Genomic DNA, 72,089 nt, shown 5'->3' on the forward strand with positions numbered 1-72,089 from the left:
AAATAGTTGGTTGGCGTTATGTTTTTTCAATGCACTAGGGCTTTGGATAATTTATACTCTTATATGCAAGGTGGGTAAAATGTGCTGAAAACAGTCCCTGCCAATGTTGACTTGTGTGTCCTTGGGGACAATTTCCTTTTACAGACTTGTGAACCTTTACATTTATTATTAGTTCAAAGGCACTACAAAGGAAATTTTTTAGGCATGATATGATCAGGTTCTTGTCATGAAATCGGGACATGAGTTTGTTGTTTTTTCACATTAATTGGTAATCGACTAGCTATTGATTCTGTATTCAATTTAGATTTCTTTTCTTACTGTTATCACCTGGATTGAACCTCATGCTGAAGGAAGGCAATTCCAAGGTAACCACAAACCGTGATTAGCCAAGTAGCTAGCCCTACTGAGCCCGAAGAGGACTCTCTCCATAAGGATCTCAACCAAGATGACTGGATCAGGAAAAGGATTTTAGGATAGGTATAGTAGCACGAAGTTTTGATTCGATTTTTGAAGGGGTTTTTCTGGATCAGGAGGAGTTGGACAGTTTAGGGCTAGGGAATTAGGTCAAAATTGGAGGGTGTTCAATGGGGCAAGGTAGGCATAAGGCTTAGCACTCTAGGGCTTGACGGGTGAGATTTTTTAGACTGGTGAGAAGCTAGGAAGAGCATGTGATTATCATGGATCCTTCCTAAACTGTAGAAAACATATAATGGTGAATATTTCCCCAAACCATAGAAGTGATGTAATGAATTATGCCTATCAACTTGAAAACATTCACTTAGAAGCAATGAAATGAGTAATGAAGTACACAAAACATAATAACATATGATCACAAGAGTAGAAACTGAACTAAACTCCATACCACATGGATCCCAAAGAAATAGCTACAATTTTTATTAATCCCTTACTAAATTGCTACAAAATGATGTACAATCAAGGCATAAGCATCCAACCGATTCCAACCCTTTAAAATGAGAAAAAAGAAGACGATATAGGATTTGTTTCAACCTCCTCCCATCCTCAGGGATCAAATCCCGAAGATGAGGAGCTAATCTAACCAACATTGAACAAGAAATAGGAATATAGGCATCTTAACAACTTGCCTCTAAAAGTGAAAAACTGATTCATTTGAGCTCAAATTGACTTTTAATGTAATGAATCTACCCTATACTACTAATTATCCATCATAATTACAGTCCAAGTCATCATTTACCATAATAAAGCAACCTCCATGAGAGAAAATTCTTCAACACAGTAAAAAAATGGAAAAATAGCCATCTTGTGCAAATTTTCCCTATGCGTAGCGCCACTAGCCCAACGCGTACCAACCCTTTCAGGTCCCATTTGGAGGCCTTCCTAGAATCCAAATTGATCTCATGATATCTCATTGGAAAGGTATTCAAGTATACTTTCCAAAACACCTGTAATTTCTTCATTTGAAGCTCATTTGACCTCTCAAAAGTTGATTCTCTCAAGACTTCTTCTTTGTGTCCAAAAGGTGGTAGAAAGGTCATTTTTAGGGTGTTTTTTGACCTTTTGGTGGACCATTTCTGCCACAAAAACTTAGCAAATCCATAAGGTGCATGTACTCATCGCTTTGAATCCAAAAATATAAGCCATTTTTTCATTGGGTTCCCCTAGAAAAAGTGTAGCGCCACTCCCCTTTTAGGTCTCGTTTAGAGGCCTTCCCAAAATCCAAATTGAGCTCATGATAGATCATTGGAAAGGTATTCAAGTATAATTTCCAAAACACCTAGAATTTATTCATTTGAAGCTCATTTTACCCCTCAAAGTTTTATTCTCCCAAGACTTCTTCTGTGTGTCCAAAAAGTGGCAGAAAGGTCATTTTTAGTGTGTTTTTTGACCTTTTGGTGGACCAGTTCTACCCCAAAAACTTAGCAAATCCATAGGGTGCATGTACTCATCACTCTGAATCCAAAAATGAAAACCATTTGTGCATTAGGTTCCCCTAGGAAAAGTGCAACACCGGTGGTGCTGCGCTTTGAGGGAGATTTTCTGTGTGTGCAATTTCCAAAATTTGCAAAAAACAAAATCTTCTCCAAACCTAACCAAAATTGGTGAGCAGCACCACCATCAAGCATCTTGATGAGCCAAGGAAGCTCCAGCAAGCAACCTAGGCTTATCCTCCTCTTTTTTGCCCTTTTTAGCCCGCCTTAGCCCAGCTTTCATCTTTTTTATCCTCATGTTGCAAATTTTGTTTCGGGTCCTGTAATGGTAGGCCACGTGTCTGATCATCTAGTTGTGCCTATTGGCCTTCTAAAAAAGCTTCTCTAGGTGCAAATTGACTCTCTCAAGCCAAGTATCTTTATCATCCTCAATTTCCTTCTCAATAGGAGACAAAGTGACCAGTGCCTCCTTGTCACCTTGTCGTTTTACCTTGAGAAGTTCCAGCTCCATGAGGACCTACTTGTCACTCAACTACTTGTTCTCTTGTTCCAAATATGTGATGACATACTTGGCCCTCTCCAAATTGTCCATCAATGCTTGGACTTGAGCCTCCTTTTCCTGTATGATGATGTCCTTTATTGTTTCTTCATCCTGAGCCTCTAAGTCAATTATTTCCATGCCATGATGAGTATAACGCTACTCCGGCTCATCATGCTCTATCAAATCAAAGTCTCTCTCTTTCTCCTCATCATCAAAAGTTTCCTCCAACATCTTTTCTTTCCCTTTGTGCAACTGTTGCACCTGTACCTGTTGTGTTAATGAAGAAGGCAAATCCCCTTCCACATCCTGTGGAGCAAGCATTTTCCTATGGGTTGATGAAGAAGGTAAGGTCCCTTCCACATATTGTGGAGCAAACACTTGCCTATCAGCTGCAAAAAATCTCCTTGTGCCCCTATGATATGTCATGTAAGTCTCAGGCACCTCAGTAGCTCTAGTCTCTTTGGCCTCCTCATCTGTTTTCACCTAAGCATTGCTAGAAGGTCCCCCTGATTATTGAGACATTGGTGGAGGAATTTGAGGACCCCTGAAGATGTCATGAACAATAAATGTCTCCCAAGATATGTTGAGGAGGCTAAGACGATGAAGCACAATCATCTTGATCATGGAATAATGATAGAGACTTCTCATCTGCTGAAAGTATGGCTTTTTCTGCATAAAATGGGCCATCTTATCAATATTCCTGAACAAGAAATAAGGGAGGTTTAACATCCTCACCCTAGTAAACTGCATGAGAAGCCTGATGTGATAGGTGTACAGTCTGGAAAATCTACCCTCACAAGTGAAATATTTCATGATGATTTTCATCATGGGAGCATACTTATCTTCAAGGAATGTGAAAGGAAAAAGCCTTTTTGCCTCATTTTTGTACCTGGGTTTGATATAAGGCTCATAATAGTGTTCATCCAGGTCCTGTGCCTTGTACCACTTCTCCCCTACATTTGGAATCCTGGCTGCATCTGCAATGATGGAGGGTGAGACTGTGAATGTCACCCTAGCAAGAGTCACCTTTTTGTCCCGAAGATTGGCTACAAAAATCTTGGTGAGCTCAGGGTGGTGTTGAACTCTCTCTACCTACTCACAAAACTCATAGCACCCAAGATATCTGAAACAAGTGACAGCCAACTGAGAGGCCTGTAATTCTCTGAGGTTTGATGGCTCTTCCCTAATAATTCTACCTCCCTTGTGTGGTTTTCTCTAATGCCTAGATCTATCTACTGAATTGTCACTGCCGATGCTTTCCTCCTCTTCATAGTCTCTGTCTTCTCTGTCCATGTTTGGAAATTTTAAGGCTGTGCACTCCTAGAAAAGGGATTAAGGAATTGAGCAAGAGAGATTAGGAATAAGGGAATGGGAGATGACCTTGTGATGTGTTTGGTGAGCTTAGAAAATGAAGGGGAGGGTATGAGTCATAAAAATGAGAGGGAGGGTTTGGCTTGTTTGAGATATTGTTGTTTGGGAAGAGGGATAAAGGGATGTGGATGTTATGGAATGATATAGGGAAAGAGTTTAGAGTTTTAGTGATAGGTGATAGACAGAATAATTTGGGTTTAGGGTTTAGGCATAACCAAGTGAGAATTTAGGGTTTCACATTTGCCATGGGGAATTATGTTTAAAAGTTTGATTGCAAACCAACAATGTAGTATGGGAGGAAAAATTACTTGTATGAAGCGAGAGAGGGCACCTTAGGAAGTTTTTATGAAATTTGAGGCCTTTTTGGTCCTTCTACTCAATGTGTAGCGCCAACTCATAGACGCGCAACGCCACCTCTCAATGTGCAATGCAGTGTAACATTGCATTGTGGAAACCTCCAGATGCGAAGCGTTAGGCCCAGACACACAAGTCCAACCTCTCAGCGTACAACACCAACTCTCCTACCTGAAACACGCAGTACTAGACTGTAGAAGCATAGTGCCACTTCACCACTACTCCAAATGCGTAGCACCAACCTCCAGAAGCACAACGCCACTTCTCCTCTGCCCAAAAATCACTCAACCTTTCCTCTTTTCCTCATTGTTTGACTCCTTTCTTGCCAAATGAGAATGATGATCTTGAAAATGAAATGTGAGACCTTATATAGGAGTAAATTTTGATTTTTCACTTGAAAAACCCACTTTCTAACATTTCTTGATATTTTTCAAAACTCATTTTTAATGCCTTTCCTTCTTTGTTTATTTTTAGGTGGATAATGCTCAACTTGAATTGACTTTTGCATTGTTTATTTGTCTTGCAGCAAGGAGATATTATTTGGTGCAGTGAGAATCATTTATTACATAAAGTAACTTAAAATTACATATGAAATACAAATTAACTCGAAATACTTTGTTTTCACCTCAAAAACATGTTTTTGAGGGGAAAATTACATTAGTTTAAAAGATAATTATATAGTGGCTATGACTTACTAACCATCATACTTGACTTATTGATCATCCTTATACCCTTGCTGCCCTTTATTTACACTTTTAAATCATGCTCTTGACCTTGGAAATGAAACCCTAAGACCTAATGAAACATGCCTTATGACCTAATGAAAGCATGATTGCAAATTGACCATGAAACCATAACTGAAGGAAACCTGAAGAAGGGTTAGCAAGTATACTCTACGAGGGAGAAATTAGATTTTTTGAAGAGAAGACAACCATCAGTGGATCAGTTTGACATGACCTAATGAAATGATGTAAGAATTTTCAGTATGAGACCCCTAAAATGAAAATGCAAAGAGCAAATTTGATCCCTAATGGAAGTATGCAGATACTTACACTAACAGTTACAATGCATCCTTTTGTTTCCCGACAATAAAACTTGATGTGCACATGGCTTTCTGTATCATGGAAATTGAATACTTTTGTAGTGGGACCAGGAAATGTACAAAGTTGGCTATATGGAATTAGTATGAAGAATATAGACAAACACCTACAAGGTAGAATCAACATCAAGAATTTGTAGTTGCATAGAGAAATCACATAAGCAACAGGAACATGGCCATAACCAAATATTGTGGAATGTAGAAAATTTTCATTCTAAAGTTGTTGAAGATGGGAGAACTGCAAAACATGCCACACAATATTGTGGAATTTAGAAATTTTACATTGTAAAGTTGCAGGAGATGGAAGAACTACTAAACCTATCTTTCTGAAAGAAGCCTATAACCTAGCATTGTGCAATTCAAATGCTCACAAGCATAGCACCTTGAATTGCAGAATACAATGACCTGCATTAGGGAGTTGCATAACCAGAATCCACAGATAGGCATCACAGAATGCAACATTCTAAATTGCAGAATAAAACACCCTTCAATAGGGATTTGCATTGCCAGTCAGTGATGGCCTTGAGAAGCTTGGAAATAAGCTTAACCAAGTCATTCACTATAGAAGGAAAATTGAAATTCCTCGCAGCTGTGATCTTGTCACCAATGTATATACTCATCCAATAGGGGATTAATTTTCGGTAGTCACTAAAACTTGAATTGTATTTAGAATATTGTGTGCATTGTGCCTTGTAAAACCACTATAATCTAAAGAAGTACGATAGTATAACTGCTATATTTTTTTCTAATGACTCTTAAAAATGTTTCTGTAGATTTCTACCTGCATTTATGAAATAGCACAATAGGTGCACTAGTGTCAGAGGTTTATTATGCATTAGTAAATTATGGAAGTGAAAAATAGAGGAAAAATCCCACATCTATTGGGCACCGAGCAATGAAGATGACAAGCAAACCCCTGCAAGGTAGCATCCACAACAAGATCTCATAAGGCGATGAACATCCCTATAACCAGATATTGTAGAATTTAGAAGATTTGCTTTCTTAAGTTGCAGAATCCAAGAAAACTGCTACCTACATTTCTGAAACCAGTAACCCTATAATCTAGCATCATGTAATTCAAATGCTTACAAATAGAGATTGTGGAGATGGAAAGACCAAAGAGGAATTGCATAATATAATAGCCTGAATTGTAGAACACAACACTCTACAATAGCGAGTGGTATTACCATTGAATGACGACCTTAAGAATCTTACAAAGAATCTTAACCAATTTATTCATTATGGATGGTGAGTTGATATTATTTGCAGTAGTAACAAATATATCGTGTAACTGATGCACATGAATATTTCTATGTTCCACCAAGTTTCCACGATGGGGGGATGTGGAAGTGGGGGGAATTAAAAGCGAGATATGTGGGAGCATCCCTAAATTTTAAAGACATTCAGGGAGGACAAGGGGACGTTAGGATCCCTAGCATAGGGGTCCCCATCTCCAAAATAAATAAATAAAAAATAATGATAAAATATCAACAATAACAATTCATCCCATGCAAATTCATCATTGTGCAATCTAGTGGAAACACTATAATTTTGCCAATCTTGAAATCTGTTTAGTCTCCTAAATTCTGAATGGGATATAAAATTCTACATTCTCCATATGATGTCTGATGAGGTTGGAATCACCCTCAAACATCTCGAAACAGTGTAAAGTAGACTATGAGATAAAGGAGTGTCACTTGAAAATTTTCACCTTACTTCAAGAATGTAATATTACTATTAATTACTAAAGTCACAGAGTCCTCAAAGCTCAATCTCCTATTTTTCTCGTATCCTCATTTTATTGAACAAAACATATACTCAAAGCTCAATCTCCTATTTTTTTCATATCTTCATTTTATTGAACAAAAAATTTGATGTGAGTGGGTCTGGGCATTCCTGTTCTGGGGGAGGGGCCACCAAACACCCCCTTTTTGGTAAAATGCTTCTCTCACATTAGGGAAATGTTGCCCTGAGTTTCCCCAAAAGGGGGATGTGGTGAAATGTTTTTCCAAGGACCCCCATCTCTGGAGTGTGTGGTAAATGTTGGGCATGCACTTTCCAATCTGGGGGATGCATCCCCATGTAACATTGGAATATTCAATAGGGGGATTAATTTGGGTAATGGCTGAAACTTAAATTGTATTTAGGATATTGAATGCGTTGTGCCTTGACATTCACTATAATCTAAAAAAGTATGATATTGTTATTATTGCTATATGTTTGTCCAATGATGTTTTGAAATTTTCCATGTGGATTTCTACCTGCATTTGTAAGCATAGCACAATAAATACAGTAGTGTTAAAAGTGTTAGTATGCAAAGTTCAAAGCCTTTTATCTTGTGTTATATCTTGGGACATTGCAGATAAGAAATTTGGAGGCGATCATTGCTTTTCTTGTACTTACAATGTTTGTTTGTTTCGTTGGAGAGCTGGAATATGCAAATCCTAAAGCCAATGAGGTGTTAAAAGGAATGTTCGTTCCTAATTTAAGAGGAAGTGGAGCAACTGGTATTGCCATTTCTCTTATTGGAGTTTTTCTTACACCCAAAGCCCCTATCACTTGTCAGTTTCGTTAATTCAATTCAATGAATATGTTTCATCAATGCAAAGTAGTAATGATTAGAAAATTTGGCCAAACATTTTCCCCTATGATGCAGATGAGGGGTTGGGAATTTAGTTGCACAATAATAAATGGAGTAGTTTTGGAGTTTCTAGCAGTTTTCTGGTCAAACTTTTGTGAAAACATATGTGGCCAAATTTGGATTTGTGTTGTTTAAACTAGTTTTTTTGCACATATATGGATTCAACACCCTCAAAAACCTTTGAATCACTTCGATTGTGAAGAGTTCACTTGTCACACTTGTGATTTAAATGAATTCCGACCAAAACAAACTAGATAGAAAAATAAACTAGAAAAATTTCCAAAAAATCGCACTGGAAGACTACTAGGTCATAAATCCCTCAAATGATGTGTATCTTATCATGTAAAAAATTTAGTACTATGGTATTGCGTGTTTATTGATTACTTTCATAAAATGTAACTAATCCTGTCATCCACCATATCCAGATACAATTTATTTCTTCACTCTGCCTTGGTTCTCTCCCGGAAAGTACCACCCACTGTTTCTGGAGTTAATGTAAGTACTCTTCCATAGTTTAGAGAATTCTTAAAATAACTAGAATAGATTATTCGTGTACTTTTCACTATGATTTATTTATAAATTAGATCGATTTTCGATGGGTTGTTAAAATTGCAAGTTTTCATTACGAAAATTATGAAATGTAATTATTCCACTCAGAATAAGGTTTAATAGTCCCATCTACAAGAACAAAATTTGTAAAAGTAAACTGAAAAACATGATTCTTCAACCCAAACTATCATAGTAATAATAGTAATATTGGATTCTTCTTTATTGGCCTATACTTGATTCTATATCATCAAGTATGTGAAGCAGCTACAGGATAGGATCAAGGCACTCAAGGAGCGGGGTCCCAAATAAAATTGTGCAGTTGGTTGTGTATGTGAAGAACATGGAGCTCTGCACTGATGATGAGGATGCACACATACTTTCTCCTTCTTCCATTAATTCCTCTTCTCAAATCAACAATTCTTACTCACAAAGATTCTCTGTGTATTACAGAAAGAGATTTTGTGTATTACAGTTATAGTTCATAGGAGTTACAGTTTAAAATGTAATCACAAATTGAAAGGACAACAAATTATAATAGTTCCAACTAATACTTAGTTGAGCTTATCCTATTTCTATCTTCCAATGACTTTGGAAAGGAGCGCACCCCCCCCCCCCCCCCCCCCATAATTTATTGGTAACATTAGTTTCTATTTTCTATATATATTTCCACCTCATTGAACTTTCTTTAGTGATTGGATTGAATGCTCCGAGGAGTATAGAACTTGATCTAACAACATTGATTGGGTCTTCCTTTGATAGCCATAAATATCTAACCTTCTCTATGTGCTTGTACAGAACAAATGCAATGGAAAACACTCCTCTGAAATTGTCTTATGTGTACCAATGTATTGGATGTGATTCATTCCATTTGTACCTTCTAGCAAAAATGTCAACAAGGTATGCTTAACTTGCCATTTTAAAAGATGGTGATATCTCTTCAATTTTTTTAGGCACAAAATAAACCGCAAATAAGCTTCATATCTTCAAATGTTTTTAGAAACCTTTTTTAGCAATGTACACCAAAGTAATGAAATCATTTTTTAAAAAATTGTGTTGTAAAATATATGCAAGTTTAGTCTTGCTTCAAATTTAGTTGATACTTGCAACCCATGGCCTTGGTATGCTCAAGAATAATAGTGTATGATATGCACCTATTTGTGGCCCATTTGTTCCTCAAGAATGCAACGATTGTGGTAAGAAATTTAATATGGTTGGGCCCATATGGTCTGCCCCAATTCGTGATCCTGACTGGGTTTCGTCCATATTATCAAATGTTGTTACCCTCAAATCTCACTATCCTGCATGCGACAAAATATATGTTGTCTTGACCTTGATTTCTGAGGTATGGATCTTTTCAGTCAGCAATGAAGCATAACATGTAAAGTTAATATTGATTTTCCACCGCATACAATGGTATAATGCATACAACTTACAATGATGTGATAAATGTGGGCAATTAATTTTGAGTAGCAACATTTCATGAACATAGCAAGATAGCATTCCCTTTGTTTGCATTTTATTTGGAAGGTTCATTTCTTAAGTACATGTGATCATATCACAGAGTATTTATCCTACCGTACCTAGATGGCATTTGGTGCTTTCTATTTGCCATTTCTTTTTTATACATTATATTAAGTATCAGCTAGATAGACAAATTATTGCTAGGGGCCTTTATTGAGAGGGGCTAGTACGAGCACTCAAACAGATAAAGATCTTAGCTGCCTCAATCAATCCTTAAGCATGCATTTACTTTGCACAAGAGATTCTCCTGAAGGATGACCTACTATTATGGACATTGTTGGCACACTCCAATCCATTAGAGACACTTTTCAAGGCATTGGTGGCATTCCAAAACCGTAATGAGATTTCACATGTTTGTTGGGTGATGCAAGTACAACTCACAACAACAACGCTAGCAGAGGCCAAAGCTCTTCTACATTCTAGAGTGTTGTAAGAGAGCAGTGACTGTGTCACTAGACTATATAATATTTTGAGTCCATTTCCATTAGCTGCATGTAGTGTGAGTTTTATTTTCCTCTTTATTGTTGCAAAACTAGTCTTATTCCCCTCTCCTTTTCTATGGATGTCTATTGTTGAGCACATGTGGGTCTAAATATAAAGTTACATTATCCATCCCTTGTTGGCTTGTCTTAACTTGCCTTTTACTGCCCCATGAAACATTGGGAATTGACATCCTGTATTCATCAATGGTTGAGCTATGAATGTCTTGGAATATAGTCACCAATGTTCTTCTTTTCAAGAAGTAAACATTATAATTTTGTAACTATATCTACCAAACCTGTTGACAATGCGATCATATCGTTTATTTTTTGCAACTGGAACATCCCTCTGATTTAGATTTGCATATACATCACGTACACTATTGGTAGTAAATTAGATCGATATATAGTCTTCACTATTGGTTTTACATTGTAGAAAACTGATAGGTTTGCTGTCCTGAGATTTACTGTCTTTTACTGAAAAATTCAACTCTGTAATTTTTTGGCAATGGCATGGGCACAAAGATCTTTTTGGAAGGCAAGCATGCACCACACCTAAGATGTCAATTATTTCCCACACAACCTTCTAATGTATAACCATACAAACTATCACTTCAAATGGAAACACCGAACTCCCCGGAATAACAAATGAATAAAACCTGAATTAGAATGAAGTGTGTGCTTGTTGGGTGATGATATTCGACTCCTATCCATGCAAGATCATTTATCCTTCATCCAAACTCAATCTGATTTATATAGTTCATTCATCGTTTAGTTCAATGCATGAGTTGAGACTGTTTTCATTGAATTTAACCTTCTATTTTCCCTTATGGTGTGCCTTTTTATGGGCCAATTCAATTATGTGGGGATGCATTACGTGTTTTTGTAAGAAATAGCAATGAGATTTTTTATAGTGGAAGTTTTGAAATAGTTTTATTTTAAGATGTTTTTTTAAGTACACATTTGAATATCTATTTATAATTAACTTTGTATCACACTAGTGATAAATTTGAAATTTGTACTTTCTTCAATCAAGGTTGCCACTTCAAAATAACAGTTATAAATTTATTATGCAATTTGCACTTTAGAAAAAATGTAACCTTTAATTTTTTATCTATGATTTTTGTTTGTTCTTGTAGTGTGTTTTCGTTCCATTTCTTATTGCATTATCGAATCCAATGTCTCTCTTGGACTTTCCAAAAGATCTAATTTGTATGTTTTTAGCTATGTTTTTTGTTTCTTTTTGTAGTGTGTTTTGTTACTTTTCCTATTTCATTATCAAGTCCAATAGATATCTAGTGTGTTTTGGTTTCTTTTCCTATTGCATTATCAATTCCAATATCTCTCTATTAGTGAAACCCCTTTACAATCAGTATCTCTCTAGATTTTCTACTTCTCCAATGCTTAATGCATGATAACTTTGGCATTATTGCATAAGAAAAGTACATCTTTCCACTTAAGTTTTCAACAAATTCCTTTGATGTCAAGCAAATTCTCAATTGATGTCACTCATCATAAAAAATTCAAAACAATTTATAAGTCCTTCATAATCCAATGGGATAACTCAAAATAATACAAATGGGGTCTACATTAGAGTTTCTTTTCTTGGGATAGAGTTTTTAATTCTCTCTTATGTAGATCCTCCCCTCTTTTGGCACTACCAACCTGCCTCTTGGTGTGGCCTAAATCTTTAGCGATGCACTCTTTATAGAGTCTATCTTTATAGATGCTTGTATACATGAACATTTAACTCTATATTAATATAAGATTTTGAATTTTTTTGCTAAAGATATAATCGGCCTCTGCACATTTTGGGGCAATTGCTAGTTTTAGTAAGTTAAAAATATGGTCTCCATGATTATAGTTTTTATAAAGGTTATAGATCATGTGTGAGATTTTTTTTTCTTTTTTCTTTTATAATTATTTTATTTTATTTTATTCTATATTTTGTTGTTGTTTAAATGAATGGCTATAAATGTAGTTTTCAGGATTGCCATAACTCTTTACGTAATTCTTTAAATTGTGTTAGCTCAATGGAAGAGCGTTTGCCTTACAAGCAGGAGGTTGGTGGTTTGATTCCATTGTGCACTAAAATGAATTAATCAACGATTTTGTAGCTAATTTTTAATTAAATGTTTTTTATATCGATTTATTTCAATGGTGAGATATTTTTGGATTCATTGTTTTATATTGTCTCTAGAGGAGACAAAAGTGATCTTTAAATAAAAATTTTATTGTCTCTAGAGAGACAATAACTAGTATTAAAGACATATTGTCTCTAATCGGAGTGTTGTCTCTAGCCAGACAAAAATGAAATTGTCTCCTAAGAGACAATAATAGTTGTGTTATATATTGTCTTTATAGAGACAATTTTTTAAGACAATATTTTTTAACACAATAATCTTCAACACAATATTTTTTAAGACAATAATTTTTTAGACAACACAAGTTTTTTTTGTCTCAATTCAAGACAATTTAACCAAAATTTGTCTCAAATATTGTCTTAAAACCCCCCTTTTTGTAGTAGTGTACCTATATATTTCTTACAATCCAAACAAAGACTTGCATATAAATACAAAATTCTCACGAGACTACATCTAACAATTGATAAAAACAACCTATCTTCAAATAGTGAATCATCTATTAAAATTGTTACTTCTAACATCTAAAGCTAAAAATGAAACCTACAAATAATTAAGGAATAAAACCTTCATCAAACACTTAACATTCAATATATATTATCATGTTCTTTTACACAAAAATTTCATTCCATATTTAGCAAGAAACCTTGAAATCTAAATTTTGAAGTATTTGGCTCTTGCATGTAGCAAATCAAATTGGAATGTTATAATTGTTTTCAATTACAAACTTAATACAAAGGTTTTTTTTTCACCCATTGAAATTGAAAACATTTTAATGCCCACCATTCCTCCAATAAAATAAGGGTTAAATCTTATAATATATTCAAACGTTGAACTGCTGTCTCTTTTTATATATATATATATAAGAATTTTGTGGTGATAGTATTTATTTAAATAGGAACCACGTATCGAGTGAAATTCAGCCACAAAATTAATGACTTCTCGAAAAAAGTCTCTATTAGCATCTGGAAATTAATGATTGATATCAATAAATGCATTTGACTGTTGATGAAACAACGTATCTTTGGCCATGAAACCTCCACTAAATTTTTTTGGGTTTGACCTCTATGAAAAATAATTCTGCAAACATTTCGACGAACAAAACTTTTAACAAACAATTGGCTGGTGCGTTTGACCTTCAATGAAAAATAACTCTGCAAACATTTCCACGAACAAAACTTTTAACAAACAATTGGCCTGCAATATCTCTTAACGTGTCTTCTACAAACAAAAGGAAAGCAAGAATTTCATCAAATGTTTGCAAAGAAAATCTTTGGTATTCGATGTAGTGTGAACATTTGAAGCATTTGACAACTGACACTTCACAAATGGGAAATTGTCAAGCACTTAACATCCAGACATCGACCTATAGTTTGAGAACTCACAAAACATCTGATCTACAAACTATTGGTAAACCAACATTTCTTCAATTCCAAGAAATTACAAAACTTTTGCGTTCAATATCAAAACCTCCATCATTTATCATCCTGTCTATAATCAAATCCACCACCCAATAAAAAAAATTTAGGAACCCTTGTTCTCATGTGCCATTCATAAGAGTACTTTCTAAAAGCTCTAATAGTTTTCCTTTGGTGAAAATAATAGGGACTACCACAAATAGTGTAATATCGTTACAAAATAGTCAAAAATGAACATTCTTTGGATGAACCTACTTAAATGGCCCTTATTGTCAGATTTGTTACTTGCATTTAATAGTTCATGGGAAACGAGAATCGTTGGTCCTCTTTTGTAGTATAATTCTTTATAGTATTGATGTGTTACCTGTTGTCAAAGCGAAGCCATCCTTAACTAGCTAGAATATGCATTCTAGGTCTTTGTTTATTTTTGGCTATTTTTTTGTTTTCTAGAACTTAAACTTGGCATATATTTATTTATAATGTTGACATATGATGTTATTAATTATCAATGTATTTATTTTAATTTTGGATTTTCCCAATGTTAAATGATTTATTTTTATTTTTTTTGAATGCGCATATTTTTAGAGTGAGATATTTGAGAAATAATTTGATCTCAAAAGATTTATTCCTATATGCTTATTAAATCTAAAATTAAGGATACACAATTGCATTTATCTATTATTATTTTATCAAATCAATTTTTATTTTTATTTTTTTCCCACATAAGCATATAGATGTGCTTGATGTTACAATCTCTTCAATACTAATTAATAACCACCAAAGATCCATCTTAACTCTAAGTCTACCAAACTCTTAGAGGGATCAAATATCTCAAGATGCAAACCTCTTTTTAAGTGCAAAAGATTTGAAATTAAGATAGATCTATGCTCGTTCTTAATAATAATATTTTGTTTTATATAAATTTCATATCTCTAAAATTATTTTTATTTTTAACTTTATTAAAACCCTAAAACATTTTTCTTTGACTTGTTTATAATTTTTTTTAATTTGATATATATAGGGAGATATTTATGTTTCTATTAAATATGAAATTCATAATTAAAATGGATCTTAATTTATAGCTACAATTTATATTTTATACGTATTTCATATCTCTTGATATAAATACTATTATTTCTAATTATATGTTTATTAGTTAATTTATTAAGATTTTATTTGTTTATTGATTAAATTGATGAGCTTCAACATTGCAACAAGATTGTTGCAACTCCCAAGACTACTAGGTTTAATTATCAACATGGGGTTCTTACAAACTTAAGAGGTGATAGTGTTGTATGCACGGTAGGCTAAGATCTACTTAAGTCACTTTGAAGGATCTACTCAAGTCACTTTGAAGCAATGGACCAGACCAAGGTATACAAATACCACTCTATCAATTGAATCTAGATTTACAAAGAAAGAAATTGCATGAAAGGAAAGTCCTAATCTACTTTGTAGAAATGGAAATGTTACACTATTTAGAAAAATGGAAATGCTACTTGCTCAAATGTAAAGGCTAACCTATTTGCAGAAATATAAAGGCCCCAGTGTTAAATTTTTTAATTGTTCTATGTTTTATCAATTACTTTAGCCCAATTTACTTCTTTATTAATAATGCATCCAATTATTAGCAATATAACAATTATAAATGTAATTGAAGAAAGAAAAATATATGCAGTGACAAATAATACAACATCACAACCATAAGAGATAGCAGATTGGTCCAAGACCAGCGAAAAACCCCACAAGGGGGAACCCTTTCAAATCTTCTTCTTTAATAGATCATCAAAAAATGTTTTCAGCAAAGAGTACAATGGGCCTAATACATATGTTTGCAGCGGATATCTACAAATCATCTCTACACGTCTATATAATAGCAGAGACAAACCTAGATCCACTAGATCACTGAATCCAACTAAAGGCAAAATGTCAAACCCTAGATCAAGACCCTCAACGCTCTCATCAAAACTGAATGTGTGCATATGAAACTCCCTCGACGCTCTCTCGGACACTTTGTGAGGGTGTTTGTAATTGCTCGGATGCTCTTAGGAAAACTCTATGTGTGCGTTCGGGGTAAAACACAACAACAAACATTATAGACCCCCTTACAATTACTGTGTGTGCATCTAGGACAGCATAAACACTCTCAGGACTACTCTATGTGAGTGTCGAGGGACTAATGCAACCCGATCTGTCTCTGAACCCCTGGACGCTCCTATGAGCTTATGTGTGAGTGTCTAGGGCTCTTTCGATGCTTCCTTTTCCACTATGTTCCAGTGTTCAAGGACTAAAATTCCTAATCCATGCTAATGTCGAGGAATCAGAAAACCCTAAGTCTGAGTGAGCCTCAAGTCTATGATTTTTAACCCTTGCACGAACTCCTTCCGTTGAACCTGTGTGAACCAAGACAAAACGGAAGAATAGAAGATGCATTGATCATTCTGATGAAATGAGCTTGAGGTCGCTTCCATTTATTGGCTTTTTTGAGGGTCCACTTGGGGTAGAGGCTGACCTAAGAAGTTACACATGTGGTTAGGGCCGGCCCATTCCATAATACATGTATGAATAAAATAATCCAAAACTCAACATCTGCTTGACCAAATTGGGTGATCTTTAGGTTGATTTTGGTCCTCTCGAAAAGAGGAATTTAATGAAAACATCATCTCAATCATCTGGGTTGTCCAATGTGGAACTTGTCCCTAGTTGAAAAAATTTACACTCCTTCTTAACTAGGAAGAATTCCACCTGCCAATATATGGCAGTTGATCTTCACATCATCATATCATGTTGTTGTAATGCTTTGACTATCTTTACTCAACTTTATCTACTAAAACTTTCTCGTATCTCAAAGAACAAGAATCAGGGAGAAATAACTTACACCCATACTGAGAAATATGATAACTCATCATATATGGGAGCACATTTTCAACCCTGGAATCTCATCGGGAAGCTTATCCTCAAACCAGAATCTCAAAAGGGGATCACCATGTCAACCCAATCTTATTTGCTACCGATCTTCCCAACAATGAACCTCAATAATCTTGTGGTAGAAAACCTGCTTCATAATCAAATAGGTTGTACAACCCAAGTACACTCTCAACTTGTTGGCCAAACGAGGAGTAGTATTCCTAACAATCCCTACTTGTGGGTATGATGCCAATTGGGGTATACTTTGCAAAGACCAGACATGGGAGAAACATTCTCTGCCCCTATGAAGTTAGGGGAGCATAATCTTCAACCATATGGGTCACAGAAAGGGGAGTACCCTATTTTCTAGAGATCCCTCAACCCTAGGAGTTCTCTATCTCAATTCCTCAATTCCTCACCCTGGGAGCTCAAACAGTGTAGGAAGAGTTGGCTCAGTGTCCTCGATCAGCGTTTCCCCTTATCCAGAGGGGCCACATCCATCAGTCCAAGCTGCTCTTTGAAGACCAAGAACTTTCTTTTCGGTAATGCCTTGGTGAGAATATTTGCAATATATTCATTCGTCGATATGTGATGGACTCTAACAACTCCTCTCTGCGCCATGTCATGAATAAAGTGATATCGAATCTCAATGTCTTTGGAATTGTCATGGAACACGAGATTCTCTCCCTAATGGATCCCACTCTTGTTGTCACAATATATCACTGTATTGTCTAGGACTTGCTCAAATAGCTTTCCAAAGAGCTTTCTTAATCAAATTGCTTTGTAGCTAGCCATATTAGTGTCAATGTATTTTGCTTCAGCAGTGCTCAATGCTCCAAACTTCTGTTTCCTGCTCATCTAGGATATCATGGTAGATCTAAGGCTAAGACAACATCTAGATGCACTCTTCTTAATGATAAAATTTCTAGCCCAGTCAACATCACTGTATCCATGAAGTTGAACATCTGCGACAGAATATTTGAGGCCAAGTGTGATCGACTCATGCAAATATCTCAATATGTGTTTAGAAACTATGCAATGTGTGTGGAGGGGCTCGATCATGAATTGATTCAATGTGTTTACTGCATATATATATCTGGAAGGATGTTCACAAGGAACATTAGAGCCCCAATCAGTCGTCTATACTCGGATGGATTTTCCAAATCAGTACCTGCAACTTCACTACATAACTTCTTGAAGTTCATTTTCATTGGTGTAACCATGGATTTTCATTTAGTCATTCCAAATCTTTCCAGCAGCTTCACAACATATTTTCCTTATGAAAGGAAAATCTCATCGGGCCTTTTCCACACCTCAAGATCTAAAAAGTAGTGCATGAGACCAAGGTCTTTCATCTCAAATTCAGAGGCTAGCTTCCTCTTACACTTGATCATGAGAGGCTCACTACCTGTTGAGAATAGATTGTCACATATAAAACCAAAATCAATGGCATATCTTGGATTACCTTGAAGTAGAGGTCGAGATCGACATTACTTCTTGTGAATCCCAACTTCACTAAGTAATTATCAATGCATGCATACTGGTCTTGGGGAGCTTGCTTCAAACCATACAATGCCTTTTTCAACCTGCAAATAGTGTTCTTTTATCTTCCGCTTCAAATCCCTATGGTCTAGAATTTATGTAACCATACATTCAGTTACACTCTTTTGGGCATAGGGATATCTGTAAGGCCTGATGTTTGGAGGAACACTTCCTATAATCAAATGAATAGCATGATCATGATCACGAATAGGTGGGAGGCCTTTGGGAGTCTATAATACCTTGGAATGATTGTCTAAGAATTTTTGGAGATCTGAATTTTTGGAGATCTCGAGAAATAGATGATTTTGATGTGGGAACCTCTAGCGAACATAATTGTGCAATTACACCTCGTTGTTATTTCTTTAGAAGCTTTGTCATTCCATTAGAGCTAATTATATTTCCCGGTTTCCATGTGATGCCCCTTAGTTCAACTTCCTTTCCTTTCGAAGAAAATTTCATGAAAAGTTCTTGAAATTAAAATCTATTGTACCCAAGGATTGTAGCCATTGGACTCCTAGTACAACATCAACACCATCCATTTGAATGGAAAGCATTGGGCTATTCAATACATATTCTCCTATGGATAGCTTGATATTATGGCACTTTCTAGAGCAATTTATGGTTCCTCCACTTGCAACCATCACTTGACACTCTAGTGCCGGATATAGGAATCAATTCAATTCCTTGGTTATCTTACAATGAATAAAATTATGGGTGCTTCCTAAATCAATCAACACTATTATCTTTTTCTTCTTGATATGTCCTTCTATCTTGATAGTTTGAGAAGTAGTAATTCTGGCCAATGCATTACAAGATATGGTCGGATTCATTTCTTCTTTCTTTAGGGTTTGTTCTTGGTGTATGTCCTCTTCTTTTGACATTTCTTGTTCGTTTTCTTCCTCCTCTTCAAAATCTATGTAAAATAATTTCTTCTCAACAGACTTATGACCTTTAGTGTATTTGCTATCACAACTATAGCAAAGCCCTTTTGCTCTTTCTTCTTCTGATTGTTGTGGTTTCAACCTTGTAGGTTGTGGAATGCTAGGGCCATCAACACTTCCATCTTTATACTTGTGAGTGGTAGGCTTCCTTGTTGCCATAATTTTTCTTTCCATTTTTCTTTCCAACTTGAATGCCTTCTCCAATGACTCAGGTTCCCAAAGGTGAACCTCATGTTGGATGTTATCCTTTAAAGTCCCTATGAACACATCAATCCTATGCTCCTTCATAATATCTTTTACCCTTATATTCAATTTTCGGAAGTCCTCAATGTGTTGCATCATTGAACCCTTTTGTTTGATATTTATCAATTGGCTAAAAAAAGTGTTGATTTTTGTGTCCTCATAATGTGCTATCATTTCATCTGTAAAAATTTCCTAAGTGGCAATTTGTTTACGAGAGCAAAGTCATCAATACCATTCAAACTGATTTGGTTCCAAATATAAAGTTGCAATGCATACCTTTCGTGTGTTTTACACATTATGGAGATCGACATGTTGCTCCATTTGTAATATCCATGTTACGAGATTCTTGCCATCAAACTTCCTCATATCAATCTTTGGAACACGGTGGGTCCTTGATCCAATGCTAGAGTCTATGAAATCATGATTAACATTTTTTTGTTCTCATCATGAGTTTCCTTTACTACCCTTTCACCATTAGTAAGAACTTATTACAGAAACTTTGTCAAAGCTGTCTTCAGATCTTCCATGTCGCCTTTAAGTTTTTCTTCTAAACCATCCATCTTAGCTTCCATGTCATTCATCTTAGCTTTTATGTCTTTCTTTAAACCATCCATCTTAGTTTCTACACCTTTTTTTAAACCATCTATCTTACCTTCCATGCCATCCATCTCAGTTTCCACCTCTTTCTTTAAACCATCCATCTTAGATTCTATTGCTTTTTATGAGAGTGAATTTTGTTGCACTTGGTCTCGTAATACTGATATATCTTGTTGCATTTCTTCCTCTTCTTCATGACTCATGCTAGGGCTTTCAGGTTGCTTACTAGGGGTTTTCATTTTCTTTCTTCTAGGAATCAAATAGTGATAATTATGCTTCACTATGCCCTTTGAATTCCTTCAAACTAATTTTTCAAGCAAACTTATGCAAAATTTAAAAAAAACTACACACATTTTTTCACTTTGTAGGAGCTCAATATTGTATCTAATGTATCTCTCAAAATTTCGAATCTCCAAGTTTTGAAATTGCGAACTATAATAGCCCTACGAGTCCTCTTTCTAATGCCACTAGTCTGATCAAAATTGGATTCTCCAAGGAATAGTTATGTCCAATCTCCCAAGTTGGCTCCATTATACACTTTTTCAGTATAGAAAACTTGTACGAAGTTCCACTGAACGTGAAAACAATGCACGAAAAACTACATTCTGTCCTCTTTCTATAATGTCTTACGAAATTTCAATCTGATACTCAAAGATAACGTTATGACGATTTTCCTAAGGTCACCTGTTTGGGATGTACTTCGAGAGCCTACAAAAACCCCAACTTCCTTGGATCATATCTACGAAAATATAAGGAGACAAGATCTGAAATTTGGACCAAAGGATCATCGAGATTTTGACACATCGCAGAAAATTTTTTATAGTGAAAATGCCATGATGACCTATTTTGGAGCACCGAAACCCTAGAATCCAAAGCTCACATACCAAATGTTATGAAACCAACTCACAAAAAGATAGAAAAGATAGATTAATGACTTAGAAATCAGCCTCTTCGAGGGGAAAACCTCCTTTACATTACACAAATGAACAATTCTTGGATGATACAAATGAGAAACCCTCCTTTCTATAAATAGGAGTCTAAGGGGTCACAATATAATCAAAGCCGACATAACAATAATAATATAAGGACACAAAAATAACAATAGTGGGCTTCTATGGGGCACAATAATAACAATATGGGGATAATAAGGGCACAACGATAACAATAAGCTCTACAATGACAATAGTAATGGGGAAATCACTAGTATTACAGGGACCTAACAAGCAATAAATCCTTTCTCCCTTAAGGGAGAGACTTGGAAATAATGGAAAAAGTGGTTGCTTATTTGTTTGGATTGTGTTTTTATTTAGGATTTAGGCCCTAATTTTTAGGAGTTTGTTCTTATCCCCCTAACTAAATGTAATCATATAAATGCTTGCACTTCTGATTGATTTGATTAATGAGAAAATGACAGTGTTGTTGATTTGTCAACAGTCTCCAGGTGTATCTTGTCGCGCCTGTGTGAGCTGCCTAATTCATTCCTCAAATTTGTCTTCTAAAATTTTAATTTATAAATCTCAACCTTTAATTTTTGTATCCTACTAAAAATTTTCTACAATATTTTATTGAACTGAAATCCAAACCATCCACCTAATAATTATTTTTAATCAAATCAAAATTCTAAAAATCCAATTCTAAAATAGATAAACATATCAACATTATTATTAGTACCCACCTAGATCATTGTTAGCTTCATATCTACCCAAGGCGCAGGGATCAAATCTATTTTATTTATTTATTTTATTTATTTTTTATTTTATTTAAGTTGACCAAATTAAACTGTTTTAATTAATAAACAATAATTTTATTTTTATTGTAATTTATTTTTATTTTTATGTAATTTAAGCTAGTAAAGATGCTTGCATAACATAACATAACTTTACAATATATCTTCCATACTCAAAGCAATTCTTGGTGGAATTATTGAAACATGAATAAATCGAAATTTCAAAATATATTTAAATTAAATTACCAAAATAATACAAACTTAAAATACCCATCGGATATAGAATAGTTGGTGGCAAAGTATTTTTTGGTTAACCTACTCAATGGTGAAAAGATCACTAGTTTAAAATTACTTGGAAAGGAATCTAACCATACTAAAAACTAGTATTGCCCATGCAAAATCCCAATAATTTTAACTACTTAATACATACGAAAATTTTTACTAATTAACACATCCTCCTCCGAGTCTTAACTACTGCAACCACTCGTTAAAAAGCGCTCAACAAAACATTACAAATCAACAACAAAAAAAATACACATCAAGCCACTATAGTTAAAGTTAAAGGTGTCAACAAACAAAAAAATTACTAATTTAAAACAATTTCGTATTGTAACAGAGTTAAAGGTGCCAACAAACAAAAAAAAATTACAAATTTAAAACAATTTCGTATTTCACTGTTACAATCTTAGATGCCATTTCTAACAAATACGCCAAAAAAATATATATTTTCTTTATTTGGAAACCTGAACGAATCTACGAGCTATATAAGAATCTTAGCCGAGATTACGGGTTCGTACAAAAAGGGCTATTTTCACTAATTTGCCCTCTTCCTCGGTTTCATCCTGGGTCCAAATTTGTTTAAAGTATACAGTTAAAATACTGCATAGTTTACGTCGGTGGAAAAAGTACGAGAAAGATCTCTGCATCCGCTGGGCGGAACAAAAGAAGACACGCCGATCCCGGCAGCATCTACCAACTAAGAAGTCAAAGGTTCAATCACCACTCCATCTATAAGAAGTCCACTTTTCCACCAATTCAATTTCTCGTCATTCATAGCAAATCTGACGACAGAAAAATTTTCATCACCGTTATCTTCCCCCGCACTCACTGTGAATTCTCCTGCAACCACTTCCATCCATCCGCTCGCATTTACACGCTTCCTTTCCTCTGCTCCTTCCATCAAAAACTCCTCCAATTCCATCTCATTTCCATCTGCCGTTATAACCGAAAACCTAATGGGCACTTCACTCCACCCACACGATTCTTCACCAAATTTGAGAAGAAACACCACTTTGTACACCGTATTAGCTGACAAAAGCCTGCAGTCGATTCCACCTTGGACCTCCAACCAGCAAATCATTAACGATTCCGCAACCTCTTCAAATCTGAACACAATTTATATCAACATTATACTAACTTCAAGAAAATCCAGCTGGATCTCTAGTATGAAGCTTAAAGCCATCCATTATTCGAAATAATATGTGAATCATCTAAACCAAAATCCTTTTTCATATTAGACATCAGCAATTAAATCATATCGAGTGCATTGATAAATTTAGAAATAAATTATTATAATAAAAAATAATAAAATCTCACCTGGAGTCCTGTCTAAATGGCCATTGCCAATACCGTTGATCTTCTCCACAAATGATGTCTAAGTGCCTCGCAGATAGCATGTAACCTATCTTCCCTGTGGATCTTTCCAGCCAAAATCTCTATAGCCACAGCAATGAAGAATACGAAAAAATGAATTGTCAATTTTATTGACCAAAACCAATCAATCATCACGAGTAATAATAGAGATTTTGGGCATTTAAATTTTGAGTGGTTCATAATGCCTATTTATTTCTTAATTTCCGGAGATAAACGGTTTGTATGAGCAGGTTTTTACTCCAAAAGCAAAACAATAAAGACATTGATAAGGGATTTTTTTGTTTTCTTAAGTGGAATGTGGTTTATAAATTAATGGTTTTTAGGTAAATACTTTTAGGCGGATTTATTGAGAAGGATTATTTAATCCTTTTTACATTTTATAAGTTTATTTCACTAACCTAATAAAAAAACTTCTGAAAAGATTGACCGATGACCTTCCATTAACTAAATAATTATACAATAGTACCTATTGAACTAACACTAAACACTATAAAAAAACATGATAATTATACTAGCGGACCCTTAAAACTATATTGATAAAAAACTTATGTATGTATAAAATACCTTTGTTCCCCGGTCTATGAGAATCGATTCGCAGAGGCGAAAGTAGAGTTCTCTCTTTGAAGAGTGTGCAACGGGGATAACGGCCCTGGGTAGGACTTCGTAGCATTTCTGAGGAATGAATTTGTTCCAGAGCGAGTCGTCGTAGGCCACAGATCTGAACACTTTCGAGACGGCTGAGAGTCTACAGATATCACGTGGGGTAGTGAAGGAAAGAATAGCGGATATACAGCTCTCTGGTAACTCCAGATTTATCTGATCTTCATGTGCACTCGATTTATCCATGGTCGTGGTAGCGCTCTGTGGCAACTCCACCAGAATGGTCTCATGCAGATTGCAGAGTTCTCGGGTAGTTAAATTGCTCATGATTTTCTCGCCACGAATCTCATGTAGCTACTAAAACTTCAATATTGCGGTACAGTGAAGTCGGAGGAGTATTTGTCATCTAATAATTGTACGAAAAGAAATTTGGAACCGAGTCGTTATACAGATGTAATCATTGCGTGTGAATCGGGAGAAATTGGTGACCTGTCAATTAGGCCATTAAAACAGAAGTGTAAACATATGTTTCGCCCATCGCCACCAACAACAATATCAAGCATAGTTACGTTTAGGAACGATTTTCCTGTATGATTTACAGGTCTGTGACATTTTCCTTATCCAGAAAATCAATGTCGATAGCGTTGGGTGTGGTTGGATTGGTTCAGGCACTAAGACGTGACTTAAATTCGATGGGTCATTAATTTAATGTTAAAAATAATTAGGTGTATCATATTATTTGTATAAAATTAAACAAAACATTGCAAGAGAGCAGGTTTGTAATGCAGTTATATATCTATATATATATATATATATATATTTCTTAGTTATATTCCTGAATTAAGATATATATTTCTTAGTTATATTTCTCAATTATAAGTTTTAAAGTTAGGATTTATAGAGGATGAATTGTTTATTAAAAATATCAATTCTATTAAGTTTTTTTTTAATTTATTTAGAGATTTTTAAGAAATAATTTTCTTCATTAGAGTTTCTTTTCTTGGGATAGAGTTTTTAATTCTCTCTTATGTAGATCCTCCCCTCTTTTGGCATTACCAACTTGCCTCTTGGTGTGGCCTAAATCTTTAGCGATGCATTCTTTATAGAGTCTATCTTTATAGATGCTTGTATACATGAACATTTAACTCTATATTAATATAAGATTTTGAATTTTTTTGCTAAAGATATAATGGGCCTCTGCACATTTTGGGGCAATTGCTAGTTTTAGTAAGTTAAAAATATGGTCTCCATGATTATAGTGTTTATAAAGGTTATAAATCATGTGTGAGATTTTTTTTTTCTTTTTTTTTTTTTTGCTTTTATAATTATTTTATTTTATATTTTGTTGTTGTTTAAATGAATGGCTATAAATGTAGTTTTCAGGATTGCCATAACTCTTCATGTAATTCTTTAAATTGTGTTAGCTCAATGGAAGAGCGTTTGCCTTACAAGCAGGAGGTTGGTGGTTCTAGTCCATTGTGCACTAACATGAATTAATCAACGATTTTGTAGCTAATTTTTAATTAAATGTTTTTTATATCGATTTATTTCAATCGTGAGATATTTTTGGATTCATTGTTTTATATTGTCTCTAGAGAGACAAAAGTGATCTTTAAATAAAAATTTTATTGTCTCTAGAGAGACAATAACTAGTATTAAAGACATATTGTCTCTAATCGGAGTGTTGTATCTAGCCAGACAAAAATGAAATTGTCTCCTAAGAGACAATAATACTTGTGTTATATATTGTCTTTATAGAGACAATTTTTTAAGACAATAATCTTCAACACAATATTTTTTAAGACAATAATTTTTGAGACAACGCAAGTTTTTTTTGTCTCAAGTTAAGACAATTTAACCAAAATTTGTCTCAAATATTATCTTAAAACCCCCCTTTTTGTAGTAGTGTACCTATATATTTCTTACAATCCAAACAGAGACTTGCATATAAATACAAAATTCTCACGGGACTACATCTAACAATTGATAAAAACAACCTATCTTCAAGTAGTGAATCATCTATTAAAATTGTTACTTCTAACATTTAAGGCTAAAAATGAAACCTACAAATAATTAAGGAATAAAACCTTCATCAAACACTTAACATTCAATGTATATTATCATGTTTTTTTATGCAAAAATTTCATTCCATATTTAGCAAGAAACCTTGAAATCTAAATTTTGAAGTATTTGGCTCTCGCATGTAGCAAATCAAATTGGAATGTTATAATTGTTTTCAATTACAAACTTAATACAAAGGTTATTTTTTCATCCATTGAAATTGAAAACATTTTAATGCCCACCATTCCTCCAATAAAATAAGGGTTAAATCTTATAATATATTCAAACGTTGAATTGCTATCTCTTTATATTTATATTTAGGCCGATAGGCCTTTCCTATGCATCAACAATTGTCAACACTTCTACCCTGCTCCGTTGGATCAGGTGAGACACTTTCAACCGTTGATTTGATTTGAAGTGTGACTACTTTTTCCAAATATCGGTTGAGTTGTCTTACTGCTTTTTCCCATTCTTTTATGTCACTCTTGAAGATATTTTTACTGCTTTTTCCTCGCCAGTTGTTGTTGTTGTTCTTCTTCCCTGACTTTTGGCAAGCACTGTTCTTCTTCCTTGGCTTTTGGCAAGCACTGATTAGTGTTAACCATCTCACAGAGCGCATTCTCACTTTCATCTCATCATTTTCTTCAATACTCTGCATTGCATGGGCTTGCCTTGTTTCTTGTTCATAGGGTTATCCAACGCCAACACCCGTTGCTTGCTAGATTGGTTTGCCCGTTGGATTGAAGGCACAACGTCTATGAATTCAAGAACAATACTAGTCGCCATTGCCATCGCACGGCTCATTGACTCTGCAGTGTGTACCTTGAAACATTGTAATGAAAAATCTTATACTCATTACTCCTATTATAGTCATCTAAATCAGTTGTTTAGTTGTTTAAATTAGTTGTTTAATTTATGTTCTTGTCATAATCTGATTGTTTTTCAGAGTTGTTACTTTTTCTTTCCTGCTGCCATAAAAATGGCACTCACGGTCTTTTATGGCTGACTCTTTAATGTGAGTATAAAATGAATGGGTTTTATTGTTTAAAAAACAAATCGTGAGTGCAAGACTAGTATATAGTTAAATTGAATTCCCTCACACCGAGGGCTTCCAGCTTGAATCTGCATTAATAGTAATGCTTACGAATTCTTGTTTTAAATAAAGAGTTCATTTCCTACCGTGTATTATTTTGGAGGAAAATTGTTATCAGAGAGTCATTGCATTTTTTGCATAGATATTTTGCATTAACGCCCATTTTCACGCACACTGTATTTTTATATTAATTATTCAGAGGATTGTTAAATCAAACTCTTCCATGGAAGTAGTTGTTTTTCCTCTCGCCAATAGTAATCTTTATATTTTTGAAAAATCTTTTAAAACTTGTATTTCTTTAATGAAGAAGCGAAATCAATGGAGCTGCGTAGGAATAACCCTGGGAAATTGGCAGTGAAGGAGGAGATTTAGTAAGCAGGAGGCAGCGAAGATTTGAAGCTTGCATCCTGAGAGGGGATTCAAGTATAGGTAAATGAGCTAAATGAACATGAACTCACATTCTAATATTTCTATAGCAATGGCGGAGAAGCTAAGTTGCTTTGAAGCCGGGCTGTCATTACGAATATAGCGATTCCCCCGCAGATTCCCGAGGGCCCAGTAGGCGACAAAGGTAAGGAAGTAGTTGCTGAATTTGCCATCGCCCACAACTTGCTGAAGGACAACGTCACCTAGATTCAGAGAATTTATGGGTTTCGATTACCAGGGTTAGTGACTATAAACGCAGCCTACTGAGGCACACATAGTTTAATCCCTCGATTGTAATGGTGCTCTTTATTTGTTTCAATGGCTGTCCCATTACAATGTTGGGTTTTATTTTTAAGTGTTAGGTTAATTTTAAGTTTAGGGTTAATGTGCGATGTTTACTTTTAGATTATGTTTCAAAGTGTTAGTTTCATTTAAAGTGTTAATTTCATTTATACTTATGTTGAACCATTAGGGTTTATCAGGAGCTTCTTCTCTTCTTCTTTTACATGTATGTAGATATAGTATCGGGTGAAACTTCGAATATTGTCAGAGAAGTAAAATAGTGATAAGATAGTGGATTGTCCTAGTACGGTGTATAGAGTATATATTCAATATTGTGTATATTTTCAGATTGTTGTGATGTCAAAATGCAACCTGTTTAATATGGCAGGAAACCAAACTGCCTTGCTAAGTTTTTTTTGTATATTCTTAAAATATTTGCAAAAGGTATTTGATCTCTGAAATATTTGTTATTACCAAATGCTGAGAAAATGTTTTTTGATGTGGAACATTTCTGGTCTATTTTGAGGCCACTCTTAAGAAGCTCATATGCACTTTGATTTTTGTCACTTTAAAGGTGGTCAAATGTAATAAGAGTGAAGTGCATAACAAACACTTTGATAAATGTAGGAATGTGTTATTTAATTATATTTTTTATTGCAAAAATGGGTTTAACTATGAGATTGAGGTTACACCCTTTTTGGGGGAGCTGTTGGATGGAAAAGAGCACACATTTGGTTTCGGCATGACCAATGCTCTGGATGTTTGGTTTATAGATGTGAACTTGCACTTGTGGCTTGATGGGAACTCTAGTAGTGCAATCATAGGGCAATTGATTGGACATGAGGAGCCGGAGTTGGAGTTGTCTCTGGTGTCAAACTTCAAAGAGCTGGATGGATCATTTCACACATTTGGCAATAGGGGGATCTCTTCCTTTGGCTGGGTAGAATCCTCTCATGGCAAGCTCATTACTAATATTTCACAAGAGTTCACGTATGATAATTTAATGAATTTTCAAGATCTTGGACAACGACAGATTGTGAACCAAACGATAGCAACCAATAGTTAGGTTATTATAGAGGCAGCCACAAGAATAGAATTATCCTCTGAAGTTGATGACTTCTTCACTTTATATTTAGATTTCAATGCTCCTATGGTTGTAATAAATGTTTCAAATGCACTTAATAAAAATGTATCCGTTGTTGACTCTAGTGGAATGTTCTTCGGCTCTCTAAATAATAATCAAAATGCAAGGGGAGATGATATGATCACCAGCACCCAATAGAGGTACAATTATCAAAGCACTCAAGGTTGCTATTCCGGGCAAGTTACAGCAATCAACTCAGCACTTGGGATCAAATCCCACAAAGCAATTCTATACCTGCACTTCAAATTCCTTCAACCTTTTGAAAGTAAAACCAATGAATTATCAATATAATTTTACAATAATAAAAAGCAATTAAAAGGCGTTCAAATTGCTCATCCATTAGGCTTGAACCAACATCTCTTCTAGAGAAATTCAACAATTCTATTTTAATAATCCTATCGGCCTCTCTTTGTACCTTTTGGAACAATTGCTAGTTTTATATATATATATATATATATATATATATATATATATATATATATATACAAGAATTTTGTGGTGATTTTATTTATTTAAATAGGAACCACGTATCGAATGAAATTCAGCCACAAAATTAATGACTTCTCGAAAAAAGTCTCTATTAGCATCTCGAAATTAATGATTGATATCAATAAATGCATTTGACTGTTGATGAAACAACGTATATTTGGCCATGAAACCTCTACTAAATTTTTTTGCGTTTGACCTCAATGAAAAATAATCCTGCAAACATTTCGACGAACAAAACTTTTAACAAACAATTGGCTGGTGTGTTTGACCTTCAATGACAAATAACTCTGCAAACATTTCGACGAACAAAACTTTTAACAAACAATTGGCCTGCAATATCTCTTAACGTGTCTTCTACAAACAAAAGGAAAGCAAGAATTTCATCAAATGTTTGGAAAGAAAATCTTTGATATTCGATGTAGTGTGAACATTTGAAGCATTTGACAACTGACACTTCACAAATGGGAAATTGTCAAGCACTTAACTAACATGTCCTTCGAGAAGGAAACCCAAATTGAATTCTTACCAATAATTAGCCCATAAGGTTACTCATATCCAGACATCGACCTATAGTTTGAGAACTCACAAAACATCTGATCTACAAACTATTGGTAAACCAACATTTCTTCAATTCCAAGGAATTACAAAACTTTTGCGGTCAATATCAAAACCTCCATCATTTAGCATCCTGTCTATAATCAAATCCACCACCCAATAAAAAAAATTTAGGAACCCTTGTTCTCATGTGCCATTCATAAGAGTACTTTCTAAAAGCTCTAATAGTTTTCCTTTGATGAACATAATTGGGACTACCACAAATAGTGTAATATCGTTACAAAATAGTCAAAAATGAACATTCTTTGGATGAACCTACTAAAATGGGCCTTATTGTCAGATTTGTTACTTGCATTTAATAGTTCATGGGAAACGAGAATCGTTAGTGTCCTCTTTTGTAGTATAATTCTTTATAGTATTGATGTGTTACCTGCTGTCAAAGCGAAGCCATCCTTAACTAGCTAGAATATGCATTCTAGGTCTTTGTTTATTTTTAGGCTATTTTTTGTTTTCTAGAACTTAAACTTGGCATATATTTATTTATAATGTTGATATATGATGTTATTAATTATCAATGTATTTATTTTAATTTTGGATTTTCGCAATGTTAAATGAATTTTTTTTTTTTTTTTTTTATTTTTGTGAATGCGCATATTTTTATAGTGAGATATTTGAAAAAAAATTTGATCTCAAAAGATTTATTCCTAGATGCTTATCAAATCTAAAATTAAGCATACAAAATTGCATTTATTTATTATTATTTTATCAAATCAATTTTTATTTTTTATTTTTTCCCACATAAGCATATATATGTGCTTGATGTTACAATCTCTTCAATACTAATTAATAACCACCAAAGATCCATCTTAACTCTAAGTCTACCAAACTCTTAGAGGGATCAAATATCTCAAGATGCAAACCTCTTTTTAAGTGCAAAAGATTTGGAATTAAGATAGATCTATGCTAGTTCTTAATAATAATATTTTGTTTTATATAAATTTCATATATGTAAAAATATTTTTATTTTAAACTTTATTAAAACCCTAAAACATTTTTCTTTAACTTGTTTATAAGTTTTTTAATTTGATATATAGAGAGATATTTATGTTTCTATTAAATATGAAATTAATAATTAAAATGGATCTTAATTTATAGCTACAATTTATATTTTATATGTATTTCATATCTCTTGATATATCTATTATTTTTTCTACTTATATGTTTATTAGTTAATTTATTAAGATTTTATTTGTTTATTGATTAAATTGATGAGCTTCAACATTGCAACAAGATTGTTGCAACTCCCAAGACTACTAGCTTTAATTATCAACACGGGGTTCTTACAAGCTTAAGATGTGACAGTGTTGTATGCACGGTAGGCTAAGATCTACTCAAGTCACTTTAAAGGATCTACTCAATTCACTTTGAAGCAATGGACCAGACCAAGGTATACAGATACCACTTTATCAATTGAATCTAGATTTACAAAGAAAGAAATTGCATGAAAGGAAGGTCCTAATCTACTTTGTAGAAATGGAAATGCTACTTGCTCAAATGTAAAGGCTAACTTATTTGCAGAAATATAAAGGCCCTAGTGTTAAATTTTCTAATTGTTCTATGTTTTATCAATTACTTTAGCCCAATTTACTTCTTTATTAATAATTCATCTAATTATTAGCAATATAACCAATCATAAATGTATTTGAAGAAAGAACAATATATGCAGTGACAAAGAATACAACATCACAACCATAAGAGATAGCAGATTGGTCCAAGACCAGCGAAAAACCCCACAAGGGGGAACCCTTTCAAATCTTCTTCTTTAATAGATCATCAAAAAATGTTTTCAGCAAAGAGTAAATGAGCCTAATACATATGTTTGCAGCGAATATCTACAAATCATCTCTACATGTCTATATAATAGCAAAGACAAACCTAGATCCACTAGATCACTGAATCCAACTGAAGACAAAATGTCAAACCCTAGATCAAGACCCTCAATGCTCTCATCAAAACTGAATGTGTGCATATGAAACTCCCTCGACGCTCTCTCGGACACTTTGTGAGGGTGTTTGTAATTGCTCGGATGCTCTTAGGAAAACTCTGTGCGTGCGTTTGGGGTAAAACACAACAACAAACATTATAGACTCCCTTACAATTATTGTGTGTGCATCTAGGACGGCGTAAACACTCTCAGGACTACTCTGTGCGAGTGTCCAGGGACTAATGTAGCCCAATCTGTCTCTGAACCCCTGGACGCTCCCATGAGCTTGTGTGTGAGTGTCTAGGGCTCTTTGGATGCTTCCTTTTCCACTATGTTCCAGTGTTCAGGGACTAAAATGCCTAATCCATGCCAATGTCCAAGAATCAGAAAACCCTAATTCTGAGTGAGCCTTAGGTCTATGATTTTTAACCCTTGCATGAACTCCTTCCGTTGAACCTGTGTGAACCAAGACAAAAGGGAAGAATAGAAGATGCATTGATCATTGTGATGAAATGAGCTTGAGGTCACTTCTATTTATTGGCTTTTTTAAGGGTCCACTTGGGGTAGAGGCTGACCTAAGAAGTTACACATGTCGTTAGGGCTGGCCCATTCCATAATACGTGTATGAATAAAATAATCCAAAACTCAACTTCTGCTTGACCAAATTGGGTGATCTTTAGGTTGATTTTGGTCCTCTCGAAAAGAGGAATTTAATGAAAGCATCATCTTGATCATCTGGGTTGTCCAATGTGGAACTTGTCCCTAGTTGAAAAAATTTACACTCCTTCTCAACTAGGAAGAGTTCCACCTGCCAATATATGGCAGTTGATCTTCGCATCATCCTATCATGTTGTTGTAATGCTTTGACTATATTTACTCAACTTTATCTACTAAAACATTCTCGTATCTAAAAGAACAAGAATCGGGGAGAAATAACTTACACCCATACCGAGAAATATGATAACTCATCATATATGGGAGCACATCTTCGACCCTAGAATCTCATCAAGAAGCTTATCCTCAAACCAGAATCTCAAAAGGGGAGCACCATGTCAACCCAGTCTTATTTGCTACCGATCTTCCCAACAATGAATCTCAATAATCTTGTAGTAGAAAACCTGCTTCATAATCGAATAGGTTGTACAACCCAAGTACACTCTCAGCCAGTTGGCCAAATGAGGAGTAGTATTCCTAACAATCCCTACTTATGGGTATGATGCCAATTGGGGTATCCTTTGCAAAGACCATACATGGGAGAAACATTCTCTACCCCTATGAAGTTAGGGGAGCATCATATTCGACCATATGGGTCACAGATAGGGGAGTACACTATTGTCTAGAGATCCCTCAACCCTAGGAGTTCTCTATCTCAATTCCTCAATTCCTCACCTTGGGAGCTCAAACAGTGTAGGAAAAGTTGGCTCAGTGTCCTCTATTAGCATTGCCCCTTATCCAGAGGGGCCACATCCATCAGTCCAAGTTTCTCTCTGAAGACCAGGAACTTTCTTTTCGGTAATGCCTTGGTGAGAATATTTGCAATATATTCATTCGTCGATATGTGATGGAGTCTAACAACTCCTCTCTGCGCCATGTCATGAATAAAGTGATATCGAATCTCAATGTGTTTGGAATTGTCATGGAACATGAGATTCTCTCCCAAATGGATCCCACTCTTGTTGTCGCAATATAACACTGTATTGTCTAGGACCTGCTCAAATAGCTTTCCAAAGAGCTTTCTTAATCAAACTGCTTTGTAGCTAGCCATATTAGTGTCAATGTATTCTGCTTCAACAGTGCTCAATGCTCCAAACTTTTGTTTCCTGCTCATCTAGGATATCATGGTAGATCTAAGGCTAAGACAGCATCTAGATGCACTCTTCGTAATGATAAAATTTCTAGCCAGGTCAACATCACTGTATCCATGAAGTTGAACATCTGTGACAGAGTATTTGAGGCCAAGTGTGATTGACCCATGAAAATATCTCAATATGTGTTTAGAAACTATCCAATGTGTGTGGAGGGGCTTGGTCATGAATTGATTCAATGTGTTTACTGCATATATATATCTGGAAGGATGTTCACAAGGAACATTAGAGCCCCAATCAGTCGTTTATACTCTGATGGATTTTCCAAATCAGGACCTGCAACTTCACTACATAACTTCTTGAAGTTCATTTTCATTGGTGTAACCATAAATTTTCATTTAGTCAGTCCAAATATTTCCAGCAGCTTCACAACATATTTTCCTTGTGAAAGGAAAATCTCATCGGGCCTTTTCCACACCTCAAGATCTAAAAATTAGTGCATAAGACCAAGGTCTTTCATCTCAAATTCAGAGGCTAGCTTCCTCTTACACTTGATCATGAGAGGCTCACTACCTGTTGAGAATAGATTGTCACATATAAAACCAAAATCAATGGCATATCCTGGATTACCTTGAAGTAGAGGTCGAGATTGACATTACTTCTTGTGAATCCCAACTTCACTAAGTAATTATCAATGCATGCATACTGAGCTTGGGGAGCTTGCTTCAAACCATACAATGCCTTTTTCAACCTACAAATAGTGTTCTTTGATCTTCCACTTCAAATCCCTGTGGTCTAGAATTTATGTAACCATACATTCAATTACACTCTTTTGGGCACAGGGATATCTGTAAGGCCTGATGTTTGGAGGAACACTTCCTAGAATCAAATGAATAGCATGATCATGATCACGAATAGGTGGGAGGCCTTTGGGAGTCTATAATACCTTGGAATGATTGTCTAATAATTTTTGGAGATCTCGAGAAATAGATGATTTTGATGTGGGAACCTCTAGCGAACATAATTGTGCAATTACACCTTGTTTTAATTTCTTTAGAATCTTTGTCATTCCATTAGAGCTAATTATATTTCCTGGTTTCCATGTGATACCCCTTAGTTCAACTTCCTTTCCTTCCAAAGAAAATTTCATGAAAAGTTCTTGAAATTAAAATCTATTGTACCCAAGGATTGTAGCCATTGGACTCCTAGTACAACATCAACACCATCCATTTGAATGGAAAGCATTGGGCTATTCAATACATATTCTCCTATGGATAGCTTGATATTATGGCACTTTCTAGAGCAATTTATGGTTCCTCCACTTGCAACCATCACTTGACACTCTAGTGCTGGATATAGGAATCAATTCAATTCCTTGGCTATCTTACAATGAATAAAATTATGGGTACTTCCCAAATCAATCAACACTATTGTCTTTTTCCTCTTGGTATGTCCTTCCATCTTAATAGTTTGAGAAGTAGTAATTCTGGCCAATGCATTACAAGATATGGTCGGATTCATTTCTTCTTTCTCTAGGGTTTCTTCTTGGTGTATGTCCTCTTCTTTTGACATTTCTTGTTCATTTTCTTCCTCCTCTTCAAAATCTATGTAAAATAATTTCTTTTCAACACACTTATGACCTTTAATGTATTTGCTACACAACTATAACAAAGCCCTTTTACTCTTTTTTCTTCCGATTGATGTGGTTTCAACCTTGTAGGTTGTGGAATGCTAGGGGCATCAACACTTGCATCTTGATAATTGTGAGTGGTAGGCTTCCTTGTTGCCATAATTTTTCTTTCCATTTTTCTTTCCAACTTGAATGCCTTCTCCAATGACTCAGGTTCCCAAAGGTGAACCTCATGTTGGATGTTATCCTTTAAAGTCCCTATGAACACATCAATCCTATGCTCCTTCGGAATATCTTTTACCCTTATATTCAATTTTCGGAAGTCCTCAATGTGCTGCATCATTGAACCCTTTTGTTTGATATTTATCAATTGGCTAAAAAAAGTGTTGCTTTTTGTATCCTCATAATGTGCTATCATTTCATCCGTAAAAATTGTCCAAGTGACAATTTGTTTATGAGAGCAAAGTCATCGATACCATACAAACTTATTTGGTTCCAAATATAAAGTTGCAATGCATACCTTTCGTGTGTTTTACACATTATGGAGATCAACATGTTGCTCCATTTGTAATATCCATGTTACGAGATTCTTGCCATCAAACTTCCTCATATCAATCTTTGGAACACGGTGGGTCTTTGATCCAACGCTAGAGTCTATGAAATCATGATTAACATTTTTTTTGTTCTCATCATGAGTTTCCTTTACTACCCTTTCGCCATTAGTAAGAAGTTATTATAGAAAATTTTTCAAAGTTGTCTTCAGATTTTCCATGTTGCCTTCAAGTTTTTCTTCTAAACCATCCATCTTAGCTTCCACATCATCTATCTTAGCTTCCACGTCATTTATATTAGCTTCCACGTCATTCATCTTAGCTTTTACGTCTTTCTTTAAACCATCCATATTAGTTTGTACGCCTTTTTTAAAACCATCCATCTTAGCTTCATGCCATCCATCTCAGTTTCCACCTCTTTCTTTAAACCATCCATCTTAGATTCTGTTTCTTTTTGTGAGAGTGAATTTTGTTGCACTTGGTCTCGTAATATTGATATATCTTGTTGCATTTCTTCCTCTTCTTCATGAGTCATGCTAGAGCTTTCAGGTTGCTTACTAGGGCTTTCCATTTTCTTTCTTTTGGGAATCAATTAATGATAATTATGCTTCACTATGCCCTTTGAATTCCTTCAAACTAATTTTTCAAGCAAACTTATGCAAAATTTTAAAAAAACTACACACATTTTTTCACTTTGTAGGAGCTCGATACTGTATCTAATGTATTTCGAAAAATTTCGAATCTCCAAGTTCTGAAATTACAAATTATAATAGCCCTATGAGTCCTCTTTCTAATGCCACAAGTCTGATCAAAATTGGATTCTCCAAGGAAGAGTTATGTCCAATCTCCTAAGATGGCTCGATTATACACTTTTTCAGTATAGAAAACTTGTACGAAGTTCCACATGTCATTGTTTCAACTTTCGAACCTAAAAATGATGCATGAAAAACTACATTCCGTCCTCTTTATATAACGTCTTACGAAATTTCAATCTGATACTCAAAGATAATGTTATGATGATTTTTCCAAGGTCACCTGTTTGGGATGTAATTCGGGAGCCTGCAAAAACCCTAACTTCCTTGGATCATATCTACGAAAATATAACGAGACAAGATCTGAAATTTGGACCAAAGGATCATCGATATTTTGACTCAAATGGGTATTTTTAAGCTTCTGAAACGTCGCAGAAAAAAAAGTTATAGTGAAAATGCCATGATGACTTATTTTGGAGCACCAAAACCCTAGAATCCAAAGCTCACATACCAAATGTTATGAAACTGACTCACAAAAAGATAGAAAAAATAGTTCAATGACTTAGAAATTAGCCTCTTCGAGGGGGAAACCTCCTTTACATTACACAAATGAACAATTCTTGGATGATACAAATGACAAACCCTCCTTCCTATAAATAAGAGTCTAAGGGGTCACAATATAATCAAAGCCGACATAACAATAATAATATAAGGACACAAAAATAACAATAGTGGGCTTCTATGGGGCACAATAATAACAATATGGGGACAATAGGGGCACAACAATAACAATAAGCTCTACAATGACAATAGTAATGGGGAAATCACTAGTATTATAGGGACCTAACAAGAAATAATCCTTTCTCCATTAAGGGGGAGACTTGAAAATAATGGAAAAAGTGGTTTCTTATTTGTTTGGATTGTGTTCTTATTTAGGATTTAGGTCCTAATTTTTAGGAGTTTGTTCTTATCCCCCTAACTAAATGTAATCATATAAATGCTTGCACTTTTGATTGATTTGATTAATGAGAAAACGATAGTGTTGTTGATTTATCAACAGTCTCCAGGTGTATCTTGTCGCACCTGTGTGAGCTGCCTAATTCATTCCTCAAATTTGTCTTCTAAAATTTTAATTTATAAATCTCAACCTTTAATTTGTGTATCCTACTAAAATTTTTCAGCAATATTTTATTGAACTCAAATCCCAACCATCCACCTAATAATTATTGATAATCAAATCAAAATTCTAAAAATCCAATTCTAAAATAGATAAACATATCGACATTATTATTAGTACCCACCTAGATCATTACTAGCTTCATATCTACCCAAGGCTTAGGGATCAAATCTATTTTATTTATTTATTTAAGTTGACCAAGTTAAACTGTTTTAATTAATAAACAATAATTTTATTTTTATTGTAATTTATTTTTATTTTTATGTAATTTAACCTAGTCAAGGTGCTTGCATAACATAACATAACTTTACAATATATCTTCCATACTCGAGAGCAATTCTTGGTGGAATTATTGAAGAATGAATAAATCAAAATTTCAAAATATATTTAAATTAAATTACCAAAATAATACAAACTTAAAATGCCCATGGGATATAGAATAGTTGGTGGCAAAGTATTTTTCTGTTAACCTACTCAATGGTGAAAAGATCACTAATTTGAAATTACTTGGGAAAAAATCTAACCATACTAAAAACTAGTATTGCCCATACAAAATCTCAATAATTTTAACTACTTAATACATACGAAAATTTTTACTAGTTAACACCTCCTCCTCCGAGTCTTAACTACTGCAACCACTCGTTAAAAAGCGCTCAACAAAACATTACAAATCAACAACAAAAAATTACACATGAAGCCACTATAGTTAAAGTTAAAGGTGCCAACAAACAAAAAAATATTACAATTTTAAAACAATTTCGTATTTCACTGTTACAATCTTAGATGCCATTTCTAACAAATACGCCAAAAAAATATATATTTTCTTTATTTGGAAACCTGAACGAATCTACGAGCTATATAAGAATCTTAGCCGAGATTACGGGTTCGTACAAAAAGGGCTATTTTGACTAATTTGCCCTGTTCCTCGGTTTCATCCTGGGTCCAAATTTGTTTGAAGTATACAGTTAAAATACTGCATAATTTACGTCGGTGGAAAAAATACGAGAAAGATCTCTGCAATCCGCTGGGCGGAACAAAAGAAGACACGCCGATCCCGGCAGCATCTACCAACTAAGAAGTCAAAGGTTCAATCATCACTCCATCTATTACAAGTCCACTTTTCCACCAATTCAATTTCTCGTCATTCATAGCAAATCTGACGACAGAAAAATTTTCATCACCGTTATCTTCCCCCGCACGCACTGTGAATTCTCCTGCAACCACTTCCATCCATCCGCTTCCATTTACACGCTTCCGTTCCTCTGCTTCTTCCATCAAAAACTCCTCCAATTCCATCTCATTTCCGTCTGCCGTTATAACCGAAAACCTAATGGGCACTTCACTCCACCCACACGATTCTTCACCAAATTTGAGAAGAAACACCACTTTGTACACGGTATTAGCAGACAAAAGCCTGCAGTCGATTCCACCTCGGACCTCCAACCAGCAAATCATTAACGATTCCGCAACCTCTTCAAATCTGAACACACAATTTATATCAACATTAGACCAACTTCAAGAAAATCCAGGTTATGGTATAAACATTAGCCTTCCTTTATTCGAAATAAATATGGTAATCATCTAAACCAAAATCCTTTTTCATATTAGACATCAGCAATTAAATCATATATTGTGAGAAGGTTCGAATTTTGTCTATAATATCGAGTGCATTGATAAATTTAGAAATAAATTATTGTAATAAAAAATAATAAAATCTCACCTGGAGTCCTGTCTAAATGGCCATTGCCAATAGCGTTGATCTTCTCCACAAATGATGTCTAAGTGCCTCGCAGATAGCATGTAACCTATCTTCCCTGTGGATCTTTCCAGCCAAAATCTCTATCGCCACAGCAATGAAGAATACGAAAAAATGAATTGTCAATTTTATTGACCAAAATCAATCAATCATCACGAGTAATAATAGAGATTTTGGGCATTTAAATTTTGAGTGGTTCATCATGCCTATTTATTTCTTATGAGCAGCTTTTTACTCCAAAAGCAAGACAATAAAGGCATTGATAAGGGATTTTTTGTTTTCTTAAGTGGTTTATAAATTAATGGTTTTTAGGTAAATACTTTTAGGCGGATTTATTGAGAAGGATTATTTAATCCTTTTTACATTTTATAAGTTTATTTCACTAACCTAATCAAAAAACTTCTGAAAAGATTGATCGATGACCTTCGATTAACTAAATAATTATACAATAGTACCTATTGAACTAACACTAAACACTATAAAAAAACATGATAATTATACTACCGGACCCTTAAAACTATATTGATAAAAAACTTATGTATGTGTAAAATACCTTTGTTCCACGGTCTATGAGAATCGATTCGCAGAGGCGAAAGTAGAGTTCTCTCTTTGAAGAGTGCGCAACGGGGATAACGGCCCTGGGTAGGACCTGGTAGCATTTCTGAGGAATGAATTTGTTCCAGAGCGAGTCGTCATTGGCCACAGATCTGAACACTTTGGAGACGGCTGAGAGTCTACAGATATCACGTGGGGTAGTGAAGGAAAGAATAGCGGATATACAGCTCTCTGGTAACTCCACCAGATTTATCTGATCCTCATGTGCACTCGATTTATCCATGGTCGTGGTAGCGTTCTGTGGCAACTCCACCAGATGCAGATTGCAGAGTTCTCGGGCAGTTAAATTGCTCATGATTGCCTCGCCACGAATCTCATGTAGCTACCAACACTTAAATATTGCGGTACAGTGAAGTCGGAGTATTTGTCAGCTAATAATTGTACGAAAAGAAATTTGGAACCGAGTCGTTATACAGATGTAATCATTGCGTGTGAATTGAGAGAAACTGGTGACCTGTCAATTAGGCCATTAAAACAAAAGTGTAAACATATATCAAGCATTGTTACGTTTAGGAACGATTTTCCTGATTTACAGGTCTCTGACATTTTCCTTATCCAGAAAATCGATGTCAATAGCGTTGGGTGCGGTTGGATTGGTTGAGGCACTAAGACGTGACTTAAATTCTATGGGTCATTAATTTAATGTTAAAGATAATTAGGTGTATCATATTATTTGTATAGAATTAAACAAACCATTGCAAGAGAGCATGTTTGCAATGCAGTTATTTATATATATTTCTTAGTTATATTCCTGAATTATAAGTTTCAAAGTTAGGATTTATAGAGGATGAATTGTTTATTAAAAATATCAATTTCATGAAGTTTTTTCTTTAATTTATTTAGATATCTTTGAGAAATAATTTTCTTCTTTTTCTGAAGCTATTTTAGTCTATTTAGAGATCCTTAAGGAATAACTCTTTTTAGGAGAAAAGTTAGATATCCATGATACTCGTTTTGACTAATCAACACATGTTATTGTTAGTTTTACCTCAATTTGATTATTGACATTATTCAATTATATTGGACCATCAATCCATGTTATTGTTTGTTTTACTCCATTTTTGTTATTGGCATTATTCAACAATGGTTCTTTCTAAAAATTTCAATTCTTTTATTTTAATTTGGTCTCATTTTAATAGGAGGATGACCTCATTCTTAGGGACAAGGTTTTTAATACATGTAACCTTTAGATGTAATATTCTCATAAGCCCAACCAAGGTTCATTTAAAATTTCTTCGATTGAGAATCATTTTGTGTATAATACTTTTACTAAGTCTATCTCAACACAAACACAAGTATAGTTGCAAAATCTTACTATAACTCACTGAAGATGTGGTTTTATGTATATTCCCAAAGCATCTTTGCTATACCCCAAAACTTATAAACACTAAAAAAAAGTGTCAAATTGGGGAAGTGAATGCACACCATCATTGAATTAAGTGGCATAGAGTTAGGATTAAATTATAGAAACATAAGAGTTATAAAAAAACCATATAATTCCCAGAATTAGGGATCTTCCTCAAACATTTTAAAGTAACAATTAAAAAAATCCTTTGAATAATGATAACATTTCTATATCCAAGTGAAGTGTATCCATAGGTACAAAGTTGTTGAAAGCCGCCAGCACTCACTAAATATGTAAATAATCACATCTATCTCAAAAACCAAATGTAGACATGATCAACCTTTGACATTGTAATCTCCATTAAAAACACCTCTTTATCTTCTCGGATTATATAGGTACTAGAAAATGGAAAAGACTACAAATCAATTGGAATGGTAGAATTTTTTTCAATTACATCCCTAAAAGACACATGTTTTAAAATAAATTGGAAACATCTAGTACCCACTTTTCGTCCAAAAAAAAATAAAAATTTTTGAATATTCAACTACTTTTTAGTCAAACAAAGTAGTTAGCTCCCCCTCAAATTTAATTCCCCAAAATATTAAAATAGAAGTTATGTTGACACTTATTTTTGTTTTAATAACTACCACATAATTAGTAGAATTCACCCACAAAATTAAAGAATTCTAAAGAAGAGTCTTTATCAATATTTGAAATTTATAGGGGTTGCAAGAGATATAGGATTTTTTTATGGCCTTGAGCATGTTGAAGTTGCAAAGTATTCATGGGGCTTAGGATGCATGAAAAACAACCAAGGTGAAGCTTATGCCCTCTACCAGGGATTTAATTAACCAAAGGAAAACAAGTAACTTATCTCATTGTCTTGGGAGACTTCCTCCTTCTTATTGAATATTTGGTGAAGACTTCCTCTCTAAGGGACAATTCATTAGAAAGTCTTATGAAAAATTAGGGAAGCAGCCAAAAGGTTCTATTCAATAGTATATTTCCATGTTCTCTATGATCTCAGTGCAGACTTTTATGCTAATGAAGGATGTAAATAAAGATTAGGAGATTTAAAAATTAGAGCACTAACCCTCTCCTATTCTTTATAGCTAAATAGATTGGCATTACACAATTATGAAGGACTATAGTATGACATGTTTGCGAAGGTATATACCTACAAAACCCCTTGTCTAGTTTGGATTCTCCATAAAAAGTTTGTCGTTTTGCTAGATAAAATGAGTTGAGAATCTTTTTTGAAGATATAGTTATGTAGTACCTATATATTTCATACAATCCACCGAGAGACTTGCGTGTAAATACAAAATTCTCACTAGACTACATCTAACAATTAACAAAACAACCTATCTTCAAGTAGTGAATCATCTACTAAAATTGTTACTTCTAACTTTCAATAGTAAAAATGAAATCTACAAATAGTTCATGAATAAAACCTTCATCAAACACTTAACATTTAATATATATTATCATGTTTTTTCACACAAAAGTAAGTGAACAAGAATATCATCCAATATTTAGCAAGAAACCTTGAAATCTGATACCTAATATAGTCTAAACATTTGAAGTATTTGGCTCTCACATTTGGCAAATCAAATTGGAATGTTATAATTGTTTTCAACTACAAATTTAATACAAAGTTTTTTTTATCATCCATTGAAATTGAAAGCATTTTAATTCCTACCCTTCCTCCAATAAAATAAGAGTTAAATCTTGTATATATATATATATATATATAACTCTCATTATTGATTTACAAGAATTTTGCGGTGATAGTATTTTTTTTATTAATATCCACCACGTATCGAGTGAAATCGAGCCACAAAATTAATGACTTCTTGAAAAGAGTCTCTATTGGTATCTGGAAATTAATGATTGATATCAATGAATGCGTTTGACTGTTGATGAATGATTTGATATCAATGAATGCATTTGACTGTTGATGAAACAACGTATCTTTGGCCATGAAACCTCTACTAAAATTTGGCGCGTTTGACCTTCAATGAAAAATAACTCTGCAAACAATTTGAAGAACAAAACTTTTAACAAACAATTGGCCTGTAATATCTCTTAACGTGTCTTTTACAAACAAAAGGAAAGCAAGAATTTCATCAAACGTTTGGAAATAAAATCTTTGATATTCAATGTAGTGTGAACATTTGAAGCATTTGACAAGTAACACTTCACAAATGGGAAATTGTCAAGCACTTAACTAACATGTCCTTCGAGAAGGAAACCCAACCTGACTTCGTACTAATAATTAGACCATAGGGTTACTCATATCTAGACATCGACCTATAGTTTGAGAACTCGTAAAAACATCTATTGGTAAACCAACATTTCTTCAGTCCCAAGGAATTACAAAACTTTTTGAAATCAATATCAAAACCTTCCTCATTTATCATCTCATCTATAATCAAATCCACCACCCAATTAAAAAAATAGGAACCCTTTTTCTCATGTGCAATTTATAAGAGTACTTTCTAAAATCTCTGATACTTTTCCTTTGCTGAAGATAATGGTGACTACCACAAATAGTGTAATATCATTACAAAATACACATAAATGAACATTCTTTGGGCATTACTGTCAGATTTTTTACTTATTTAATAGTTCGGGGGAAACAAGAATTTTTAGTGTCCTCCCTTGCACTATAATTCTTTATAAAATTGATGTGTTACCTGCTGTCAAAGTGAAGCCATCCTTAACTAGCATGGAATATGCATTCGAGGGCTTTGTTTCTTTTTAGGCTATTTTTGTTTGTTTTCTAGAACTTAAACTGGGCATGTATTGTATTTGTGATGTTATTAGTTATCGATTTATTTATTTTAATTTTGGATTTTTTCAAAATTAATTTTTTTTATAAATGCACATAGTTTTATATTGAAATATTTGATCTCAAAAGATTTGATTTTTAGATGCTTATTAAATCTAAAATTAAGCATACACAATTGCATTTATTTATTATTGTTTTATCAAATAATTTTTTCTGTTTTTTCCCACATAAGCATTTATGTGTTTGATGTTACAATCTCTTCAATACTAATTAATAACTATCAAAGATTCATCTTAAGTTTAAGTCTACTAAACTCTGGGAGAGATCAAATATCTCAAGATGCAAATCTCTTTTTAAGTGCAAAATATTTTAAATTAAGATAGATCTATGCTAGTTCTTAATAATAATATTTTGTTTTATATAAATTTCATATCTCTAAAAATACTTTTGTTTTTAAATTTATTAAAACCCTAAAACATTTTTCTTTGACATGTTTATAAATTTTTTAATTTAATTTTCTAATGTTATATATAGAGAGATATTTATGTTTGTATTAAATATGAAATTCATAATTAAAATGGATCTTAATTTATAGTTACAATTTATATTTTATATGTATTTCACATCTCTTGATATGGATATTCTTATTTCTAATTATATGTTTATTAGTTAATTTACTAAGATTTTGTTTGTTTATTGATTAAATTGATGAGCCTCGGCATTGCAACAAGATTTTTGCAACTCCCAAGACTACCAACTTTAATTATCAACCTGGGGTTCTTACAAACTTAATAGGTGACAGGGTTGCATGCACAATAGGCTAAGATATACTCAAGTCACTTTGAAGCAACAGACTAGACCAAGGTATACAGATACCACTCTATCAATTGAATCTAGATTTGTAAGGAAAGAAATTGCATGAAAGGAAAGTCTTAATCTATTTTGTAAAGATGGAAATGTTGCGTTTTTTGAAAAATTGGAATTGCTACTTGCCCAAATGTAAATGATAACCTATTTGTAGAAATGTAACGTCCACACTGTTAAATTTTTTTGATTGTTTTATGTTGTATGAGTTACTTTAGCCCAATTTACTTCTTCATTCATAATGCATCCAATTATTAGCAATATAACCAATCATAAACTTAACTCAAGAAAGAACAATATATGCAGTGACAAAGAAGACAACATCACAACCATAAGAGACAGCAGATTAGTCCAAGACCAAGGAAAACCCCGCAAGGGGGAAACCCTTTCAAATCTTCTTCTTTAATAGATCGTTAAAAAACGTTTTCAGCAGAGAGTACAATGAGACCAATACATATGTTTGCATCGGATATTTACAAATCAAATCTACAGATGTATATAAAAACAGAGAGAAACCTAGATCCATTAGATCACTAAAGCTAGCTGAAGTTAAAATGTCAAACCCTAGATCAGAAACTTAGATGCTCTCAACAAAACTGAATGTGTGCGTCTGAAACTCCATGGACGCTCTCTCAGACACTGTGTGAGGGTGTCTGTGACTGCTCAGACTCTCTCAGGAAGATTGTGTGCGTGCGTGTGGGTTAAAACACATAAAAAAGCCCTTAGATACTCCCTTACAGTTACTGTGCTTGCGTCTGGGACGACCTGGATGCTTTTAAGACTACTCTGTGCAAGTGTATGGGGACTAATGCAACCCGATATGTCTCTGAACCCATGAACACTCCTATAAGCATGCGTGTCAATGTCTAGGGCTCCATGGACATTGTCTTGTCCACTATGTGCTAGTGTCCAGGGACTAAAATTCCCAGCTCTATGCTAGCATCCAGGAACCCAAAAACCCTAGGTTAGAGAGAGCCTCATGTCTGCAATTTGAGACCCTTATGCAAAATCCTTCCATTGAACCTATCCAAACCAAGAAAAAAGAGAAGAATAGAAGATGACTTGATCATTCTGCTGAAATGAGCTTGAGCTCACTTCTGTTTATTGGCATTCTTGAGGGTCCACTTGGGGTTAAGTCTTACCTAAGAAGTTACACATGTGGTTAGGGCTAACCCATTCCATCATATGTGTATGAATAAAATAATTCAAAACTCAACTCCCTCTTCACTAAATTGGGTGATCTTTAGGTCAATTTTGGTCCTCTTGAAAAGAGGAATTTAATGCAAGAATCATCTCGATCATCTCAGTTGTCGAATGTGGAATTTTTCCCTAGTTGAAAAATTAACACTCTTTCTCAACTAGGAAGAATATCACCTGCCAATATATGTTAGTCGATCTTCACATCATCATGTCATGTTGTTGTAATTCTTTGACTGTCTCTACTGAACTCTATCTACTAAAATTGTCTCATATCTAAAAGAAGAATAATTAGGGAGAAATAACTTCCACCCATACCGAGCAATAGGATAACTCATCATACAAGGGAGCATTCTTCGACCCTAGAATCTCATCAAGGAGCTCATCCTCAACCCAAAATCTCAAAACAGGACCACAATCTCAACCCAATCCTATTTCCTACAGATATTTCCAATAATGACTCTCAATAGTCATGTGGTAGAATACCTACATCATAATCGACTTGGGTTGTACAACCCAAGTACTCTCTCAACTAGTTGGGAAAATGAGGAGCAGTATTCCCAACAATCCCTACTTTTGGGTATGATGCCAACTAGGGTATACTCTACAAAGACCAGACACGGTAGGAACATTCTCCACCTCTATTAAGATAGCGGAGCAACATAATCAACCGTATGGGTAATATATAGGGGAGTACCTTATTTTCCAGAGATTCATCAACCCCAAGAGCCCTCTATCTTAATTCCTCACCCTAAGAGCTCAAACAGGGTAGGAAGGGTTGGCTTAATGTCCTTCATCAATGCTACCCCTTATTTGTAGGGGCTCCATCCATCAGCCCAAGCTTCTTTCTGAATAGAAAGAAATTTCTTTTTGGTGATGCCTTGGTGAGAATATTTGATAATATGTTCATCTATCGATATGTGATGAATTCTAACATCTCATCTCTGTGCCATGTCACAAATAAAGTGATATCGAATCGCAATGTGTTTGCACTTTTCATGGAACATGGGATTCTCTGCCAAATGGACCCCACTCTTGGTGTCGCAATATATCACTGTAGTGTCTAGGACCTACTCAAATAGATCTCCAAAGAGTTTTCTCAATCAAATTGCTTCGCAGCTAGCCATGTTAGCTTCTATGTATTCTGCTTCAGTAGTGCTCAATGATAAAAAAAATTGGTTTGTTTCTCATCCAGGATATCATGGCAGATCCAAGACTAAAACAACATCTAGATGCACTCTTCTTGTCGATAACATTTCTAGCCCAGTCAACATCAGTGTATCCATGAAGTTGAACATCTCCGACAGAATATCTCAGGCCAAGTGTGATCGACCCATGCAAATATCTCAATATGTGTTTAGCAGCTATCTAATGTGCGCAAAGGGGATCGGCCATGAATTGACTTAATGTGTGTACGACATAGCATATATTTAGACGTGCATTCACAAGGAACATCAAATCCCCAATCAATTGTCTATACTGGGATGGATTTTCCAAATCAGGACCTACAACTTGAATATATAACTTCTTGAAGCTCTTTTAGTCTATTTAGAGATCCTTAAGGAATAACTATTTTTTAAGGAAAAAAGTTAGATATCGATGTCTATCCTCATGTTGTCTAATCAACACATGTTATTGTTACTTTGACCTCAATTTCATTATTGACATTATTAAATTATATTGGACAATCAATCCATGTTATTGTTTGTTTTACCCCATTTTGATTATTGACATTATTCAACAATGGTGCTTTCTAAAAATTTCAATTCTTTTATTTTAATTTGGTCTCATTTGAATAGGAGCATGACCTCATGCTTAGGGACAGGGTTTCTAATACATGTAACCTTTAGATGCAATGTTCTCATAAGCCGAACCAAGGTTCATTTAAAATTTATTCAATTGAGAATCATTTTGTGTAGAGTACTTTTACTAAGTCTATCTCAACACAAATACAGGTATAGATGCAAAATCCTAGTATAACTCACTCAAGATGTGGTTTTATGTATGTTCCCAAAGCATCTTTGCTATCTCCTAAAACTTATAAACACTAAAAAATAGTGTCAAATTGGGGAAGTAAATGCACACCATAATTGAATTAATTGGCATAGAGTTAAGATTAAATTGTAGAAACCAAAGAGTTATAAAAAGCCATATAATTCCCAAAATTAGGGATCTTCCTCAAACATTTTAAAGGAACAATTAAAAAAATCCTTTGAATAATGATAACATTTCTATATCCATGTGAAGTGTATCCATAGGTACAAAGTTGTTTCAAGAGGCCAACACTCACTAGATATGTAAATAATCACATTTATCTCAAAAACCAAATGTAGAGATGATCAACTGTTGACATTGTAATCTCCACTAACAACACCTCTTTATCTTGCCATATTATATAGGTACCAGAAAAAGGAAAAGGCTACAAATCAATTGGAATGGTAGAATTTTTTTCAATTAAATCCCCAAAGGCACATGTTTCAAAATAAATTGGAAACATCCCGTACCCACTTCTCCTCCGAAGAAACAAATTTTGAATATTCAACTACTTTTTAGTCAAACAAAGTAATTAGCTCCCCCTCAAATTTAATTCCCCAAAAAATTAAAATTGTTGATCTATTAGAAATTAAGCTAATACTTATTGTTTCTTAATAACTACCACATAATTACTAGAATTCACCCACAAAATTAAAGAATTATGAAGAAGAGTCTTTATCAATATTTGAAATTTATAGGGGTTGCAAGAGATGTAAGGCTTTTGTATGGACTTGAGCATGTTAAAGTTGTGAAGTTTCAATTCTTTTATTTCAATTTGGTCTCATTTCAATAGGATCATGACCTAATGCTTAGGGACAAGGTTTCTAATACATGTAACCTTTAGATGCAATGTTCTCATAAGCCGAACCAAGGTTCATTTAAAATTTCTTCCATTGAGAATCATTTTGTGTAGAATACTTTTACTAAGTTTATCTCAACACAAATACAAGTATAGATGAAAAATCCTACTATAACTCACTCAAGATGTGGTTTTATGTATGTTCCCAAAGCATCTCTGCTATCCCCCAAAACTTATAAACACTAAAAAAAAGTGTCAAATTGGGGAAGTAAATGCACACCATCATTGAATTAATTGGCATAGAGTTAAGATTAAATTATAGAAACCAAAGAGTTATAAAAAGCCATATAATTCCCAAAATTAGGGATCTTCCTGAAACATTTTAAAAGAACAATTAAAAAAATCCTTTGAATAATGATAACATTTCTATATCCATGTCAAGTGTATCCATAGGTACAAAGTTGTTGCAAGAGGAAAACACTCACTAAATATGTAAATAATCACATTTATCTCAAAAACCAAATGTAGACATGATCAATCGTTGACATTGTAATCTCCACTAACAACACCTCTTTATCTTTTCGTATTATATAGGTACTGGAAATAGGAAAAGAGTACAAATCAATTGGAATGGTAGAATTTTTTTGAATTACATCCCTAAAAGAAACATTTTTTAAAATAAATTGGAAACATCCCGTACCCACTTCTCCTCCCAAGAAACAAATTTTTAATATTCAACTACTTTTTAGTCAAACAAAGTAATTAAATCCCCCTCAAATTTAGTTCCCCCAAAAATCAAAATTGTTGTTCTATTGGAAATTATGCTAATACTTATTTCTTCTTAATAGCTACCACATAATTAGTAGTATTCACCCACAAAATTAAATAATTCTAAAGAAGAGTCTTTATCAATATTTGAAATTTATAGGGGTTGCAAGAGATGTAGGGATTTTGTATGGACTTGAGCATGTTAAAGTTGCAAAGTATTCATGGGGCTTAGGATGCATGAAAAACAACCCAGTTGAAGCTCATGCCCTCTACTAGGGATTTAATTAACCAAAGGAAAACAACTTATCTTATTGTCTTGGGAGACTTCCTCCTTCTTATTGAACCTTTGGTGAAGAGTTCCTCTCTAAGGGACAATTCATTAGAAGGTCTTATGAAAAATTGGGGAGCCTAAGGGTTCTATTCAATAGAATATTTCCATGTTCTTTGTGATCTCAGTGGAGATTTATATGCTAATTAAGGATGTAAATTAAGATTAGGAGATTTAAAAATTAGAGCACTATTAGACCCTCTCCTATTCTTTATAGCTAAATAGATTGGCATTACACAATTATGAGGGACTGCATTATCAATCAGTGATAGTATGACATGTTTTGTAAGGTATATACCTACAAAACCTCTTGGCTAGTTTGTAGTCTCTTTGAAAAGTTTGTAGTTTTGCTAGATAAACTGGGTTGAGAATTCTTATTGAATATATAATTATGTACTACCACTACTACACCAAGGGCACTTTTAAGACATTTTTTTAAGACAAAAGAATTCTTGTCTTAAAAAATCACTTTTTTATTTTAGTTATTTTACATTAAAATTCAATATCAATTGAATTGTCTTAAATATAAACTTTAAGACAAAAATAGTTTGAGACAAAAATATTTTAAGACAAAAGCAGTTTGAGACAAAAATATTTTAAGAGAAAACTTTATATTTAAGACAAAAGTAATTTAAGACAAAAATATTTTGAGACAAAACTTTATATTTAAGACAAAAGTAGTGTTATGAAACCAACTCACAAAAAGATAGAAAAGAGAGATAAACGCCTTAGAATTCAACCTCTTCGAGGGGGCAACCTCCTTTACATTACACAAATGAACAATTCTTTGATGATACAAATGACAAGACCTCATTTCTATATATAGGAGTCTAAGGGGTCATAACATAATCAGAGCCGACATAACAGTAATAATGTAAGGGCACAATAATAACAATAGTGGGCTTCTATGGGGCACAATAATAACAATATGGGGACTACATGGGTACAACAATATAATAAGGGGGTTGTACTAATAACAATAAGGGGTTACACTAGTAGTATAGTGGCTTAAGATGCCCCTCTCCTTCAAAAAGTGTTTTCCTAAATGCTTGAGCAGTGGTTGATTCTTCTGTATAAAATTCTTGTCCTCCCATGTGGAATCTTCAGTGGGTAAGTTCTTCCACTTGATGAGATGCTCTAAAATTGATCGATTTTGTAGCTGTCAGATTCTTGTTTCTGTGATTTCTCCAGGTTCCAACATGATTTTTCCTTCATCTTCAAGTTCTGGCAATATTGCTTGAATTGGGATCTTCTGCAACTTTTGAATGAGTGACCACACTTCTTTGTCCTTCTTCCATTCATCCCTTGCTTCATTTATCCAATCTGGTTGGATAATAGAAATAGCACAAAACAATGCTTACACATCCCCATCCTTCCTTGAGAGTGCATCTGCACCAAAATTTTGCTTCCCTTTTCTGTAGATGATGTCAAAGTCATAACCCAAGATATTTGTGACCCATTTTTTTTGTTCTTCTAAAAATAATATTTGTTCTAAAAAGTATTTTAGGCTACCATGGTCCATTTTTATGTTGAAGTGTCTTCCCATTGGGTAAGGTCACCATTTCTTAAGTGCATGTAGTATTGCCAATATTTCCTTCTCATAAATAGCTTGCTTTAGATGTAGCTGTAAAAATACCCAATCACCTACATACAAACTTGTTTCATTGCGACGTTGATCTACCTGTTGTTTCATTCGATTCTGCACCAAAGTGGCATTATCCTTTAAATGTTGAAGAAATTGTTGTTGATGCTCGATGTGATCTCTCACTGCTTGAACCTTTTTCTTCTTGATATGTCCTTCTATCTTGAGAGTTTGAGGAGTGGTAATTTCTTCCAATGCTTTATAAGATATGGTCAGATTCATTTCTTGATGCTCGATGTGATCTTTCACTTATTGAACATTTTTCTTCCTGATATGTCCTTCTATATTGATAGTTTGACAAGTGGTAATTTTGTCCAATGCATTACAAGATATGGTGGGATTCATTTCTTCTTTATCGATGTGATCTTTCACTTCTTAAACCTTTTTATTCTTGATATGTGCTTCTACCTTGAGAGTTTGAGGAGTGGTAATTCTTTCCAATGCTTTATAAGATATGGTCGGATTCATTTCTTCTTTCTCTAGGGTGGGTTCTTGGTGTATATCCTCTTCTTTTGATGTTTCTTGATCCTTTTCTTTCTCCTCTTCATAATATATGTAAAATAATTTATTCTCAACACAGAGTTTATGACCTTTAGTGTATTTTCTATCACAATTGTAACAAAGCCCTTTTTCTCTTTTTTTCTTCCAATTGTTGTGGTGTAAACCTTGTAGGTTGTGGAAGGCTAGGAGAAAAAAACACTTCCATAATTATAGTCGTGAGTGGTGGGATTCCTTGTTTCCATAATTTTGCTTTCAATTTTTTTTGCCAACCTGAATGCCTTCTCCAATGAATGAGGTTCCCATAGACGAACCTCGTGTTGAATGTTATCCTTTAAAGTCCCTATGAAGATATCAACCATTTTCTTATGTGGAATATCATTTACCCTTATATTCAATTTTTGCAAGTCCTCAATGTGGTCTGCCATTGAACCCTTTTGTTTGAGATCTATCAATTGGATAAAGGAGGTTTCCCCCTCGAAGAGGCTGAATTCTAAGGCATTTATCTCTCTTTTCTATCTTTTTGTGAGCTAGTTTCATAACATTTGGTACCAAAGCTTTGGATTCTAGGGTTTTGATGCTATAAACAGGTCATCATGTAATTTTTACTATAACTTTTTTTCTGCGATGTTTCAGAAGCTAACAAAAGAACCCATTTGAGAAGAAATCTTGTTGAACCTAGGGTCCAAATTTTAGATCCTGTCTCACTTCATTTTGGAGATATGTTCTGAGGAAGTTAGGATTTTTGCGAGCTCCAAAATTTCATCTAAAATAGGTCATCATGGAAGTTTCACTATAAATTGTTCGCTACGAAGTTTCAGAAGCCAAAAAAAGAAACCATTTGAGAAGAAAGCAGTCTGAACCTCGAGTGTGAATTTCAGATGTTGTCTCACTATATTTTCAGATATATGATCTGAGGAAGTTAGGGTTTTTGCAGAACCTTGAATTACATCTTCAAGAGGTGACCTTGGGAAAATCGTCATAACCTTCTCTTCGGGTGTCAGATTGAAATTTCGTAAGAAGTTACAGAAAGAGGACAAACTACTGTTTTTGGTGCATATTTTTCAGATCTGAAGGTAAAAAAAGTGACACGTGGCACTTCATACGATTTCAATCTTCTAAAATGGTATATAATCAGGTCATCTTGGGATATTGTGCATAACTCTTCCTTGGAAAATCCAATTTTGATCAGACTGTTGGCATTGGAAAGAAGACACAGAGGACTACTACAGGTCGTGATTTCAGAACTGGAAGATCCAAAATTTCAAATTTATAGTCGTTTCAAGATCAATCTCCTAAAATCAAGAAAAAGCGAGATGAGGAAGTTTGATAGCAAGGATCTGGTAAATTGGATACTATAGATGGAGAAATATTTTGATCTACATGGTGTACAATTATTATAAAAGGTACGTATTGCATCTAATTATTTAGAACCGAATCAATTTTTATGGTATAAAGGGCTTGTTCTCATAAACCACTTGACATGTGGTCAATTTTCATGGAGGAAATGATATCACATTATGAGGATACAAAGAGAAGCACCTCCTTTAGCCAATTGATAAATCTCAAACAAAAGGGTTCAATGGCAGAGCACATTGAGGACTTCCAAAAATTGAATATAAGGGTAAATGATATTCCATAGAAGAAAATGGTTGATGCCTTCATATGGACTTTAAAGGATAACATTCAACACGAGGTTCGTCTTTGGGAACCCAACTCATTTGGAGAAGGCATTCAGGTTGGAAAGAAAAATTGAAAGCAAAATTATGGAAACAAGGAATCCCACCACTTACGACTATAATTATGGAAGTGTTTTTTCTCCTAGCCTTCCACAACCTACAACGTTTACACAACAACAATTGGAGGAAAAAAGAGAAAAAGGGCTTTGTTACAATTGTGATAGCAAATACACTAAATGTTATAAGTGTGTTGAGAAGAAATTATTTTACATAGATTATGAAGAGGAGGAAGAAAAGGATCAAGAAACATAAAAAGAAGAGGATATACACCAAGAACCCACCCCAGAGAAAGAAGAAATGAATCCGACCATATCTTATAAAGCATTGGAAAAAATTAAGACCCCTCAAACTCTCAAGATACAAGCACATATCAAGAAGAAAAAGGTTCAAGAAGTGAAAGATCACATCGATAAAGAAGAAATGAATCTGACCATATCTTGTAATGCATTGGATGGAATTACCTCTCCTCAATGTTATGGAACTAGCTCACAGAAAGATAGAAAAGATAGATCAATGCCTTAGAAGTAAGCCTCTTCGAGGGGGCAACCTCCTTTACATTACACAGATGAACAATTCTTAGATGATACAAATGCCAAGATGTCCTTTCTATATATAGGAGTCTAAGGGGTCATAATATAACTAAAGCCAACATAACAATAATAATGTAAGGGCACAATAATAACAATAGTGGGCTTCTATGGGGCACAATAATAACAATATGGGGACTCCATGGGTACACCAATATAATAAGGGGGTTGTACTAATGACAATAAGGGGTTATACTAGTAGTATAGGGGCCTAACAATTAGTTTGAGACAAACATTTAAAGGCAAAACTTTATATTTAAGACAAAATTATTTTAAGACAACTTTATCTTTAAGACAAAATGAGTTTGAGACAAACATATTTTAAGACAAAACTTTATATTTAAGATAACAGCCACTTTAGATGAAACCTATTTAAGACAATTAACAATTAAGACACAAAAATATCAATTTAAGACAATACTATCTAACAACTGCAAAATTGACTCTGACAATGCACCCTAAGTTCGCCAGCTTGCAGGCAACTATTGTCTTGCGTCTATATCGAGGTTGTTATTTTACTTACCATTCATGTTATCTTATATAAAGACAACGATTTGTTGGGCTCTTTGTTTTTTGGGGGTAGTGGACGAAGAAGAACACGACAACTTTTACTAACAAGATTTATTTGACATCAATTCCTCTTTTGTCCCTTTCATATCTACTAATACGATTAGAGACAACTTGTCTATCGTTCCATTTGGCACTGCTACATGGAGGGGGATTTTAACACAATTTTTTAAGAGAAAAGAAATATTTTGTCTTCAAATTTTCAATACGAGGAACTAATAAAAAAAGGTAATGGTAAAGGATTAGGGGTCCATCTTGACATTGTTGATGGGATATTCATGAAGTGGATTGATGGAGGTCAACAAAATTGATGGGATTTAGGGCGATGGAGGTCGACAATAGAGGTGTGCTTCATGAGAGGAGCAATGGAGGAACTTTTGCTGAACATGGATAAGCAGTATCATAGTTGGAGTACTTTTCGGGGTCTCCATCAATTTTCTTTTAATATGTATTTTTTGACTGTTTCATTTATTTTGAATGCTACTTCTATCTGTTGGTTGCTATTATCAACACATTATTGTGCTGGAAATGTTGACTGTCATCAACAACATGGATTAGATTCGCCTGAGGGATTGTTGAAAAATGCAGCAATAAATTCTTAATTTGATTTTTCCTTCATTAAATTGAGAAAAAATGAATTTCTACATTAGCATACAACTTGGATGCAATTAACTTATGTGACATGCCTTGTGTCACCCAGTTTACTAAATAAATTCAGGTTAGAGGAGTTAGAGTTTAGTTAAGCATTTGTGATTGCTAATTTGTATCAATCAAAGTCAGTTATCTTGAGTTGTATTCAACTAAACTAGTTATAATTGTTGGAGGAACTCGTGGAAGGTCAGTTGTGCAATGGGACTTTAGTCAAACTCAGTGATCATCTAGTTAATTGATCAATCATACCAAAATAACTAGTGCATGCAAAGAATTCGAGTTCCCCAGTTGTGGTGGAGATTGAAAGGTAGTGTAACATCAATTGTAGACTAGTCTTGAGTGTACAAGTGTTGCATGCAATCAGATGATCAAACTTAGGAATTGCGCAATCCATTATGGAAAATTTCCTAAATAATAGGGGAATAATTTCTCGAGAATTGCGCAAGGAAATAGGGGCTCAAGAAAATGCATAAATTGACTATGATCTAGATTTATGCAGGGACGCAACAAATTACAATGATAACCATAAACACAGATATACAGTGGAAATAATACTTCATTTCATTACTGTAAAATACTGAAATGTGCTTACAAATAGAAATGGAAGTAAACCAGCTAGGGCAATGGTAGCTTATCTCTGAGAAGATATGTGGTGGCTACATGCCTTTGAACTATGTTACAATGAGGCTCAAAGACCTATTTATTGTTGATAAAATAATGGAAAACCCTAAACATCCAAAAACCTAACCCTAGGATATGAAACACCACAATATGGGCCTCGTTTTGGGTAAATTGGTGCATCAACTTCCCGAGGTCGTAACTTTGGCATACAACCTCCATTTGATGTGCACCATAGCTCGTTAGAATGATTTATCTGAGTACTACAACTTTGGGAAGAGAAACATCAGTCCATGGACCCATGTTGCTCCCAGATTTCCCAAAAATAGTCATTTAGGGCCTCAAAAGGGCTCCAGAAGTTCAGGACCTGAAAAAGCTGCTAAAAACAGTAAATTGTGCTACAAACAAGGAAACTAAAAAACTGACAGAGACAGTTGCGGGTATCTAAATCAGATAGATGGGTGGCCACCAACATCCACCTGGATCAGACTAAGTCTGGGTGAGAGCTTCTCAATGAGTAGGGAGAGAGGTTATTCACTTGCAGGTTGTGCTAGTTGAGAAAAGCAATTGTAATACATCTATCTTCATCATATTAATGCAAGCATACATTGGGGTTTTGACTAGATTTCTTTCCCCAAGAAAGATATTGTGTGCATGTGTGTTATTTCTTATTGCATGTCGAAAATTTTTGTTCTAAGTTGGGAATTAACTTCCATAGTGTAGTGGACTAGGTTTTTGTCTTGTAATTTTGATTAAAACTTCATGAGAAGTTGAAAATCTACACCATAATTTCTACATGGTATTAGAGAAAGATTCACATTAGAGCAGGAATTTCAAAGTTGTTTCTCAGGAGGTTCAAATTTGCAGTTCAATGTAGCAAGATATCTTTAGAGCTGAGAAAATGACCATAAATGGGTTGAGGCTAGAGTATGCCTTGGAATGCAACTCTAATTTCATCGCATGGAAGGATCACATGGAGGATGTATTCGATGACAATGTTTTTCTAGAATACATCAAGGGAGATGTTGCAAAACTAGTGAAATATGATGCCGAAAACCTTGCTCAGTGGAAGAAAGATGTAAGCAAGGTGAGGAGAATAATACTGGAGGGAGTACGTGCGAGACCTATTAGAGGGAGTACAAGATCACATTGTCACCAATCTCAATGGGAAAGAAAATACTTATGCAGTGTGGTAGACAGTGAGAAATCTATTCCAGAATAGTAGTTACCATAGGAATCTATAGCTCAAGGATAAGCTTTGAAATATCAAGATGTAGAAGAATGAAATTATCCTACAGTATCTGAGTAGGTTCACACAAGTTTGTTATGAGCTTGAAATAGTTGGTGTTATTGTTTCAAAGGATGACTTGGTAAGCCTAGCCCTTTTGGGCCTTCCCAAGAGCTAGCATAACTATCAAGATTCAGTGAATGGAAGGGAGAAACTACCAAATTGGGAACACTTATGGTCTGATTTGGTACAGGAGGAAATAAAGTGGAATACTAGAGATGGGACCTCATCCAAGGGCGAGGATAAGGAAAACTTTGGATTGGTTTGAAAGGAAAAGAAGGGAAAGGGAATAAATCTCAAACCAAACTAGAATCCATTCAAGGGGGAAAGAAGAAATATCTATCAAAAATTAAATGCTTCCATTGTCATGAATGTGGGCACTATGCCATGAAGCATCCACACAAAAATGCAAGAAAGAAGACCTTAGGAGGAGGAGCATGTTAAACCTTGGCTTCATAGTTCGATCTTGACTTTACCCTTATCGTATGCATGTCTAGCACAATGATGGGGAGTGTGTGGTACTTGGACTCAAGTGCATCATTAGACATGACAAGGTGTAAATGTTTTTTAGTGAGTTGGAGGAGAAATATCTATAGATGCACATTAAGCTAGGGGATGAAAAAAAGCACAATTTGATTGGTATTAGTACATTCACCTTTCAGAGGGAGTCGGGCTCCCCTCTTAGGCTCAAGGATGTCATGTTTGTTCTAGGCCTAAAGAAAAATCTCATCTTTGTTGTAGTTTTGGAAGACCATGGTAGTGAAGTGATATTCATAAAAGGAAAAGCGTTACTGAGACACATAGCCATGGGACAATTGAAGCAAATCAGGGTTCATGTGAAGAACTTGTATAAGATAGATGTGGAAGATTGTGCCGCATTAAGCACTAAGGTGGAGAAAGTGCAGGTCGCAATGTCGATGAACTTTGGCAACAAATACTTGGCCATTTGCATCATGGTACCTCGAATATCGTATAACAAATAATCATTGGCCTCCCTAAAGGAGCACTTAAGAAATAGGGTGTATGCAAAGGATGTACATTGTGGAAGTACATAAAATCCACATTCCATGATCGGGACAACAAAGCACATGTAGTCCTAGGAAGGATCCACTATCATGTTTATGGACCTTTCTCGATAACCTCCACTATCAGACACAAATATTTTGTCCTTTTTATTGATGAATTCTCAAATAAGTGTTGGATCTTCTTCATGTGAAAGAAAGATGGGACATTCTCCAAGTTCGTAGAATTCAAGACATAGGTTGAAAAAGAAGCTAGCAAGAATGTGAAGGCTCTGTTGTAGCTACTGCAACACCCTCCAAACTTTTGGCTTGCACTTAAATTTCGGAGCCTACTATGGATATTGTGATGGATTGTTCCTTAGTCACTTATTTGTAAGTTGATGATCTCAAGCTCCCCTTTTCGATCTTAAGTCTTTTTCATGCTTTTATATTTATATATAATATGTCATCTTTGGGCATGGGGGTTATTTCTTGTCATGCAAAGGGAGGCTTGTTTTGCTTCAAGGGGAAATATTTATGATAATGGGTTTTCCTCACGACATAGACATGTTTCACACTCATTTCACACATTCTTACGCAAGTGTCACCTTTATCGTCCAAAAGTCTATCATCGGAGCCACACTTGTTGTAAGCTGCCACAAAGGTTGTTGCATTAAGTGAAGTATGTGCTATATGTTATGGATGGTCTGTGTTGTATTGCTAAGTTTTTAAGTGTGTGATCATAGTCAAGTTTTATCATTGTTCACATCAATTCATTTGATACCACACTTAGCCAAATTTCAAAGTTTCCTTAGCAACCTAGCCTCATCCAACTTTCCTGAGCTGCGCACTTCACATATGTAATCCTCAAGATTTTCCATTTCCTGTTGGAACTGTGCAATGCGTAGAAATCCCAACTTCCCTTAACATTCAAAAATATGCAATGGTTTCCTCCAATGCAGGATTGTCCCTTGACTACCTAGTCTACCTTACATCTTGAAACTGTGTAGATGTGTCTTCCTAGGGCCTCATCTTATAGCAGTGCCTTGCATCCTAAAACTGTGTAAATGTGTCCTCCTAGGGCCTCATCTCGCAATAGTCATTGCCCGCTGAAACTACACAATTATGTCTCTCAGGGGCCACAAAGAAGGATGACATGATAGATGACTCTAAAGGAGCTAAGGAGAAAAATAAGCAGACCAAGGAACCCAAGGTATAATAGATTATCAGTACCACTTAAAGACTCCATTTGATGCATAACACTTTGGAGGCTAGGTATGGAAAACAAAGCACATGTTTTGAAATACACCTCTTAGTGTAGCTTAAAAGATTGCTTGTCATTGTCCTATCACTTTGTCTTCAATGACATGCATGGTTGCAATAACTAAAAGTCATTCCATGTGTTTCCTCTATGTGTCTTGCTCCCTTTCACTTGTTTATTACATAGCTTAGAAGATGAAGAGTATTACCACTTGTTTATTTAAGCTATGGAGGTTTTGACCAACATGATCTTATGAGTAGCCAGGCACGATCCAAGGCATCCTAAGTTGGATGAAAGATGTTTGATGATATGCATATGGTCAATAAAATCCTTTTAATTACTCCTTTGCATTAATACTTGCTTTGTATCTTGCATGTACCTTCACTGCTTGTCAGATTTGGCCACCTGTTTCCAATAGTCTCTTAGCTCTTTCCTTACAAAGTAGGGAAAGGAATTTCCTTCAACCTAATTTCTTCAAGGCTCTTCATAGAAAGTATAGAGCTAAGAGAAGGAGATGTGGAATCTCACTATCAAACAATTGAAAATACTTTGCATGTTTGAATCTATCCAAATGATTAAGCTGCCACTCAACAACATTGTCAATCTTGGAAGACTCAAGAAAGATAACATCTATAGATATTATAAACTTCTTATTCACTTCATCATATAGATGGTATTCTTTGGAGGTATGAGTACCCAAAGAATATACATTTGTGACTCCTTGCACTGAGTTTTTTATTTGTTGCTTAGGTATGAAGGCATAATAGGAGGAACCAAAAACCCTAAGATGCCTCACTGAAGGAATGTGAACATACCACATTTCATAGGGAGTCTTGTTTCTGATAGCATGAGATGGACACCTATTCTTTATATACACAACACATAGAACCACATCAGCCCAAAACCTTATGAAATTAACATGTGAAATATGCTAAGTTCATAGTGAAAGTAATGCATTCTAGTGAACTATGTGTTGGAAAATGCAACAAGAAATTCTCAATTTGATTTTTCCTTGATTAAATTGAAAAAATTCAAATTTCCACATTAACAGACAACTTGGATGATGTTAACTTGTGTGACATGGCTTGTGTCACCTAGTTTACTCAGTAAATTCAAGTTGGAGGAGTTAGAGTTCAGTTTTGCATATGTGATTGCTAATTTGTAGCAATAAAGGTTAATTATCTCAGGTTGTTGTTAGTTAAACTAGTTCTAACTTTTGGAGGAACTAGTGGAAGGTCATTTAAGCAGTGGGACTTCAGTCAAACTTAGTGATCATCTAGTTAACCTAGTGATGATTGGAAGGAGAGCAAGTAACACTCTTAGTTAACTTGCAATTAGAACTCAAGTTCTAAATTTGGAACTGGGCCTCCTTGCATGTTTGAACTGGGCCTATGAAGGAAGGATGAAGACATAAGGATTAATAGATTATGAATTCTTGAATCACCTTGAATTAGTAGTGGAAATCTGGTGGTCGGTTTGTTACCGAATCGATCGAGCCAGTCACTGACTCGGTCAGTTTGGTAACAAACCAGTTGGCTCAATCGAGTCTGAGTTAAACCAGCCACATCGACCAGTGGTATCTTCCAAGGTTTGGTTACTTTACTAAGACTGATATTTTCACTACAGCTAACTGATATAAATGAGAAGTGGTTTGATCTACCATAACAATGGTGTCTTTCATTGTTCTTGAGCACTAGCCTTGGATATTAGGCATTGCTACCTTTCTTTTGCATCTCAGGTGATTAATCTTATAAACTACTTTGCAATTATGAACTGATACATGCATAAGAATAAGCTACAACAATTCACAAATTTGTTGGTAGTGGAATTTTCATAGTATGGTGACTAGTGATGTTTTATAGTTTTCTTTTGTTGTAGAGGCCATTTGGAAGCTCCTTGTTTATGTGTTTTTGTTTTTATCTCTATATCATGTATGTACTAAATTTTAATTAGTAATAACTATGTATTGGATAGTGCATTAGGTGCCATTTTGAAATAATGGATATATTCATGAGCCTACTTTGATCTATGTTGTCTTCTCTCTATATTAGCATATTCTAATGCTTTGAGTTTGGAAGCATGTATTTTATTTAGGACTTCATTGGTCATGTTGCCTTATTTCTTCAAAAGTGACAACATCAAGAATAGAGTATAATGTGAATGCATTACAAGAAACAACAAAGAAATGTCGTTTTATTAAACATGACATGTTCCCCAAGACCTACATGTATTTACGCCACATGTTGGACAAGTACCCTAACATTTCATAGGGGAAGATGGAAGCATTTAGAATGACATATCAAGACAAAGCATCCCTTGATGGGGTGGAGGAGGGCTCAAATATTTATCCATTGGCACTAGTAGATTCATAATCTATGATGTTCTTAGAGATAGTGGGATTAAAAATCCCTATGATCAATGAGGAACTCTTAAGTTAGTGTGTTTTATTTTATAGTAGTTAACTATGAGGCTTTAACTCATGTTAATTTATCCTCTTATGGTAAGAAGAATTGGAGCACACAAATGAATTTTCACCGTTTGAATAACAACAGACCTGAGAAATCTGTAGCTAAAACAATGTTGTAAGTGCATGCCAATCTCTTACTTTGTATTTAGAAAAAACAAAGGTGTGAGATGTATTTTCTAATGATATGTTTTTGTACAACAACATTGAGTTACTATTAGCCATCTTGGATCTTAAAGATCCAATGCTAAAGCCGATCGTTTTTTATGATGATGATGATCCTCTTTAGATGTCATCCTCCACACCAACAAATGTAGACTTTGGATTGGATATAGAGGAGGAAGAAGATGGGGGAGAGCATTGTGGCAATGGTGGTGATTTTGATTATTCTAACATAAACGAGGACTATGTACGAGATATCAAATTCTTCCATCTATGATTATAGAATCCACCATATTTTTTATGTTCCATTTGTTTCCCATTTACAGTATCAATGCTTATGTAATATATTTTGATTTTGGTCACATAAAATGAGATGATAAAATTATAATTAATGTTTCATAACATTAATTATAAAAACGTTAAGCGAACTCTTGATACCAGGGTTAGCCTAGAAACTGCAACCAAATGATTGGGATTAATCTAGAATGGGTAAAGGTTCTCATATGGTTGACAAGTACAAAGAAGCATATGAAAAATTCGAAATCCCCAAATTCATGGAGAAGGTTACTCCTAAATACAAGACAAATTTTGATGCCCTAAATGATCTCTTGCACCTAGAGGGCTCTAACAGTATGAATGTGATGCAAACTGGTGCACAAGAGCTAGGGCAGACATAGATTGAAGATTTTAGGGTGATTGGTCTCTATGGCATGACTCTCAATCTATGCCTAAGGTTGCCCTCTTTTAAGCATCTAATCACTCTGGTAAGCTTTGCTAACAACTCCATGGTGGCAGATCCTATACAAGAAGTATTTAAATAAAAAATGGCATCTCGCAAAATGTTTGACAAAATTCCTATGCACAACAAGATCAATCCATTGTGTATATTTGATGTTATATGCCAAGTGTATGATGGTTTGAGTGCAGGCCATGTATTTGAAGAAATGTTAGACCATCAACCATGGTTTCAAACTATGTTGCACACGGACGCCCCCCCACCCCCCCAACAAGGCAGTGCAACATAGGTTTCAAAACATGACCAAATCACTCTCAAGTAAAACTTTGATGATGTGGATGCATTCTAGATAGTTTATGGTCGATATAAACCTAAAGTTAAAGCATATGGAACAAAATCTGGTAGAACAACAACAAATTTTGTTTGAAGGGAAACAAATTGAGGATCAAGCACTATTTTCACTATAGCATATAGAAGGAATACTCTTCGGTTTTACTCATGCATGGAAGGGCAGTGGGCAACAATGCGTCTTCTCCCTCCATTTTTTTTAAATATGTGGTCCAAAATAATCCACACACTCCATATGCATCAAAATCTCCCATGCCTAGTGCATATACTATGGCGAAGTCAGAAGAGGTGGAGTGCCGTTGGTGGAGGTCTCAACATCGAAGGTCATAGAACTCCACTCAATCTTCACAACAACAACAAGCATAAGAAGATTTAATGGTATTGGCCCCATTCATCAGATTTAATGGGTATTTGCCTCTTCATCAGACTGTGAATGTGTTGAGTCAACACATATAAATATTAATATATTAATGTCATGTAATGTATTAAAAATTGTCATGTAAACTTGCATGGATGCAATGTATTCAATGTTCATAAGCCAACAAAGGAAATATGTATTGAACATGATAGTTTAGAAAAGGAAATATGTATCAAACAGGAAAATTTAATGTTAAAATATTGTAGCACATCTCTTTTAGAGATTGGTGGGACAACACTGTCTTGGAGGATTGCTACCATTTGATCATAACCTTCTACTGTTCCTGGTGTTTTTCTGTCCATTCAGACGACAAGAAAAAAAAAGGGTCAATTCCCTATGCCAATTCATTCCTCCCATGAAGTGAAAGAAAAGAAAAGCAAGGCTAATTCACTGTGCCAATTCATTCCACCCGTGAAGTGAATATAAATATGATCCTTTGCATCGGTCTTCTAGCATTTACATGAATCTTTTAGCTTTATGGCAAAGGCACCCCACATTGTTTTAAAAAAAAACTCAAATTATAAACCCACAACGTAACTACTAATTACATATGCTGTTTGAGCAAAATCGAAAAAATTAACTCAAAAAAAGTTGAAATGTGACGGATTTTGGCTGAAATGGCCACAAAATGTTGTCGTCCATACCATACGGATTTTCGGAATCACGAAACACTATACGGTATGGCTAGCAGGATTTCTGGGCCATTTCAACTGCGTTTAGGCATTTCCAGCACTAATATGGCCCTGACTAGGCATTTTGTACAACATAGTCTAAACCTCTATTTTATGTGCACTGTTTTTGAATAATCTAATTTCTTGTGTGTTTGATATAGTAACCAGTTGTATCAGTACTTTGTAAATATTCTAAAAAGTTTGGATCTTTATGTTTACATTTTATTTTCAATATATATATATATATATATATATATATATATATATATATATATATATATAGAGAGAGAGAGAGAGAGAGAGAGAGAGAGAGAGAGAGAGAGAGATTGAAAAGTGGATTTTGGCAAATTGGGATTATCCCAGAGGATAGATACAAAACAGCCTTTGTAGTACCAGGAGGACAATATCAATGGACTGTCATGCCTTTTGGTTTGAAAAATGCTCCCTCAGAGTTCCAGAAAAGAATGGAAGACATATTTAAAGATTTTTCTTTTTTTATTGTATATATTGATGACCTTCTTGTGTATAGCAGAGATATTGCAGAACATAAAATCCATTTAGAAAGTTTTTATCAAACAATCCATCAACATGGACTCGCTCTCTCAGATTCATCTGATAAGTTCATTATTGCCAAAACTTGTATTGAGTATTTGGGGCTATTTATATCTCAAGGGAAAGTAGAATTACAACCTCATGTTTTGCATTCCCTAGCCAATTTTCCTGATATACTCCCAGACATTAAGACTGTACAAAGATTCTTGGGATGCTTGAATTATATAAGGCAATTCTATCTTGAACAAGCAAAAGATACAAAATCTCTATAACAGTGACTAAAAAAGGGAAGCATTTGGACTGATAAAATGACTCAAGTAGTCAAAAATATCAAACAAAAGATTGAGCAACTACCACCTCTCACTCTTCCTCAAGAAGATCTTCCTTTTATACTAGAAACAAATGCATTAGATTGTTGTTGGGGGGAATTCTTTTACAGAGACATGGGAAAAGAGAAGAAGTTTGTGCTTATACTTCAAGCACATTTTCTGGTCCAGAACTAAATTATCCATCTTCACACAAAGAAATACTTGTTGTTAAGAAAGGAATTAAGAAATTCAAGTTATTTCTTAAGAGAACTCATTCTACAGTCAAGACTGACCTCAGGCATATGAAAGGAATGCTCCAGAACAAAAGACTTCTAGAACAAGGAAACTCTAGAATCATGAGGTGGGCTCTTTGGCTAGATGGCTATGACTTTGATATAATCTATAAAGCAGGCAAAGAAAATTATCTTGCTGATCTTATGACAAGAGAAGGGTCTGAGAAATCAGAGGAAATGATGATCAAGAAATTTGAGTTTGGAGAAAGCTCATCCTCCTAAAAAATATCTTGTGTTGAATTATGTCCCCAGTGTCATTATTCATTTTTCACAGATTTCCTTTTATTTAAAATCAAAAGATTACCTACTGAAATTCAAAAGGTAATTATCGAAAAATGGTTCTGCACCATTGATGCCAAGATGGGTTATAGTCTTCCTCTTGCTAATGTAAATAATGTTCATATTTATTTTGGTTCAGTTATGCATCCATATAGAAGAATTGTATATATTTTTGATCCAACTTTGAATTGGTCATATTACTACTGTATTCTTCAAACTACCCAAATCTATGAGAGAGTATATGTAATTATGTATTGTGAATATGCTGCTTCTCCATTTTCTTTATGGAGCAACTAGATGAATTTATTAATGGCTTCATTTGCCTCGAGAAAAGAAGACCAGGGAAGGCTAACTCAGTTTGTAGCTCTATCAATACTCCACTAGGACATGAAAGATGGGGCTGAGAGACATGACATATTTGAGTTTGATTTGCTGTACAAAGGAATAGATCTAATAGAGCTTGAAGATGGTTCTTTTAGAATGCAATTAAATTATTTTGGAGAAGTTGGCATCCCTCCAAGTTCTTTAGATCCGCACATGGGATTCTTTTCTTTTTCTTCTAGCTTTGGTAGAGAACCTCCGTGGTTGCAAAATCTACCAGGATTAGATTTAGACAGATTTGTAGAAGAATATGATTCTAGTCCTAACAACAGTGATTATGACACAGACCAAAGTCCTAAAGGTGAATGGTAACATTTGAATATCTTTTGTATATAACTTAATAAATTTAGGCTTTCATGGGTTCCCCTTGTCAGGAATCTCCACTTTGTATCCTATCATTTTACTTTCCGTAAATATGGTACAGGCTTTCATGGGTTCCCCTTGTCAAGAATCTCCACTTTGTATCATATCAACTTACCTTCCGTAAATAATCTACTTTATGGTACAGGCTTTTGTGGGTTCCCCTTGTTAGGAATCTCCACTTTGTATCATATCAGTTTACTTTCCGTAAATAATCTAGTTTATGGTATAGGCTTTCATGGGTTCCCCTTGTTAGGAATCTCCACTTTGTATCATATCAGTTTACTTTCTGTCAATAATCTACTTTATTGTACAGGCTTTTTTGGGTTCCCCTTATCAGGAATCCCCACTTTATCTCATATCATATTACTATTGAAATCTTTAGGAAAGATCGGGAAGAGAAAAAGGATGATTGGGAGACCTCTTTGTTTCCTATATATGGAAGTGGGAGCCTTTGTCCAAGACATCTTTTGTTTCACCAAGATTTTCATATAATAGATTTCGCATGTGCATTTTGCATTTTGGATTTTAGTCTTGTGATTATATATCTGTTTTGTTGGGTTGGTTATCTATCTTCACATGTGCATTTCTCATTCTATTATCTATCTCCATCACATCTGCATTTCTTGTTTTGTTATCTATCGTTCTAGTATCAGAGCCAAGTTCCATATTCTTTCGGAGTGAAGGAAAAGAAGAATCAATGTGTAAGAGAACCCCCAGGAGCTCGTAAGTCCATGATAAGTCCCATTGTTGCTGAAGGATAGGCGTTAGGGAGTTGGGCAAATTACTCCTATTGTTGCTCTACCACCAGGTGTTTCTATTTCCTTTACTCTCATCGATATGGCTACTAGTTCAAATTTTTATCTCTCCTTTGAATCACAAAAAGTAGCTCATCAGAAAATATGGTCATGGTTAACTAAGTACACTAGTAATGATTAGAAATATGTGTTTTTTGATGATAAATTAGTTGAGCAGGAGTTCAATCCTCAACCCAATTGGGAATTACCTTCAATTGAAACTGATAAAATTTACAAACTACCCATCTTCCAGTTTCGCTCTGCTACTCTTTTCAGGTTTTTGTCTGTAAATGTTCCCGTTTCAGTAGGGTAGAGTGTCTATCAAATTCCTTTGATCAGAAAAGATGATATTGAATCGGTATTGTGTCATGGATATAAATACATTCATATTGGACTCATCCAATTTGGTATCAACCCTTTAGTCAGACCAGGTTTGAATAATTCATGTGTTCTTGACACCAAACACAATAAGTTTGAAGATGCTTTAATTGGTGGGTTTTAAAGCCCCCTTAAATAATGGTCTTGTCTGGTCTTCAATGGTTCCTCGATACCAGGCATCATTGACTGACCCATATATAAATGATTTTCTGCAAGCATATATTCAGTTTCATGGGTATGACACTGCTCCCCAGTCTCAGATCACACAATTACAGTCACATGTATGTATCCAATTTGTTTCTTCAAGTATGCCTCCTCCAAATCCTAGTTTGTCTCAAAGAGCTTTAAAAGAAGGAGTTATTGTTGGCCCTGGAAACACAACTCCCTTGTAGGTAGGGTTTTGTGATTTAAGTCTACAATCAGAATGGAATAGTCAATAGACCTCAATGTTACAGAAATATACTCAATTGGCTGATACTTCCTCCTAATAGTTAGAAAATCTAAAAAAATTAGATGGTAGCACAAATCTCAGGTTTCAACCAAATTCCTCACAAAAAAATTTAGTTAGAAGTCAGTCCTCCAGATTACCTCGCCAAGTGAATATTTCAACATCCGTTTCTAAGTATTTGCATAAGTATAAAAATAATCCATTAGTAGACTGCATTTACTATGATGGAGATAAAGAAGACAAGACAAAATAGCAATACCAAACAGTGGTGACAACTCAACATTTAGGACAACATCCAAATTGTCCTGAATGTATCATGCCTCCAGCAAGAGATCTATGCATGATCTCCCTTCCCAGACAAAAGCCGAGAAATAGGATGGAATTACCAGAAAGAAGATTAGAGCCAAATAATAGCACACCTAAATTCAAGGATGGTGTCATTCAGAGTGATCTTTAGTTTTTTCATTACAGAACAGTTATAGATCCAGAACCCTCTAAATTCACTAAAATGAAAAACTATGGTAATTATCAGTCAGTTTGTATAGCCCATAACATAGATGACTTAGCCAGGGAAATGGTTGAAGTCAAGGAACATGTCAAGAAAATTCACCAGAGCATTGATACAATGCATACTTCTCAAGACATATATGAAAATCAACTCAGGATAATCCATGATCAGTTAGGAGTAATAAGTAGATCTGTAACTAGCTTTGAAGCATCTATAGTTAAGTCTGACAGTCTTCCCCATTACTCTGAGATAAAAGAAGAAGGCCCAAAATTCACATTGGCTAAAGCTATTGGAAATTCACAATAACTTTAACTTGAAATGATGGATAAAAATGATAGCACGCTATCTTCTTTAGTTCAAGGCACTAGCTTAGCTCGTGAAAAGATAGATATATTAAAGGAAAAAATTGAAAATTTTTGTGTTATAGAAATCAAGATGGCAAGTCAGTTAGGAGATGAAGGATCGTCAAATCCTCTAAAAAACAAAAGAAATGAAAAAAATAAATTTTCAAATAAAAATGCAAGAAAAACAGGATTTGATATTGGATCACAATCAAAGAATAGTCATTTTGATACATGGACAAAAAATCTTGCTTCCACAGAATTCAGCTATGATCCATCTTCTACACTCAAGTCTGATAAGAAGTGGAATACTTTCTTCATAAATTTTGATTTTCTGACAAGGGATCAAATCCTTATTCTTTTACAACAAATAAATGTTTGGGCCTCACAAAAGAAAGCTAATACAAAAGCTTCGTGGAAAGATATAGTAATCCTCATCACATGGAATTTGATTGGAAATACAAGGCTGTGGTGGGAAACAGTTAAAAAGGATGAACAGGATGAAATCCTAGAAAGTGATGATCCACTCCAAGCAATACTCATGGCTCTCTCCCATGAATTTTTGGGAGTCATATCTTCTGATAATGAGCACTTTGCACAAATGTTTATGAGTCAAAGATTGTGCAGCTTAGATCTCTTATTAGAATATTACTGCACCATGCTAAATCTGTATTATAAAATTCATGATCATCATAACGTTGCATATCTTAGACACTATATATCATCCATGTCAGGTAAGATTCCAGAATTAGTTCATGAGTCACTCACTACCAAGCATATTTTTATGGATACATTATCATTAGTGGCTTTGCATCAGCATATCCTCACAACATTGAAGAATGAATGTGCATCTTATAAGACCAAGAAAAATATCAAAAAACAATTACATTTCAGTCCTGCTATGTGTGATTCATTTTTAGAGACATATCATTTTGGATGTTATAAGAACACCTCCAAGAAGGGTTCTCAAAGAAACCAAATTGATAAATGTCAATGAAAAACCAAACAATATTCCTCTAGATCAAAGAAAAGATACTCATCACCAAGGCAAAGATCTAGATTTGTATTAAGAAGGAGGAATAAACCAACCAAACAAACGAAATGTTTTATCTGTGGTAAGCTTGGTCATTGGGAAAATAATTGTCCCAATAGAGAAAATAAAAAGATTCAAAAGAAAATTTATTCTATATTTAAGTCATCACATGATCCAGCAGAATGGGATCTAGTTTCTCAATCTGATTCTGATTTTGAATGCTTTTCTGTTACTCAGATAGACAGTTCATCAGATCTAGATGAAGATTTCAAACAACTTTGTTTAGATGATAATCAGAGTGATTGTACATATATTTCTGATTGTTTGATGTTCTCCCTCTCTACTCTTAAACAACAGGTGGAAGAATTAGAAAGAGATTAAGCATCTCTACATCCTAGTTTACTCATACCTAGAAGAAGAATACAAGAAAAGATAGATCATTTGAAAAATGGTCTCCCTCAAAGTTCTATTCAAATAGAAGATTTCCAGGATTGGGATCCTCCTCTGTCCACTAATACCACAGGGAAAATATTGGATAAGATCCACTAGGTGGAAATAATCTTAAGAGAAGATAGAATGCAAATGAAAAATCCTGCACAAAAATTTAGAACTCAAATGCAAGAAATGGATGATTTAAACTCCAAATTTGTTTCTCTCTCTTTTGCAAATTCTCAGATAGCTTTGACTACAAAAAGTTAAGACAACAATGAAAATATCCAAGATATTAGTGTGATTGATGACAGGATGGTAATCCCTATAAAAATAAAGTCCCTAGATATAAAGAATATACTTTGGATTCTCAGATTGATACAGGTGCTATGAGTAGCTGTTGTAAATACAAAGAAATCCCCGTCTACTACTAGAAGCCCACTCAAATCCAATTCCGAACTATCAATAAACAACTTATTCAGATTCCATACATTGCTCCGGATTTTCCTCTACTATTGGGAGCAATAGAATTTTTTGTGACTTTGTTTAATTATGACACAGGGGTAGACATATTGCTAGGACAAGATTTTATGAAAAAGTTCATGCCCATTATGATTGACAAAAATCTAATCATTTTTAGTTTGCAGGGGAC

At 34.5% G+C, this 72,089-nt stretch overlaps 2 protein-coding genes across 2 annotated transcripts; both read right to left on the reverse strand.

The window, feature by feature from the left end:
• Window positions 1-22,694: 22,694 nt before the first annotated feature.
• On the reverse strand, window positions 22,695-24,549 carry LOC149246947 (putative F-box protein PP2-B12). Its single transcript, XM_089455798.1, has 3 exons — window positions 24,195-24,549; window positions 23,574-23,692; window positions 22,695-23,362 (listed from the first exon to the last, which is right to left on the reverse strand). Exons 1-3 carry the CDS (start codon window positions 24,474-24,476, stop codon window positions 22,954-22,956), a joined length of 810 nt encoding a protein of 269 aa, XP_089311924.1. The 5' UTR covers window positions 24,477-24,549; the 3' UTR covers window positions 22,695-22,953.
• Window positions 24,550-38,950: 14,401 nt separating this feature from the next.
• LOC149246948 (putative F-box protein PP2-B12) lies at window positions 38,951-40,864 on the reverse strand. The gene is made up of 3 exons (XM_089455799.1): window positions 40,489-40,864; window positions 39,900-40,018; window positions 38,951-39,659 (listed from the first exon to the last, which is right to left on the reverse strand). The coding sequence occupies exons 1-3, from the start codon at window positions 40,843-40,845 to the stop codon at window positions 39,251-39,253; spliced, it is 885 nt and encodes a 294-aa protein (XP_089311925.1). The 5' UTR covers window positions 40,846-40,864; the 3' UTR covers window positions 38,951-39,250.
• Between the last annotated feature and the right edge of the window lie 31,225 nt (window positions 40,865-72,089).

Source organism: Pinus tabuliformis, chromosome 7 (assembly GCF_031772625.1).
Source record: "Pinus tabuliformis cultivar Carrire ecotype Pingquan chromosome 7, CPIR1, whole genome shotgun sequence".
Classification (NCBI taxonomy): domain Eukaryota; kingdom Viridiplantae; phylum Streptophyta; class Pinopsida; order Pinales; family Pinaceae; genus Pinus; species Pinus tabuliformis.

Coding starts and splice junctions, on each gene's coding strand:
- LOC149246947 (XM_089455798.1), bottom strand. CDS start 24,476: ATGGATAAATCGAGTGCACATGAAGATCAGATAAATCTGGAGTTACCA. Junction 23,693..24,194: donor TCATAGACCGGGGAACAAAG/GTATTTTATACA, acceptor CTGTGGCTATAG/AGATTTTGGCTGGAAAGATC. Junction 23,363..23,573: donor CCATTTAGACAGGACTCCAG/GTGAGATTTTAT, acceptor AATTGTGTTCAG/ATTTGAAGAGGTTGCGGAAT.
- LOC149246948 (XM_089455799.1), bottom strand. CDS start 40,845: ATGAGCAATTTAACTGCCCGAGAACTCTGCAATCTGCATCTGGTGGAG. Junction 40,019..40,488: donor TCATAGACCGTGGAACAAAG/GTATTTTACACA, acceptor CTGTGGCGATAG/AGATTTTGGCTGGAAAGATC. Junction 39,660..39,899: donor CCATTTAGACAGGACTCCAG/GTGAGATTTTAT, acceptor TTGTGTGTTCAG/ATTTGAAGAGGTTGCGGAAT.